Genomic DNA, 72089 nt, shown 5'->3' with positions numbered 1-72089 from the left:
TGACACTGCAGAGATAAAAAAAAATCATGAGAGATTACTACAAGCAACTCTATGCCCAAAAAATGGACAATCTGGAAGAAATGGACAAATTCTTAGAAATACACAACGTGCCAAGACTGAATCAGGAAGAAATAGAAAATATGAACAGACCAATCACAAGCACTGAAATTGAAACTGTGATTAAAAATCTTCCAACAAACAAAAGCCCAGGACCAGATGGCTTCACAGGTGAATTCTATCAAACGTTTAGAGAAGAGCTAACACCTATCATCCTCGAACTCTTCCAAAATATAGCAGAGGGAGGAACACTCCCAAATTCCTTCTACGAAGCCACCATCACCTTGATACCAAAACCAGACAAGGATGTCACAAAGAAAGAAAACTACAGGCCAATATCACTGATGAACATAGATGCAAAAATCCTCAACAAAATACTAGCAAACAGAATCCAACAGCACATTAAAAGGATCATACACCATGATCAAGTGGGGTTTATTCCAGGAATGCAAGGATTCTTCAATATACGCAAATCTATCAATGGGATAAACCATATTAACAAATTGAAGGAGAAAAACCATATGATCATCTCAATAGATGCAGAGAAAGCTTTCGACAAAATTCAACACCCATTTATGATAAAAACCCTCCAGAAAGTAGGCATAGAGGGAACTTTCCTCAACATAATAAAGGCCATATATGACAAGCCCACAGCAAACATCATCCTCAATGGTGAAAACCTGAAAGCATTTCCACTAAGATCATGAAAAAGACAAGGTTGCCCACTCTCACCACTCTTATTCAACATAGTTTTGGAAGTTTTAGCCACAGCAATCAGAGAAGAAAAGGAAATAAAAGGAATCCAAATCGGAAAAGAAGAAGTAAAGCTGTCACTGTTTGCAGATGACATGATACTATACATAGAGAATCCTAAAGATGCTACCAGAAAACTACTAGAGCTAATCAATGAATTTGGTAAAGTAGCAGGATACAAAATTAATGCACAGAAATCTCTGGCATTCCTATATACTAATGATGAAAAATCTGAAAGTGAAATCAAGAAAACACTCCCATTTACCATTGCAACAAAAAGAATAAAATATCTAGGAATAAACCTACCTAAGGAGACGAAAGACCTGTATGCCGAAAATTATAAGACACTGATGAAAGAAATTAAAGATGATACAAATAGATAGAGAGATATACCATGTTCTTGGATGGGAAGAATCAACATTGTGAAAATGACTCTACTACCCAAAGCAATCTACAGATTCAATGCAATCCCTATCAAACTACCACTGGCATTTTTCACAGAACTAGAACAAAAAATTTCACAATTTGTATGGAAACACAAAAGACCCCGAATAACCAAAGCAATCTTGAGAACGAAGAAAGGAGCTGGAGGAATCAGGCTCCCTGACTTCAGACTATACTACAAAGCAACAGTAATCAAGACAGTATGGTACTGGCACAACAACAGAAAGATAGATCAGTGGAACAGGATAGAAAGCCCAGAGATAAACCCACGCACATATGGACACCTTATCTTTGATAAAGGAGGCAGGATTGTACAGTGGAGAGAGGACAGCCTCTTCAATAAATGGTGCTGGGAAAACTGGACAGGTACATGTAAAAGTATGAGATTAGATCACTCCCTAACACCATACACAAAAATAAGCTCAAAATGGATTAAAGACCTAAATGTAAGGCCAGAAACTATCAAACTCTTAGAGGAAAACATAGGAAGAACACTCTATGACATAAATCACAGCAAGATCCTTTCTGACCCACCTCCTAGAGTAATGGAAATAAAAACAAAAATAAACAAATGGGACCTAATGAAACTTCAAAGCTTTTGCACAGCAAAGGAAACCATAATCAAGACCAAAAGACAACCCTCAGAATGGGAGAAAACATTTGCAAATGAAGTAACTGACAAAGGATTAATCTCCAAAATTTACAAGCAGCTCATGCAGCTCAATAACAAAGAAACAAACAACCCCATCCAAAAATGGGCAGAAGACCTAAATAGACATTTCTCCAAAGAAGATATACCGAATGCCAACAAACACATGAAAGAATGCTCAACATCATTAATCATTAGAGAAATGCAAATCAAAACTACAATGAGATATCATCTCACACCAGTCAGAATGGCCATCATCAAAAAATCAAGAAACAATAAATGCTGGAGAGGGTGTGGAGAAAAGGGGACACTCTTGCACTGCTGGTGGGAATGTGAATTGGTTCAGCCACTATGGAGAACAGTATGGAGGTTCCTTAAAAAACTACAAATAGAATTACCATATGACCCAGCAATACCACTACTGGGCATATACCCTGAGAAAACCAAAATTCAAAAAGAGTCATGTACCAAAATGTTCATTGCAGCTCTATTTACAATAGCCCGGAGATGGAAACAACCTAAGCGCCCATCATCAGATGAATGGATAAAGAAGATGTGGCACATATACACAATGGAATATTACTCAGCCTTAAAAAGAAATGAAGTTGAGCTATTTGTAATGAGGTGGATAGACCTAGAGTCTGTCATACAGAGTGAAGTAAGTCAGAAAGAAAAAGACAAATACCGTATGCTAACACATATATATGGAATTTAAGGGAAAAAAATGTCATGAAGCACCTAGGGGTAAGACAGGAATAAAGACGCAGACCTACTGGAGAACGGACTTGAGGATATGGGGAGGGGGAAGGGTGAGTTTTGACAGGGCGAGAGAGAGTCATGGACATATACACACTAACAAACGTAGTAAGATAGATAGCTAGGGGGAAGCAGCCGCAAGGCACAGGATATTAGCTCGGTGCTTTGTGACAGCCTGGAGGGGTGGGATGGGGAGAGTGGGAGGGAGGGAGACGCAAGAGGGAAGACATATGGGAACATATGTATATGTATAGCTGGTTCACTTTGTTTTAAAGCAGAAACTAACACACCATTGTAAAGCAATTATACCCCAATAAAGATGTTTAAAAAAAAAATCAATTACAGGAAAAAACTGTAAAAAAACACAAACAAATGGAGGCTAAACAACATGATACTAAACAACCAATGGATCACTGAAGAAGTCAAAGAGGAAATAAAAAATACCTAGAAACAAATGACAATGAAAACACAACAATCCAAAACCTATGGGACACAGCAAAAGCATTTCTAAGAGGGAGGTTTATAGCAATACAATCTTACATCAGGAAACAAGAAAAATCTCAAATAAGCAACCTAACCTTACACCTAAAGCAACCAGAGAAAGAAGAACAAACAAAACCTAAAGTTAGCAGAAGGAAAGAAATCATAAAGATCAGAGCAAAAATAAATGAAATAGAGACAAAAAAAAACAATAGCAAAGATCAATGAAACTAAAAGCTGATTCTTTGAAAAGATAAACGAAAGTGATAAAACTAAAGCCAGACTCATCAAGAAAAAAAAGGGAGAGCACTCAAATCAATAAAATTAGAAATGAAAAAGGAGAAGTTACAATGGACACTGCAGAAATACAAAAGATCGTAAGAGACTACTATAAGCACCTATAATCCAATAAAATGGACAACCTGGAAGAAATGGACAAATTCTTAGAAAAGTACAACCTTCCAAGACAGAATCAGGAAGAAATAGAAAATATGAACAGACCAATCACAAGTCATGAAATTGGAACTGGGATTTAAAAACATCCAACAAACAGAAGTCCAGGAGCAGATGGCTTCACGGGTGAATTCTATCAAACACTTAGAGAAAAGTTAACACCTATCATTCTCAAACTCTTCCAAACAATTGCAGAGGAAGAAACACTCCCAAACTCATTCTACGAGGCCACCATCACCCTGATACCAAAACCAGACAAAGGTACCACAAAAAAAGAAAATTACTGGCCAATATCACTGATGAACACAGACACAAAAATCCTAAAAAAATACTAGGAAACCAAATCCAAAAACACGTTGAAAGGACCATACACCATGATCAAGTGGGATTTATCCCAGGGATACAAGGATTCTTCAACATACATAAATCAATCAATGTGATACACCACATTAACAAACTGAAGAATAAAAACTGTATGATCATCTCAGTACATGCAGAAAAAACTTTTGACAAAATTCAACACCCATTTATGATTTTAAAGAAAAGTCTCCAGAAAGTGGGCATAGAGGGAACATACCTGAACATAATAAAGGCTATATGTGACAAACCCACAGCAAACATGATTCTCAATGGTGAAAAACTGAAAGCATTTCTTCTAAGATCAGAAACATGACAAGGATGTCCACTCTCTCCACTTTTTTTTTTTTTTTTGGCGGCACACGGGCCTCTCACTGTTGTGGCCTCTCCCGCTGTGGTGCACAGACTCTGGACGCTCAGGCTCAGCAGCCATGGCTCATGCGCCCAGCCACTCCGCGGCATGTGGGATCTTCCCGGACCGGGGCATGAACCCATGGCCCCTGCATCGGCAGGCAGACTCTCAACCAGTGCGCCACCAGGGAAGCCCCTCTCCACTTCTATTCAACATAATTTTGGAAGTCCTAGCCATGGCAAACAGAGAAGAAAAGATAAATAACAAGATTCCAAATTGGAAAAGAAGTAAAACTGTCACTGTTTGCAGACGACGTAATACTATGCAAAGAAAATCCTAAAGATGCCACCAGAATGCTGTTAGAGCTCATCAATGAATTTGGTAAAGCTGCAGGATACAAAATTAACACAGAGAAGTCTCTTACATTCCAATACACTGACAATGAAAGATCAAAAAGACAACTTAGGGAAACAATCCCATTTACCATCACATCAAAAGGAATAAAATACCTAGGAAAAAACCTACCAAAGGATGAAAATGACTTGTTCTGAGAAAACTGTAAGATACTCATGAAAGAAATCAAATATGACACAAACAGATGGAGAGACGTACCATGATCTTGAATTGGAAGAATAATTATTGTCAAAATGGCCATGCTACCCAAAGTAATCTACAGATTCAATGCAATCCCTATCAAATTACCAACAGCATTTTTTACAGAATTGGAACAAAAAATTTTACAATTTATATGAAAACACAAAAGACCCCGAATAGCCAAAGCAATCTTTAGAAAGAAAAATGGAGCTGGAGGAATCAGACTTCCTGACTTCAGACTATACTACAAAGCTACAGTAATCAATACAGTATGGTACTGGCACAGAAACAGAAATATAGATCAATGATACAGGATAGAAAGCCCAGATATAAACCCACACAGCTATGGTCACCTAACCTATGACAAAGGAGGCCAGAACATACAATGGAGCAAAGACAGCCTCTTCAATAAGTGGTGCTGGGAAAACTGGACAGCTACAGGTAAAAGAAAGAAACTAGAACACTCTCTAATGCCATACACAAAAGTAAACTCAAAATGGATTAAAGACCTAAATGTAAGGCCAGACACTATAAAACTCTTAGGTGAAAACATAGGTAGAACACTCTTTGACATAAACCACAGCAACATCTTTTTTGACCCACCTCCTAGAGTAATGAGAATAAAAACAAAAATAAACAAATGGAACCTAATGAAACTTAAAAGCTTTTGCACAGCAAAGGAAACCATAAACAAGACAAAAAGACATCCCTCAGAATGCAAGAAAATATTTGCAAACGAAGCAACTGCCAAAGGATTAAGCTCCAAAATATATAAACAGCTCATGCAGCTCAATATGAAAAAACAAACAACCCAATCCAACAGTGGGCGGAAGACCTAAATAGACATTTCTCCAAAGAAGACATACTGATAGTCAACAAACACATGAAAAGATGCTCAACATCACTAATTATTAGAGAAATGCAAATCAAAACTGCAATGAGGTATCACCTCACACCAGTCAGAATGGCCATGATCAAAAAATTTACAAACAATAAATGCTGGAGAGGGTGTGGTGAAAAGGGAACCCTCATGCATTTTTGGTGGGAATGTAAATTGATACAGCCACTGTGGAGAACAGTATGGAGGTTCCTTAAAAAACTACAAATAGAACTACCATATGACACAGCAATCCCACTACTGGGCATATACCCAGAGAAAACCATAATTCAAAAAGACACATGCACCCCAATGTTCATTGCAGCGCTGTTTACAATAGCCAGGACATGGAAGTGACCTAAATGTCCATCAACAGAGAAATGGATAAAGAAGATGTGTACATACATACAATGGAATATTACTCAGCCATAAAAAGCAATGAAATTGGGTCATTTGTAGAGACGTGGATGGACCTAGAGAGTGTCATACAGAGTGAAGTAAGTCAGAAAGAGAAAAAACAAATATCATATTAACACATATGTGGAATCTGAAAATATTGGTATAGACGATCTTATTTACAAAACAGAAATAGAGACACAGATGTAGAGAACAAGCATATGGATACCAAGGGGGAAATGGGGGGATGGGATGAGTTGGGAGATTGGGATTAATATATATACACTATTGACACTATTATAAATAGATAACTAATGAGTACCTACTGTGTAGCACAGAGAACTCTACTCAGTACTCTGTGGTGACCTAAATGGGAAGGAAATCCAAAAAAGAGTGTATACATGTATATGTATAGCTGATTCACTTTGCTGTACAGTAGAAACTAACAAAATATTGTAACGCAACTATACTCCAATAAAAATTATTAAAAAATAAATCAATTACACTTTCTATATTCCCGGCCACAAATTTAGAGTGTACAATATTTTTAAATGTTTTTTAATGTTTTATAGACATATATAAATCTGAGAAGTAAATATAACAAAATTCTGTAGAAACTTTATGGAGAAAATTATAAAATTCATTAAAAATTAAAGAATATAAATAATGTTCATAGACTGGATAATTTGATATCATAAAGGTGTCAAATCTCCAAAAATTTATCAATAAAATTCTAAAGAATATATGATAAAATTTTTTAAGTGGCACTTGACAAGCTGATTGAAAATGGAAGATCAAGGTGTTAAGAATTGCTTAGACTCTCTTGAGTAACAAGTTGGAATGTTTCTCCTACCAGATATGAATAATTATTTTTAAATTATTGAAATTAAGACAGTGTGATATTACCACAGAGACTGGAATATAGTCCAGTCAAACAAAATATTCCAGAAAAAAGACCCACACATTCAAAGAAACTTGATTTATAGCAAAGATGACATTTCAGATCAGTGGTAAAAATATGAAACTTACAATAAATAGTGTTGGCGCAACTGGTTATCCATATGGAAAAAATAAATAAAACTGGATTTTTAACTCATATCCTTCACAAAAATTAATCCAGTCATATTAGAGACCTAAACACAGAAAACAAAACTATAAAACTTGGAGACTAGTCTATAAAATCAGTAATAAAAGTGATTTTTCAACCTTTCTCAAAAAAGTGTAACCTATACAGAGTAAGATTGAAAAGTGAACCATATTCAAATTAAGCGGTTCCGTTAAACAAAACACACCATTCAGAGAAGAAGAGGAAATGTTTTCAACATATGTAACACAGGACTAGGATCCAAAATTTCCCAAGAACTTCTACTAATCAATAAGAAGAGAAAAGGGGCAAAGAATTGAACAGATGCTTCACAAAAGAGAATATCCAAATAGGTAATAAACAAATGGAAAGGTAATAAACTGCATCATTTTTTCAGGGAATTATAAACTAAAACTACAATAAGATAGTATTGCATACCCTCTAGGTTGGCAAAAATTTAAGTCTGACTATACCAAGTGTTGACAAGCATGTGATACAAACAAACATGTATACATGTGTACAATGCTGGTCATTGTGTAAACTGGTAAACTACTTTCTAGAAACAGTTTGAGATTATCTGCAAATTTGAATAGACATATTTCTTTTGACCCAGAAATTCCATTTCTAGGTTTAAGTGCTAAGAAAACACTTATTGTACACACCAGGAGAACATTCATAAAAGCACTGTTTATAATAGCAAATGTTCATTTAAAATATAATAGATAAATAAACTAGGGTGTGATCATACAATGGAATACTGGGGAGCAATGGAAAGTCAATTACTTACATTTACCCAAATCAATGTCTAAGCTTCTGAAGCCCAACACCGAGTGAATAAAAGCAAGTCACTGAACACATACAGTATATTCCATTTATGGAAAATTGAAGTCAAAATGCGAAAGCAAGCAATACATGATTTAGCGTTAGAAGCATATGGTTAAGAATATAAAGAAAAACAAGGATATGATAGACACAAAATCAAATTCATAGTGATTTTCTCTGAGTCACATAAGAATGGAATAGAGTCAGAAAAGGCAACACAGGAGGTTTCAAAGGAATGAAAGTATTCCATTTTGTAATTTTGTGATTACAAAAGCATTCTTTGAATAATGTTTTTTGTACATTATATTTTATAAATATTTCTTGAAATCTACTCAATTTTTATAAAACAATTAAAAGTATTAATATAAAGTGGATGGTTTTATTAATTCTCACATATTCAGTACAACTGACTTCGAAGGTAATGTGCAAAATCAGCAGAATTAGAAATTGGAGAAGCTTCAGTAATGCATCAATATGTATCCTGTCAAACATGAAAACAAGGGCTTCCCTGGTGGTGCAGTGGTTGAGAGTCTGCCTGCTGATGCAGGGGACACGGGTTCGTGCCCCGGTCCGGGAAGATCCCACATGCCACGGAGCGGCTGGGCCCGTGAGCCATGGCCGCTGAGCCTGCGCTCCGCAACGGGAGAGGCCACAACAGTGAGAGGCCCGCATACCGAAAAAAAAAAAAAATGAAAACAAGGTAAAGTAAATCTCCAGTGTCAATCTCTACTTGGAGCTGTCACTGAATTCCACTTCTTTACTTGTACTTAATAAATGATAAACTAGGGTCCAAAGACTGCAAGAAAAAGTCCACATAATGATTAAATGTCTAACAGAAAATAAAATAAACATTTACTGAGTACCTATCATATGCAAGGCAATATGTCCACTGCTATGGAATTCACAAAAACACAGCAGATACTGAGATCTTCTCCACGTGTCACTAGGAATTTCTAAATAATCTCCTGGTTTCCCTCTCTTGCACTCTCTTTCTCTCTCTAGCAAACCTACCCCAACCACCCTTCTTGTGGCTCCCAGACCATATTTCTACTGTACAGAGCCTCACACAGTACCCATTTTATGACAAAATTTTTAAATGGATTTCTCTGATCATTCTGATCTTTGCAAGCATCTGATGGTCCTCATCACATTCAGGGCCCATAAATTTAAGTGCCTATCAGGGCCAGGCAGGTTATTTAGATGAGTGAATCCTGTCAAGCATAAGAAAAAAGACAGAGAACAGCAGCCCTTATACAAAAAAGGCAACAGCTAAACTGGTCTAGCCAAGTATTGCCTCACAGGAATGGAAGCTCAGTGTTGTTCTTTCTTAAGAAAAGCATTAAATTTGGATTTTTTATTGAAATCACCTAACTCTTCAGTTCATTTTCAAAACCATAAAAAGACCTGCTGACCTACAGCACAAAATACAAACTCCTTGATTTAGCATGTAAGGCACTTCAAACTCTGTTTCCAAACTAACTTCCTCATGTCTCTTCCCACACACTGCGTTCTGCACTCATCCTTCCTGAACACACCATATTCCTTGACAGTTCTAAGATGGAAGCACATTTAGATTGTGGGCCAATCCCTTATCCAAGTCCACTCACCTCTAAGAACTGATTGCACTTAAAGCCACCTCCACTCAGAAGTCTTCCTTAACACCTACAGGACAGAGTCAGCCATGGTTTATTATATCTGTTTCCTTTTTTTTATTCATATACATACAGGCTGTCCCTGACTTTCATATTTTCAGCTTCTGAACAGCCAACACTTTCATGCATTATACATCGACACTCCAAAGTGCCTTTTGTATGCCAAATCCAGACTTTCGTACATCAGCAGATCAACGAACATTTTGCGCTAATGTGTGGTGGCACCGCCTGACAGCCAAGAGTTCTGTTTGGGCCGTCATGCCATCTTTGTCTGTAAGAGCAGGCTTTATGTAATTATTTGAATATTTTTTGCTCTTTGCCCTTATTATTTTGCCAGAATGAGTGGAAAATGAACACTGAAAATGCTGATAATAATGATAAAAATCTTAGGTCTCATGAGCTTAATACAGTTGAAACAAAGATGAAATCATTAGGCATTCCCATTATGGCACATCTTTAACCCCAATCAGCCTCTTAACAGATTTAAGCCCAGTCAACTGTACGCCAATTATGAAAGAAAAATATAAGATTAAGGACCCTGTATAAAATGCTAGAAATAAATTGTTGAAGATTGTGTGTAAATGGCAAGGTATAATTAGAGAGTATATCATATATTTTAGATCTCAAGGGAAAAAGAAAACTCTGCCTAACATGTAAGTATTTTTTTACTTTAACATTATGACTCTATTATGTGTTTAAGGAATGTATTATGTATGAATCCATGGATATTTGATGGACTCTTCCATTGGGAATCATAGTGCTTTTTACTATATCCTTAACCTTTGGGTGCCCTCAATCCACTTGCTCCCTAATTTCCTTACTCACTCACACATCATCTAGGCATGCTAAAGAATCTATCCTTGTTAATCCTCCACTCAATAGTCACTGACCCCTAAGGGGAGGCTGCCATACACCTGCCACCGACAGAAATGGGATGCCCAATTTAGAGCAAAGATGGTATATACCTTGTGGAACAAAGAGATAAGACCTCAAGTACTGGGGAATGGGAGAGAGAGTTCTAACAATTTCTGGCTGTCTGTCAGGTACTGTGTATAAGTACTTTATTTACTTATAAGGATAAAATAAAAACTTGATAAAACTTGTCAAGGGTCATTGATCAGAGGAGGAAAGTGAACTCAGAGACTCACCCAAGGTCATACAAACACACAAGCAGCCAAACTACAATTTAAAACCAGTTGCGTCTGAATCCAAAGTGTATCCTCTTTCAAAAACACAATGCCTTCAGTATGCTCATTATTATAGATACTGGTCAAAGTTATTACCAGGTGATCAAATGATGTATGTTCTGCTCTACGCTTTAAACTTGTCCCTATATATGTGATGATTTAACTTTCTTTTTCAGGAAGTTCTCATGCAGCCATTTATCAAATGGTTGGTTTGAATAGCTGCTACAAAGAAACATCTTATTCCTCACCCAATGCGTGGTGACATTTTTTTTTAGTATTAAATGTTTCACACAGCTCACTTAGAGCCAAGTTTTCTGAAATGAACTCTTTGTGTTCTTCTCAGGAGTGAACTTCCTCTGTGTGCATCTTCTCACAGTTCTTCTATTCAAAGAGATTTTGAAATTTCATAATAAACACAAAAATGATAAATAGTGTATGCAATAAGATGAAAACCAAGCCTAAATCTCCTGCTCGTAGTGATATACTCTGTGATGTCATGGATCACAACAGTTTCAAATACGGTTTTAATTTATAAATGTGTGCTTAAATACATTAATGAATAATTGAGGACATTCATGTGTGTATCTTACTCCCTTTCTCACTACCCTTTTCCTCCTTAAGGCATTGCAATTACTTCCTACAAATCGAATAAATCTGTGGGTCAAAGTTCTCCGTTATCTACCTGCCCAATCCCATTTGCTTGTTTTTCTTGGTCTCTCTATAGAATTTAATATGTGCATGGTCCCTGCTCTATTTCTGTGTTGTAATCTGGCTCTTCTAAAATGGACAACTACCATAGGTTTTAAAGACTCTGCTCTCTGGCTGCAATTACTTACCTGCACCTATATCTACTTCTACCAGCTGGATGCCCACTAAAGACATTATTGGTTGCCCTCTCAGATATAGTGATCCTTTTTTTTTTTTTTTTGCTGCGTTGGGTCTTCGTTGCTGCACGTGGGCTTTCTCTAGTTGCGGCAAGCACGGGCTACTCTTCGTTGCAGTGCATAGGCTTCCCATTGCGCTCTCTTCTCTTGTTGTGGAACACTGGCTCTAGGTTCACAGGCTTCAGTAGTTGTGGCTCATGGGCTCAGTAGTTGTGGCTCGCGGGCTCTAGAGCGCAGGCTCAGTAGTAGTGGCGCATGGGCTTAGCTGCTCCCACGGCATATGGGATCCTCCCGGACCAGGGCTCGAACCCGTGTCCCCTGCATCAGCAGGCGGATTCTTAACCACTGTGCCACCAGGGAAGCCCTACAGTGATCCTACTGCTGCTGTTAGTGCTGCTGCTCATAGCTCCTATCTTCACCCCCTCAGACAGATAACCCTTCAAGATCTTGGACTCACCTAACTGGAGGTACCTGAGAGAAACACCCCACCTTGGGTGATGCTGAGCCAATCAGTAACTAATGTGGATACAAAAGCCCTACTTCCTCAAGGTGGGACAGACTTTCTGATGCAGTCTGTGCTCCAGTGCTTCCCTGTGGGGTCAGGCTAAAGTTGGACACTTGAAACCATGTCTTCGTTTGTTTTTGTTTTCCTTTTCCCTATCTTTGTCTCTCACTCATATAGAGATTTCTCCTGAACACATACTCTCTTTCCTAGTTTTAGGCACTGTCTTAGGTGAGGCTCTACTTCCAGAGGAACTGACCTAAGAAAATGCCTAAAATCAAAACAAAGAGTATGTGGTGCTTTTTTTCCCCCTGAATTAATGGCTATAACCAAGTTTACTGGTTACATGACTCCAAAATTCTGGACTGTGGGACTTTCTTCCTAAAATCTGTTACTCGTCTGCTGTATCAAACTGGAGCCGAACATGGATATTGAAATTCAGCCTGGTAATTTCAAAATCATTGTCTTTCCACCTCTTCATGTCTTGGCGAATCTTCTAGGTGTACCTGCTGCTCTCCTGGAATAAATGTGAACCTGGTGGTGCTGTGAGGGTGGAGATTCGGAGCTTCAAGACTTGTGGACCTATGGATGTCGTAGATCTATGGATAACTGACTAGAGATGCTTTGCCAGGAACAAGGCTCAGGACAAAAGAGACAATCTAAGTCAACTCCAAAAAGGTGAAAATAAATTCTAAAGCAAAGAGTTTACAATAGGATTAAGAGATGGAGCATGGAGGTTTGGGAGGGTGAGTTGAAGGCTGAGCTTGGTGCAGTGTTAGGAAGCACTGATATGTGGTATATACACCCAAGGCCCTGGGATAAGTAGTGACCTTTTATAACTGAGCTTTTTTACATAGCTGGAGACTGAAACTCTACCTGCTTTCTTACAGATCAGTTTGCTTATCTCCTCTGACTCCCAGAATGCAGTTTTGGAAACAAAGCCCTTCTTAACCATTCTGCTACCACAAACCTTTAAATTTGTGATTAGCACTCCCAGAATAAGATTCTCAAAGGCTATCCTCCCTGAATATCTGACCTCCTTGCTGTGAATACGGCCACACAAAAACTGATTTCCTGTAGTCTTGTGTACTCTAAACTTTTCCAAACCACTCTATGCTGTTGCTACCCAGGTAATAATATGGTATTTTATAACATTAATTTTAATTATTTAACACTAATTTTGACCATTCAAGTTTTATGTATTATTTTCAATTGCATATCTGCTTAGATCCTCCTGACTGAATTAAAGGCTCCTAGAAGAGCCATATTAATATCCCCTTCATATCCTAGAGTTTTTGTCAGAGTAGATCTTTTATAAAAATTTTAGGATGAATAAAGAGCATGCTATTTATTTAACGAGGAATTATTTTGCACCTACTATGTGCCAGGGCATTTGTCTATCCACTGGTTTAAGTGCATCACTTTCAATGATACAAACATGATGTCTCTTCATGGAATTTTACATTTGATTGAACAAAATAAATAAGCAGATAGTGGTTACATTTTATAAGGGAAATAAAAAAGGGAAGGTGATAGAAAAGAACTGGTGTGGAAGAGAGGCTCTGTCAGTTACAGTGCTTAGAGAGAACTGTCTGAAGAAGTGGTAGTTTGGCTGAAAAACGAAGGACAAGAGGGAGGAAGGGTATACTGGGAGGAAGCAACAGCAAGTATAAAGTTCCTGAGGTAGGAAACACAAATAAACATGTTAAAGAAACAGACAGAAGGTCAGTGGGCTGGAAGGCAGTGTAAAGAGATGAGCTCTATCAGATGCAGCCTGAAAGGAAAGCACAGGCAGGTCAGGCTACATCACTAAGCATCTGAAAATTCAGCCACATGGATCAGCATGAACTGCATAATTTGCAAGGCCTGTTGCAAAATGAAAATTTGGAGCCCCCTGTTTTATAAAAAAATGGGGGAAATGTAGTTTAAAGTACTAAATTATGAACCATTTTGCTTTTCGCCTCAATCTCTTTCAATCTGTCACAGTATTTTTATTTGCTATTTAATGTCTGACTCCCTTTGGCATGAGGATGCTTGCTAGACAAGTACGTCGGGATGCCCAGCACCATGCCCCATCAACCTACATGGTGCGGTGTGGGCACCCAAACCCTCACCTTCCCACACCCCTGACCTCCCTCGGAGACTGAGATGGTATAAATTCTCTGACTCAGAAAAATTGTTAATATTGTCATTCTTAGTGGAAAAACCAGGTTGTGGAGAAGTTAATGCCTTGATTAGGCAAACACAAAATAAAAGTACTTGAAACATAATTACCAAGGTACAATACACCTCAAATTATCATGTAGTGTATCCTCCTGCTTACAGAAAATACTTCATAAGGCCTGGATTTAAAGATAGCCGAGAGAGAACTGATGAACCTCTTTCCATTCTGTTATTTTTTTCCCCTTTTACTAAATTCCTAGTTAAATTCCAAGATTTCTGTTTAAGCCAGCATTTTCTCATTCAACATTTATTGAGTACCCACCATGTGCCAGGCACATACCTGAATACATTAACTCCAAAAGTGAAATGCAAACCGTGCTATAACTAAAATTTAGCTTTGTACACAGCAGTGTTTTTACGATAAGAGTTCTATATTCTCCACTAAACCGAACTTTTAAATTTAGCATGTTTTAATGTCCCAAGCACGGCTCCATCTTATTTAACACCTCTAACTCAAAGGCAGAGGTTTTTTACTCCACATTTATAGATGAGGCAACCAAAGAGCAGAGCTCTTAGGTAACTGAGGGAGCTATACAATAGGAGACTGAGCTTTCAACTCCAGGTTGTCTCACTGTAAAGACTTGAGTTTTTTCTATAAGTCATCCCCTCACCCTTCTTTTCCTTCAGTGAATTACCATGCCTGCTATATTCTCACCTTCAGAAGTACTCAACAATTCTGAAATCTCCACTTTTTAAGAAAAGCCTATCTTGTTTGTATTTAGTCTTATAAGAGCTGTACTTCAAATTGTTTGAAATACCTACAAGAAATTTTGAACGCACTTGCATATACTGGCTATATATTTTAAACATAAATGCCTCACTATTTTGACTATTTTGAAATAGTCAAAGTCAAGCATGGAATTAGGTTATTCAAAAAGACAAGTCTGTGGCTTAATACTATTTACTACCTTATTTGCAAGGATCACATCTTCCAAATACTCTAACAGTTGTACGTATGTGTTTAAAGAGAGGTCTATAGATCAAGGCAGTGATTTTCTGAATACTAAAGTCTCAGAGTACTCCCAGGGATCTGCTGATTAACCCAGTAGGATGTTAATTATGAACACATCTGCCATTCTTACTTTTTGTTCTTTTTCTTTAAATAGGAGTGGAGTAATTCAGACCTGTGTGTATGATTAGGTATAGCTAGCAATGCATGATGAGCTAGATTTAGATACATTTAGGAAGCGTCAGATAAAATGAAACAGTTCACTAGAAAACATAACTTGTACTGGAGATTAAGTGTCTAAAGTAGGAAAAAGTTGTTTTTTAAAAAGCTTAACCTTAAATGAAACAGCATATGAGGTGGGTGAATGTGGAAAAAAAAGAGAGCTTTATTGTTTTTCAAGAACAAGAGTATAGTTCCTCTACTTTGTGACTCATCACTGTGCTGTAAAATATTTGGGGTAGTACTCGTAACTACAAAAAAGACATAAACTAGAACAGTTTAATGCTAGGGCAAAGGACGAGGTGAACAAGCTGGCATTCTACTTGTGACATTCTCATTTATTTAAAAAATGGCCAATTTCTATAATCTTTAGCTGCTATTTTTTCTTTGTAAAAATGAGCATATTATTTGAAACAAGTGATAATTCATGTGACTCCAATCTAAAACTACCAAAACAGGCAAAATGGAAATAAGGCATAGAAAGTACAAGAAATGTAGCAGATTGTAATTAATCCCCCCTTATGTTTATTGAGCTATGTAAGTTTATGATTATTATGAAGACATGTTTTGAGGATCAGAGAAATTACTCCAATGGCAGCGTTTCCCTCAGCGTTCCTTCTCTACAGCTAAGATGAGCAACAGAAGGAAATAGACATAACAACAGCAAAGATAAAAAAAAATGGTGGAAGTATTGATAATGGATGAGAAAACTGAGATGATATAAATCCTCTAACTCAAAAAGCACATTTTTACAGATAAGGTTAATAGTTTTAAGCAATAACTTAATAGAAAATAGTTCATCTATGGCACTTTTTCCATTTTTTCATTAAGTAGTACGCTAAAATGAAGTTAACCTTCCACAACAATATTAGTTCTTCTTAAAGAAAATGCTGATTAATTATCAGTTGCTCTAAACCATTTCAAGAATAGAGAGAAAAAACAGGTAGAATGCTACTCACTTTCCAGGAGTACAATATTATATTACCTCTTATGAAAACTATAGACATTTTTACTTCATTAACTTTTTGCCTATAAACACCACTGCATTTGATCAATTAGATTTCTAGAATTTTATCATTAAGATTTTCACTTTCGAGAAAGATTATAATTGGCCAAGTTTTTATACTTCTTATTTCTTCTAAAGGATAAGTTAACACTGATATAATGGAGAAGCCTCCCTTTTACGGCAAAAAGGAAAAAAGAAAAACGCTGGGAAAAGTTTATTCTGAAATATTGTGAGGAAGCTGCTGTGGACTTGGAATTGTGTTAGAGATACATGTCGTACATTTATATCAAAATACATAAAATAAGTATAGCTGGGCTAGTTTCCACCAAGATTATAAACTATCACTGGATACTGGCTTTATCTCCTAGAATATCATTTCTGGATATTCTAAAGAAATCTGAAGAAGGTGAGAGATTCTGTTAATTGATCTAAAAACTGCTGAAAAATTCTGGAGTAACTGAGAGGGGCAGGTTCTGGAATATATCTGCGTGTGTTGGAGGAGGGGTTCTCAACCTTGACACTCTTGACATCTTGGGTCAGATAACCCTTTGTTATGTGAAGCCGCCCTGTGTATTGTATAATGTTTAGCAGCATCCCTTGCCTCTACTCACTAAATGCCACTAGCCCTAGCACCACCTACCACCCAGTTATAAAATTTAAAAAATGCATACAGACCCAGTCAGTCTCTCGTGGAAGGCAGTGAGAACCATGGATGTAGATGATTCCAACCCATTTTCTCTTCCAAAACTTGTATCAAGACACAGGTGTAGCCTCTAATTTATTATAAGGCAAACATTTTGAGTGAATAAAGTGATTCACTGCAAAGAGTAAATTAAGGATATGACCTTGTAATTCAAATCTAATAGCCTCTAGGTTGCCACTATAAAATTGAGAGAGAAAAACGTATTAGGAGCAAAGACATATAGCAGATTAAGACACTGTGTAAAAGAAGAATTTGGGGTGGGCTTCTGGAACAGGAAACTTACTGGAAACAAATAGATTTGAAATCTATTAAGTTTGTAAAGCTACTGCACTGCCAAAAAACTACATGACTGGTTGAAATTTTGTCTACTCAAGACTTAAAACAACTCTTTGCTGCCTAGTCTTCCAAGAGAAAGAAATGGGCTGAGAACAAGGTGCTAAAGTTAAAAAGGGCGCATTCCTCCGCACCTACTTCACAGGGACTGCTGAGAATAACAAAGGAATAGAGGAGAATCATGATTTAATTAAGGGAACTCCCACCCTTTCTCTCTGCCCAACCCTCTACCCCTTCAAGGTAGGGGCTTCACCTCATCTGTGCAGAGGAATTTCAGATTTGGTTTGAACCAAGGACTGTTGGACTGTTTCCAATCCTTCCCATTTCTTAACTAGGATATTCCATTATTGAGTTTGGGTGAGAAGGCAGATATAATTTGTCTTTAAGTTCATGGGACTCCAGAAAAAGTGAAGATACAATTAGACCTAATTCAGAGGCTACCATGAACCTAGAATTCTTAGACTTGAGTTGTATTCAGTGATTGAACACATTTTAGATTGTCTCCCTGGGGAGGGGTTGAGTTTGTTCTATGAGCCGGATGAAAGGAGCAAGGGTGTATTTTGTGACTGGAAGGTTGGATTGTGACAGAAACAGTTATCAAATACCCATATGGTCTTCTACATTTCCCAGCCTCCTTTACAGTTAGATTAAAACTATTTGACCAGTTTGGGCCTCCAAAGGGCTAGAAGCAGAAGTGACATGAATCACTTGCAGGGTGAGACAGTTTAGAGCACAGGGCCTCCTCTAAAATCTCTCTTTTTCCCTCTGATGACCCCTATGGAAGCCATGTGTTGAGATGGTAGAAGCACAAAATTAAGTGAACCTGGATCTCTAAGTCACCGATTGGGAAAGAACCTCTGCTGCCCTTCACCAGGCTTTGTTGTGTTAAGCTACTGAGACTACAGGGTATATTTGTTATTGCAGCATGGACTAGCCCATCCTTCCTAACACAGTTCCCTAACCAAGAGTTCCACCATCATCACAACCACAGACAGAGGTAGAAAATATGCCACTGCTACAGGACTTAGCTATAAAAAGAGCTGACTGCTGGTGAGCTTATTTTTAGGGTTTCATTTAGAAATCATTAGGCAGTATGTTGCAAAGACATGAAAGAAAAACAGACCCCAGAAAAAAGATTTTAGTAGACGCTCACACTTGTTCCCCTCTCTGAAAAGTGATACAGCATGCATGTTCCCTCTTGGTAACATGTTCATCAGCAGCTGAAATGTGCACTCAGTCTTTTATGTGGTAACTTGAATCCATAAGCTCCTCCCACCTCTGACCATGATATCACCTTTTATGCAATCAACCAAGAACCGCTTTTCCCCAGCCAGCAGCCTTTAACAACACCACCCTGATGTACTTTAACCAGCACCTTGGTCTCTACTAATGGGTCTGGTATTTTAGGTCTTAGGAAGAGGCTAAACTTTCATGCCAAATTAACTTTACGCTTCCACATTTTCCAAATCCTTTGTCCCTACACTAACAATTCTCATGGCCCATAAAATGTGTTATCTATTTCATGAAATGAAAAAAATACAGTAGTGAAAAAACAAATGCCTCCTGCAACAAAAGATAAATAGCAAAAGAATGCTTAAGTATAATTTACTTGCAAATATATTTTCATATGTGTATTATGTATATATGTGTGTGTATATATATATTCCCCACAAAAATCATTTGCTTTCCTGAATTAGTGTTTGCTCGGAAAAAAATTGCATAGTAGACACCTTAGCCGCTTTTAGGGTAGCCCCCAGTAGCCATCCCACTGTCCTTTCAAATGCAACATGTTCAATACCTCTCCCTCTAAAAATCTATTCTTTCTTGTAATATTTCTACTGATCTGAACTAGCAATCTTTCTCCCATTCACCCACGTGCAAAATTCAGAATAACTCTTTTTCCTCTACCCTACAAGCCATATGGCGCCAAGTACTATACTATCAGTGACCCTCTGATCAAATCCTTTTTCTCCATTCTCACTGCCTCTAGTCTCAATCAGCCCTTCATCACTTTTTTTGACCCTCATAAGAGCTGCTGGACTAATCTCCCTGCATAGCGTCTTCCTTTACTCAATGCAGTCTTCACACCTCTACCAGATTAAATTTTTTTAAATCAAGATATCAACTGTGCCACTTTCTTACTTAAAATCTATCTAGATTTCCCTACTGCCACTGTACCATACCTTCATTCTCTCAAAGTCTTCTTCACCATACGTCTATCTAATTTTGTGCATTACTTCTCTCCTACCTTTATCCTACATCTCAGAAAACTGGATTGCTCATCCCTCCTTGTGCTCTTCTAAACCAGGGTTTTCGCTAATACCATTCCCTCTGGCCAAAATATTCTCCCTATCTTCCCATTGATAGTCTACTTACCCTTCAGCATTTCGTCTCATCAGTTATATCTTCAGCAAAACCATTCCCAATCCCACCAATTGGTATTAGAGCCTCTTTTATAGCACTAATCAAAACTTTTTGCTATGGCACTAGTTAAAATCATTTTTGTTATGCCTTCATATTATTTGAGTTGCTACTAAACTATAGGTTATTTGATGGCAAAAGCTAATGTAAAATATACATTAAATAGATGGAATGAATTGGTATACGGAAGTAGCAATAATCAGTCTACTGTATTAAAAAATCTTTCTGCTTCAACTCTCTTCATTTTTTTCTTCTCCACCTTCACCATAGGTATTTGAAAAGTTTCCTCCTTTTGGGAACACTATCATTCACATGAATCTGGAGGCCTACCACCCCAATATTCTTATGCTGACAGTATTACATAAGATACCATTTAAATACATTCTACTTCTGAATCCTGGCTATTTGGAACCTGAATATCAGTGCTCCAGTACGTACCCACTATTGATTGCTCAGTTCCTCTGGCATTATAACAATATACTGCATCAACTCAATTCATCCCAATCAGGAGCTCCACAGAAAATGTATCTACTGCATATTTTATTAAATTGATCTAAGCAAAATTCCAGAGAGATTCAGATTCGCATCTCGGTTTCTGCATATAGCCAACCTTTGTAAACAAAGCTATATATCGTCCATGTCAACAGAGATACAAAATGAACTCTCAAGGTGGATCACCCTCTCTGTGGTTTTTTCAAGACAAATTCACACCCACCTTGGCCCACTAGCAGGTCAGATTATAGAACACTGATTTTAAGATAATAACTATGTGTCTAAGTAGGAGAGTGGGAGTATCAGTGAACCCCTGTTTAAGTATGCCTTGACCTACATTCCAAAAATCTCCTATGAATGGGAACTGTTCCACTTCACACAGGAAAGTGACTGATAGAGTCCATGTACCTCCTCTCCTCTCCAGTGATATATCTACCAAACTGTTTTTTAAAAATCAATTGAATAAAGGGAAATATACATGTCTATACTCATAAACATATGATAATGAAATGCTTAATGAACACTTAATTGAAGGGAAGCCCAATGAAAGAAAATGAATGAAAAGTGGCTCTATTACTCTCATATCCCTTTTCTGGGTGACGAACTGTTCTAGTTTTCCCTGGACTGAGGGGTTTCCCAGGAGAGGGGACTTTCGGTGCTAAACCAGGGAAGTCTCTCCAAATTAGGGCTAGTTCTTTACCTTACTCCGCACAGATGTTAATATGATAACCTCAGTCCTTTGCAAAGGAAAGAAATAGTGCCGTTTGAAGAGACATGAATAGACCTAGAGACTGTCATACAGAGTGAGGTAAGTCAGAAGGAGAAAAACAAATATGGTATAACATTGCTTATATGTGGAATCTAGGAAAATGATACAGATGAACTTATTTGCAAAGCAGAAATAGAGAGACAGATGTAGAGAACAAACATATGGATACCAAAGGGGGAAGAAAGGGGGGTGGGATGAATTGGGATTAATTTATATACACTTATATTTTATGTATAAAATAGATAACGAATGAGAACCTACTGTATAGCACAGGGAACTCTACTCACTGCTGTGTGGTGACATAAATGGGAAGGAAATCCAAAAAAAGAGGGGGTATATGTATATGTATAGCTGATTCACTTTGCTGTACAGCAGAAACTAACACAACATTGTAAAGCAACTATACTCCAACAAAAATTAATTTAAAAATTTCCAAAATATAGGTACTTATGCCAGAATTCATTTCACTTTTCATTTTTATAAATTATGGAGGTCAGATATGATCTTTTCTTAAGAATTCTAGAGATTCATATTTGATCTCAGCAGGTCTAAATCCCCTTTCCCAAAGTGTTTGAATTTCTGGGTCTCAAGCCATAAGACAGGGAAGTTGTCTTAAGGAACCAACTGCTCTCTGGTGGCTCAACTGTGTTAGCTGAAAGAGATTCTCTGCTTCCCTATCTTGGATTTTCTGTCCCAACTCAATCACAAAATGAGAGAAGAATTGTCATGGGGCAAAAAACTTTTCAAACCTCAGATAGATTCTTCTCTTAGCTGAACCATTCCATTTATACATCTTGGCAGTAGTCATTAGCAGTGAGAAACCTAAAGAGACAACAAAAGAAAAATGTATGTCTTTTTCAAGAGCTTCTGAAGTGTTGAAAAGAGTTTCTATTTAAAAGCTTCTGACAATGATTGGCAGGATCTGAGAAAACCTCGAAAAGATGAGCCCCACCCTCTGAGAACTATTATCAGGAGAACAGTAATTGGCGAACACCTATTCCATTCTTACCACAAATGAAGGATTGCAATCTAATTGCTACTTGGTGGTCCCTCTCAAAGGTGAACAAAGCACAGATCAATACAGAACACCATGCAAAGGCTACTGAACGTCAAAGAAGGGGAGAAGTTCTAATGTTCTGAACTAACCTGACACAATAAAATTACGGAGAAATATGTATTGATTGACTGAGTGATTACTAACAGGCTCATTAGGGCAGTGTCTCCCCAAGAATCTGACATTTAAAATCAAAATTAGGACAGGCCTAATTTTAAATTTTGCCATTAGGGGATTTAATTTAAATGAGAAGGAGAACAGAGGTGTATATATCAACCCAATTTAGTGCAGACAGAAAAATAGACAGAGATGGAAATTACAGTCAGTTCAGAATAGATATAATGAAGTTCATTTACATTTGACGTAATAGATGTTTAGAATATTAATAACCCACATGGCAAAATGACCTACTGACAGTTGGAGTAATTAAACACCAACTTTTGAACTTTGTTTTTCTTAAGTAGCTAGTCGATGATAAATGTAAATAACCATGAAGGAGTTAAACCAAATTTTACCTATCAAGTAAATGAATTTAAGGCCCTAAACCAATTAGGTTGTGATTTAATCAACAGGGCCTCAGGAAAGGGTGCTCTGATTCCCCTAATGTATTGCCTTGAAGGTTAATTCTAAGTACAGAAAGTTGATGGTCGGCTTAAAGGAGCTCCAGAGACGGGCGCGAACCGCGGCTAACAGCGGGGACCGCAGAGACGGGGATGAGACGCTAAGTCTGCTGCTGCCGCCACCAAGAAACCTGTGTGCGACCACAGGTCACTCTCCACACCTCCCTTCCAGGGAGCCTGTGTAGCCCGCCACTGCCAGGGTCCCGGGATCCAGGGACAACCTCCCCGGGAAAACGCACAGCGCACCTCAGGCTGGTGCAACTTCACGATGGTCTCTGCCGCCGCAGGCTCGCCCCACACTCCGTACCCCTCCCTCCCCGGGGCCTGAGTGAGCCAGAGCCCCCGAATCAGCGGCTCCTTTAACCCCGTTCTGTCTGAGCGAAGAACAGACGCCCTCCGGGGACCTACATGCAGAGGCGGGGCCAAATCCAAAGCTGAAACCCCGGAGCTGTGCAAACAAAGAAGAGAAAGGGAAATCTCTCCCAGCAGCATCAGGAGCAGCGGATGAAATCTCCACAGTCAACTTGATGTACCCCACATCTGTGGAATACCTGAATACACAACGAATCATCCCAAATTGAGGAGGTGGACTTTGAGAGCAAGATTTATGATTTTTTCCCCTTTTCCTCTTTTTGTGAGTGTGTATGTGTATGTTTCTGTGTGAGATTTTATCTGTATAGCTTTGCTTTCACCATTGGTCCTTGGGTTCTATACGTCCGTTTTTTGTTTTTTTTTTTTACTTTCTAAAAATTTTTTTTCTTAATAATTATTTTTTTTTATTTTAATAACTTTATTTTATTTTACCTTACCTTACTTTATTTTATTTTCTTTTATTCTATTTCTTTCTTCCTTTCTTTCTTTCTACTTTTTCGCCCTTTTATTCTTAGCCATGTGGATGAAAGGCTCTTGGTGCTGCAGCCAGCAGTCAGTGCTATGCCTCTGAGGTGGGAGAGCCAACTTCACGACACTGGTCCACAAGAGACCTCCCAGCTCCACGTAATATCAAACGGCAAAAATCTCCCAGAGACCTCCATCTCAACACCAACACCCAGCTTCACTCAACGACCAGCAAGCTACACTGCTGAACACCCTATGCCAAACAACTAGCAAGACAGGAACACAACCCCACCCATTAGCAGAGAGGCTGCCTAAAATCATAATAAGTCTACAGACACCCCAAAACACACCACCAGATATGGACCTGCCCACCAGAAAGACAAGATCCAGCCTCATCCACCAGAACACAGGCACTAGTCCCCTCCACCAGGAAGCCTACACAACCCACTGAAACAACTTTAGCCACTGGGGACAGACACCAAAAACAATGGGAACTACGAACTTGCAGCCTGCAAAAGGAGGCCCCAAACACAGTAAGATAAGAAAAATGAGAAGACAGAAAAACACACAGCAGATGAAGGAGCAAGATAAAAACCCACCAGACCTAACAAATGAAGAGGAAATAGGCAGTCTACCTGAAAAAGAATTCAGAATAATGATAGTAAAGATGATCCAAAATCTTGGAAATAGAATAGAGAAAATTCAAGAAACATTCAACAAGGACCTAGAAGAACTAAAGAGGAAACAAGCAATGATGAAAAACACAATAAATAAAATTAAAAATACTCTAGAAGGGATCAATAGCAGAATAACTGTGGCAGAAGAAGAGATAAGTGACCTGGAAGATAAAATAGTGTAAATAACTACTGTAGAGCAGAATAAAGAAAAAAGAATGAAAAGAACTGAGGACAGTCTCAGAGACCTCTGAGACAACATTAAACGCACCAACATTCGAATTATAGGGGTTCCAGAAGAAGAAGAGAAAAGGAAAGGGACTGAGAAAATATTTGAAGACATTATAGTTGAAAACTTCCCTAATATGGGAAAGGAAATAGTTAATCAAGTCCAGGAGGCACAGAGAGTCTCATGCAGGATAAATCCAAGAAGAAACATGCCAAGACACATAATAATCAATGTAAATGTAAATGGATTAAATGCTCCCACCAAAAGACACAGACTGGCTGAATGGATACAAAAACAAGACCCATATATATGCTGTCTACAAGAGACCTACTTCAGACCTAGAGACACATACAGACTGAAAGTGAGGGGATGGAAAAAGATATTCCATGCAAATGGAAACCAAAAGAAAGCTGGAGTAGCAATTCTCATCTCAGACAAAATAGACTTTAAAGTAAAGACTATTAGAAGAGACAAAGAAGGACACTACATAATGATCAAGGGATCGATCCAAGAAGAAGATATAACAATTCTAAGTATTTATGCACCCAACATAGGAGCACCTCCATACATAAGGCAAATACTAACAGCAATAAAAGGGGAAATAGACAGTAACACACTCATAGTAGGGGACTTTAACACCCCACTTTCACCAATGGACAGATCATCCAAAATGAAAATAAATAAGGAAACACAAGCTTTAAATGATACATTAAACAAGATGGACTTAATTAATATTTATAGGACATTCCATCCAAAAACAACAGAATACACATTTCTCTCAAGGGCTCATGGAACATTCTCCAGGATAGATCATATCTTGGGTCACAAATGAAGCCTTGGTAATTTTAAGAAAATTGAAATTGTATCAAGTGTTTTTTTCAGACCACAATGCTATGAGACTAGGTATCAATTACAGGAAAAAATCTGTAAAAAATACAAACACATGGAGGCTAAACAATACGCTACTTAATAACAAAATGATCACTGAAGAAATCAAAGAGGAAATCAAAAAATACCTAGAAACAAATGACAATAGAGACATCACGGTGCAAAACCTATGGGATGCAGCAACAGCAGTTCTAAGAAGGAAGTTTATAGCAATACAATCCTACCTTAAGAAACAGGAAACATCTTGAAAAAACAACCTAAGCTTGCACCTAAAGCAACGAGAGGAAGAAGAACACAAAAACCCCAAAGTTAGCAGAAGGAAAGAAATCATAAAGATCAGATCAGAAATAAATGAAAAGAAATGAAGGAAACAATAGCAAAGATCAATAAAACTAAAAGCTGGTTCTTTGAGAAGATAGACAAAATTGATAAACCATTAGCCAAACTCATCAAGAAAAAAATGGAGAAGACTAAAATCAATAGAATTAGAAATGAAAAAGGAGAAGTAACAACTGACACTGCAGAAATACAAAAGATCATGAGAGATTACTACAAGCAACTCTATGCCAATAAAATGGACAACCTGGAAGAAATGGACAAAATCTTAGAAATGCACAATCTGCCAAGACTGAATCAGGAAGAAATAGAAAATATGAACAGACCAATCACAAGCACTGAAATTGAAACTGTGATTTAAAATCTTCCAACAGGGCTTCCCAGGTGGCGCAGTGGTTGAGAGTCCACCTACCGATGCAGGGGACATGGGTTCGTGCCCCGGTCCGGGAAGATCCCACATGCCACGGAGAGGCTAGGCCCGTGAGCCATGGCCGCTGAGCCTGCGCGTCCAGAGCCTGTACTCTGCAATAGGAGAGGCCATAACAGTGAGAGGCCGGCGTACTGCAAAAAACAAAAAACAAAAAGCAAGAAACAAAAATCTTCCAACAAACAAAAGCCCAGGACCAGAGGGCTTCACAGGCGAATTCTATGAAACATTTAGAGAAGAGCTAACACCTACCCTTCTCAAACTCTTCCAAAATATAGCAGAGGGAGGAACACTGCCAAACTCATTCTACAAGGCCACCAAAACCAGACAAGGATGTCACAAAGAAAGAAAACTACAGGCCAATATCACTGATGAACATAGATGCAAAAATCCTCAACAAAATACTAGCAAACAGAATCCAACAGCACATTAAAAGGATCATACACCATGACCAAGTGGGGTTTATTCCAGGAATGCAAGGATTCTTCAATATACGCAAATCAATCAATGTGATACACCATATTAACAAATTGAAGGAGAAAAACCATATGGTCATCTCAATGGATGCAGAGAAAGCTTTCGACAAAATTCAACACCCATTTATGACAAAAAACCTGCAGAAAGTAGGCATAGAGGGTACTTACCTCAACATAATAAAGGCCATATATGACAAGCCCACAGCCAACACTGTCCTCAATGGTGAAAAACTGAAAGCATTTCCACTAAGATCAGGAACAAGACAAGGTTGCCCACTCTCACCACTCTTATTCAACACAGTTTTGGAAGTTTTAACCACAGCAATCAGAGAAGAAAAGGTAATAAAAGGAATCCAAAAGGAAAAGAAGAAGTAAAGCTGTCACTGTTTGCAGATGACATGATACTATACATAGAGAATCCTAAAGATGCTACCAGAAAACTACTAGCGCTAATCAATAAATTTGGTAAAGTAGCAGGATACAAAATTAATGCACAGAAATCTCTTGCATTCCTATACACTAATGATGAAAAATCTGAAAGTGAAATCAAGAAAACATTCCCATTTACCTTTGCAACTAAAAGAATAAAATACCTAGGAATAAACCTACCTAAGGAGACAAAAGACCTGTATGCAGAAAATTATAAGACACTGATAAAAGAAATTAAAGATAATACAAATACATTGAAAGATATACCCTGTTCTTGGATTGGAAGAATCAACATTGTGAAAATGACTCTACTACCCAAAGCAATCTACAGATTCAATGCAATCCCTATCAAACTACCACTGGCATTTTTCACAGAACTAGAACAAAAAATTTCACAATTTGTATGGAAACACAAAAGACCCCGAATAGCCAAAGCAATCTTGAGAACGAAAAACGGAGCTGGAGGAATCAGGCTCCCTGACTTCAGACTATACTACAAAGCAACAGTAATCAAGACAGCATGGTACTGGCACAAAAACAGAAAGATAGATCAATGGAACAGGATAGAAAGACCAGAGATAAACCCACGCACATATGGTCACCTTATCTTTGATAAAGGAGGCAGGAATGTACAGTGGAGAAAGGACAGCCTCTTCAATAAGTGGTGCTTGGAAAACTGGATAGGTTACATGTAAAAGTATGAGATTAGATCACTCCCTAACACCATACACCAAAATAAGCTCAAAATGGATTAAAGACCAAATGTAAGGCCAGAACCTATCAAACTCTTAGAGGAAAACATAGGCAGAACACTCTGTGACATAAATCACAGCAAGATCCTTTTTGACCCACTTCCTAGAGAAATGGAAATAACAACAAAATTAAACAAATGGGACCTAATGAAACTTCAAAGCTTTTGCACAGCAAAGGAAACTATAAACAAGACAAAGAGACAAAGCTCAGAATGGGAGAAAATATTTGCAAATGAAGCAACTGACAAAGGATTAATCTCCAAAATTTACATGCAGCTCAATAACAAAAAAACAAACAACCCAATTCCAAAATGGGCAGAAGATCTAAATAGACATTTCTCCAAAGAAGACATACAGACTGCCAACAAACACATGAAAGAATGCTCAACATCTTTAATCATTAGAGAAATGCAAATCAAAACTACAAAGAGATATCATCTCACACCAGTCAGAATGGCCATCATCAAAAAATCTAGAAACAATAAATGCTGGAGAGGGTGTGGAGAAAAGGAAACACTCTTGCATTGCTGGTGGTAATGTGAATTGGTAAAGACACTATGGAGAACAGAATGGAGGTTCCTTAAAAAACTACAAACAGAACTACCATATGACCCAGCAATCCCAGTACTGGGCATATACCCTGAGAAAACCATAATTCAAAAAGAGTCATGTACCAAAATGTTCAGTGCAGCTCTATTTACAATAGCCAGGAGATGGAAACAACCTAAGTGTCCATCATTGGATGAATGGATAAAGAAGATGTGGCACATATATACAATGGAATATTACTCAGCCATAAAAAGAATCGAAATTGAGCTATTTGTAATGAGGTGGATGGACCTAGAGTCTGTCATACAGAGTGAAGTAAGTCTGAAAGAGAAAGACAAATACCGTATGCTGACACATATATTTGGAATTTAAGAAAAAAAATGTCATGAAGAACCTAGTGATAAGACAGGAATAAAGACACAGACCTACTAGAGAATGGACTTGAGGATATGGGGAGGGGAAAGGGTGAGCTGTGACAAAGCAAGAGAGAGGCATGGACATATATACACTACCAAATGTAAGGTAGATAGCTAGCACAGGGAGCAGCCACATAGCACAGGGAGAGCAGCTCGGTGCTTTGTGACCACCTAGAGGGGTGGGATAGGGAGGGTGGGAGGGAGGGAGACGCAAGAGGGAAGAGATATGGGAACACATGTATATGTATAACTGATTCACTTTGTTATAAAGCAGAAACTAACACACCATTGTAAAGCAATTATACTCCAATAAAGATGTAAAAAAAAAAAAAAGGAAGTTGATGGTCATCATTATTAGTGCAAGGAGAGGGAAGCAAAAAATGGGCCTTTGACATCTATCATTAAAAGTGGAATACAGATGCATGAATAATTTTCCCTTATCCATCTTTGTGTAGTAATCAAGAAAGATGCCTTTAGAAGTCATTTGGTTTGTCAACTAGGCAATAGTGCATTTAATCCTAACTATAAAGGAAATTACTTAGAAAAGAAAGAGTCTCCAAGAAGGGGAATAGCAGACATATGCTCGAACTGTGCGATTTCAAAATATACGTCATAAGATATAATATCTAATCACACATATAGAAGAGAATCATTGCTTTGTGGTAGAGAAAAAACAAAGATATTTAAGCACCAGATTAATGCCTAGAGATATTACAAATGTTTTACAAAGTCATATAAAGAAATTAAGTCAAACTTAACTTCACGTCAGATTTTTCTTTTCAAACAAGAATCCACCAGGAAAGACTGATGTCTGTTAGATCTTGCCATTTTGTTAACAGGGGGTCACAAGTCCTAGTTATTACCTGATAGTGAAAAATATTCAAGAACAGATTGGTAATCTTGGACCTAATGTCTAAGTGAGAACAATAAAAACAGTCTTCAGCTGCCATTATGTAACTTCTTTCTTCATTATCACACAGCAGATGATATGTTTTTCTGTTTCATTTTTTGCTGTCTAACCTGAGCCATAGGCCAGATTCTCCTCCTCTGTAAGTCTGCAGAGATTCTTTGGTTTGTACCTTTTGTGTAATTCTGCTTGGCCTTCTAAATATGGCTCATTATCCTGGGTTTCAATACATTTCTTGACTTTTATCTGCAGACCTTAATGGAGTTGAGTGCCTTGGAATAAGGGGTAGTTTTCACAGCAGGTGAAATCTAGGGATACTATGGGCTTGGAGCAATAATAACTAAATTTCTATTTCATAAACTGAGGGGGGAAAGGGAGAATCTTCTTTGAAGAATGAATTTTATCATTTTGCAATTCAAATTACAATGTATTGCTACAGTATAGTGACTGCTCCCTAGATTAAAGTAGTACAGTTACACTACTTTTTGATATCTTCAAAAATGGTTTAGCAAAGATGAATTCCCAAATTCTAATCTTTGCAGTCAGAGATTTCTGAAAAACAAAGCTGGATCTCTGTATTTCCCAAACTGCAATAACCCAGGTCTCTTGTCTAAGAAACATAATTCCTGAAATAAGGTCAAAACTAAATTCCTCCAATCTTAGTTTAAAAAATATGTTTTTTATGTTCCAGGTGTTTCACACAATGTCTGCATGAGGCGGTCATGCACTCTGGAAGTGCCTGACAACCTTGACGTAACCTTCGAGAGACAATCACTTACTCTGAACATTCGCAATATTTCCGACCGTTACTTTTTTCAGCTCCCTTTGATGATTCATACTAAGGGTGGAGAACCGGAAGGGATATTTTCCTTCAGAGCCACAAAAATAGCCAAGATGTACTTTTCTTTTAGCCATATATTTCAACATGCATAAACTCTCTGGCTGATATTTCTTGCCATTTGGTCCAACTATACTTCCTGAAGACACTGTATGAAAAGAACTAGTCTAATTTAAGAAGGAATCTGTCCCTGGTAAAACAATACATACAAAAAGGAAAAAAGAAATCATCCAATTTAGTCAACTTCCTTAAAGCCTTGATCTTAGAATCTGGTTTTTAAATAGAAAACTTAAACAAAAGTTACTATCCAAGTCATTTTGTTCTCAGTATATTTAGGATCATTTTATGGAAAATAGAGTATATGTAAACTAATTTTAAGGTCAATGAAACTTACATAACCTAAATAGATCCCTTCTTCATGCATAGTCTCAAGTATAATACATCAATATGTAATTTTCCTTTGTCATCAAAATTTTCCTTTATTAAGTTTATTTTCAGAGAGATTTACCATACTTTTCTTCAAAGATTCATTAAGATGTATATACCCCCCCAAAGTGTAAAAAGGTAAAATATTCTGAAATAACTTAATTCAAAACATAGTTTTTAGTAAAAGACTAAAATTCATACACATAAAGGAAATAAAGTACATATTTACAGACTCACTGCTGTGTTCAGATGGCAGTACCAATCAGGACAAACACTCTGAGCCATGGGATCTGCTCAACTGAGAATGGTATCATGATCAGAACTAAGAACTACAGCATAAAACATGCTGAAATTATCATAAATTATTAACACTTCTGAGTCTGATTCATTGAGGCTATTATTTTATTGGAAATGGAGATAAAACTTGAGGAGAAAAGCATAACAAAAGTACTCAAAGAGGTAAATGTCTTTTATTTTCAGTATTTTTAATGGCATTATTTGCTCAGTATTTGTTATATATAGGAAAACACAGCTAGAATTTTAGATCAGTGGTTCTTAAAGTGTGGTTTCTGGACCAGCAATTGCAACATCTCAGGGAACATGTTGGAAATACAAATTCTCAGGCCCCACCTCAGACTATCAAATCAGAGAAACTCTGAGAGTAGGCTCAGCAAACTTAACAAGCCCTCCAGGTGCTTCTGATTCACACTCAAGTTTGAGAAACACTGTTCTAGATAATCATTTTTAGGATGTAGTAAATTCCAATACAGACAGAGCTACAAAATATTTTGCATAAACAATAATTTAAATAATACATTTATATAGTGCTTTGCAAATTACAAAGTACATTGAAATGCATTAATCTCACTTGATATCTCAATATTATCGTGAGATGAACTGGGGAGGCACTCGTATTTTTATTTTACAAGATTAAATTGAGTGTGAAAGAGGTTAAGTAAATTCCTCAACCTCACAATGCTAGTTAATATAATTAAATTAGAACACAGATCTTCAGGCGGTAAAACATGTATGCTGCTACTAAGTAAAGAAAGAGTTGATCAGAATTAGCAGAGATTCTTTGTTTAACATTTATTGGTATCCAAACAATGCTATAAACTCTTTAAAATTTTTTAATTAAGTAGCATTCAAAAATGCTACAAGTCTTACAAAAGACTACACACAACCATTTAAAATAGATATCCAAATTAAGCTCTGTCTCTGACCAAAACCAAATTAAATAAATTCTCAAACTATCAAAGTCCTAGTTAATGATTTTATCGATAAACAAAACAATCATTTATTTTCACTCCTGTTGAAAAACAAAGCAGTTAAATGTTCCACGTGGCCTCAGAGAATTCTACTTTCATAAAAGCATAAAGAAGAAATAAAGCTTAAGTTTGTGGGAATTCAGTCAATCATTTTTTTAATATTAATTCTCCAATTTACCGTATAGGAAGTAAGAAATCTTCTACCTATAATTTTTGTTTCCTATGTGGAAAACAGATTCTAGATATTCTTCGCATAGTGCTTTTCTAAAGTGAGAAGGACCTGCTCCTTACCATGAGCTTAGTGTATCTCTTCTAAAACTTTAATAATCACAGTCACTTATTCTAACATGATTTATAACATGACCCAATCTCTCTTTAAGGACTCTTCATAATTTTGAAAGAAGAATTTAAGGATGTTAACAAAGTTGACACAATTTCAATTCAGATTGACACTTCTCAAGACCCAGGCCTAAATGGTGTTTGTTTAATAAAATTAATATATCACAGAATCTGTGAGAATGTCTGATAACTATAGAAAGATTAAAGCAAAATGCTTGGGAAAACATGTTTTTGACTGTTGCAGATATTCTCAGACCAATAGCATCTCTAGAGAAAAAGTATGTGTGAGATGTTTCTTTGAATGACACAGGAGAACAATTAAAAAATCTAGCCGAGGATTTCTCAAACCGGGATCTCAGAGTGTATTATAGAGAATTAGAAGGCCCATAAAAATAGTTTTTGTATATTATTTGTCATTTTGATGACAAACTTAAAAAAATCTCTCAACAGTTGTAAAGAAACTTCTTTGAGGTGACCATTTATAATTGAATAAATATGCTGTTTTCAAGGATTGAACATGTATTTCTTAAGTCATTCCTTCTCAAACTAGGGTTCAGGGTTGCACCTCCAAAAGAGTTATGAGAATGCCTTTTTCTTTTAAAAAGACATCATTCACATTTGAGAAACAATAATTGTAGCAATTTAATCACTGCCTTAAATCTGATCAATCTAAAAAAAAGAAACAAACTCTCCACTAGGAAGCTTAAATAAATATGAAACATTATTTTGAAAGCACATAGAACATAGTGACAATGGCACAGTCTAGCTATATTTTCATGCCGTATCAGTTGAACCATTTTGACCAACCTTGAGTGAAATAGCAACGGGACAAAATAGGAGAATCCACCAATAGGAAAGAGTATTTTATCACTAAAAATGTTTTAATTTGGTTGTTATATAAATCAGACTGATTTTATTTGGTTTTATTATTGTTTTAAATACTTTACAGACATGCCTCCCCTTATTACTTGTAACTGGGCTGGACTACTTCCACTGGCCTTCCTGTGGTACATCACTACTGACTTTGTAACACACATAATGCAATGACTCAAACCAGCAATTCAACAGGCAAAGACCCTCAGTGGTAAAGATCACGATCTGAAGATAATCTTTAAGTGTGTGGATAATCCAAGTGTGTGGATGTTGAAAAACTCCATGGATGAAGAATATTGCCAGGGGTTAGGGAGACAATATATTAACAGAAAGTGAATAAATATGAAGAAAATTCAGTATTCTCCATAATTGTCTACAATTTACCATTTATTTACCTTGTCCTGTTCTCAGTGAATTAATTTGTAACTGAAAACCCTGGTCAGGTTCTTTAAGGAGAAAAGCAGGTCTCCTCTGAATATCAAAATATAGATAGCCAGGTTTCTCAGTGCCTGAGAAGAGAGCTACAACTACATAAAGGAAGGAACTCTGTTGTTGAATTTCAACTAAAAATATCAATATGGATGGATGGATGGATAGATAATCTAATAAATATAGCTTTGTTTACATATGTGTATATGTGTTAATATATGTGGTGTGTGTGTCTTCTGAAACAATCTACAAGCAATAATACTCCAGTAGCAAAGACCACACTAGCAACCATACTTTGATTTGTAAACATCATTCCATACTAAAAGGAAACAGAGCTTCTTGGAAAATTGGCTGATACCAGCGTTGGGGATGGGAAAATATAAAATGTTCTTGGAATATCTTTGAATCCAGAAATAAATAAATTAACCTGCTCCCCCCTCCCAAATAAGGACATGTCAAAATACACCAAAAAAAAAAAACAACAACAATAACAACAACAACAACAAAAAAACACCAGTCTGAACAAGTTCCTACTGGCCAAACTGGGACAAACTGTGCATCAAAATAAGTAATGTTGTTAACAGTTTGTAATTCACTGCATTAAATGAATATAAGAATCCATTATCTACTTATAAATAAGTAGATAAATAATTAAAAGGAGGAGATGGAAAAACTCATTTTTACAGAAAAATGCCGGCTAATGAGTGTAGAAAAAAATATGAAATTAGAAATTCACTATGTGGAAATAATCACTGTAATATTTGATTCAGGCACAAATCATCAATGGATACCAAAACTAGAGGGTGAATATTTGATGAGACGGGATATTTACAAAATCTCAAAGCATCTCTCCACAAGAAACTTATTAATTATTAAGGGGGAAATACTAATTTTATGAGAGAAACCTGGCAGACACTGCCTTAACCAAATGATCAAAGTTAATTCACCAATAATGGCACAAATGGACATCATGTGCCTCCTGAGAAGGACACAACATCACTTCTGTGGTATTCCTACTAAAAATGTGTAACCCGAACCTAATCATGAAGAAATATCAGACAAACCAAAATGGAGAGACATACTACAAAATAACTATTCTGTATACTTCAAAAATGTCAAAGTCATGAAAGACAAAGGAATACTGGAAACTGCTCCAGAAAAGGGGAGACTAAAGAGATAGCAATTAAATGCAACATTCAATCCTGGACCAGACAAAAAAAGAATTTTTTTTTGCTATAAACAATATTACTAGAAAAACTGGAACTATTTGGAATACATTCTTTACTACTACTTATCATATATATACTTTTATTATAATAATATTATATTGTACTGTAGGAGAAAAAAAGTTTTCCTCAATCCTCATAGAGTCCCTGGTTGGGTCTGAAAATTACACTGACAAAGACAAATTAACAGGAGAAAAGCTGACAAATTTTATTGAATTTTTACATGTACATGGGAGCCTTCACAAGAGAATGAGACCTGAAGAAGTGACCAGAGCAGGAAGCTTTTATAACTTTTAGACAAATAAATAATAAATTTGTGACAAACAGACAAGGCAAGGGATTTGGGCCAGGGGTAGTAAACGGTAAAGAATTAACTAAGAAAGTAATGGTTAGTTTAACAAGATTTATGAACTCCCTTGGTGATAAGAATGTCTTCCCTCTTCTTGGTACAGGTAGGGTACCTTTCATGGGAGATTTATCTCCTTTTAAGGAAGAAGAGCAAAGGGGGAGCAGGGGGCTCAGAGTGATCTTTCTGCTTCTGCTTCTTTCCCACCTCCTTCAGTTTAAGATATTCAATATGCCAAGCTGCCATATTTTGTGGTAGCCTGTCCTGAACATTAGTATCAGTACCATTTTCCTGATGTATATAACTATACTCTGGTTGTATTCTTATGTTTTCCATAAATACACATGGAAGCATTTAGGTGTAAAGGGGCAGCATACCTGTACTTACTCTTAGTTTAAGACAGAGGGTGGGGGGAGGATTACTACTCAGGGAAGCTAGATAAAGGTTAAATACTTGTACTGTTTTTTCAACATTTTTGCAACTCAAATTATTTATAATAGAAAGTTAAAAGAAAACACATCCTTCTAATCTGGTGGAAACATAGAAGATGGTACAGAAAATTCATCTGCGAGGTTAAAGAATAATCTCAGGAGACAATGGTATTATTGTCAGTTTCCATAGGGAAATAAGAACAAAGGTGCCTTCCTCCTCTCTGTCAGGGAGAATGACCTTCTACTGGGAAATGCAAAGTAAGTATTGAATTAAAAAATGAAAAACGCAAAGACATAGTAAGAAAGCACCTTGCCATTTAAAATGTATTTAAACATCTAAATCTAATGCACCAACATCATGGCAAACTGAAAGGCATCTCTAAAGTTATGTGGGAAAAGCAACTTAGTCAACAATTACAGATATGAAAGTCAGTCTATCCTTGGCAAATTCGAAAAGACCACAGAGTCAGGGAGAGGTATTCAAGTGCTACTCAGGAGACAAGCAGATATTTTATTCATCTTCAGAAATGCAGATCTTAGAAGGGAAATTTAACTTTGACACTATTGACAGAATTGGGTCATGAGAACTTAAGAAAAAGAGACAATCTCTCCAAGGATCACTAAGATCAAACCAAGCCATACTAATTTCACTTCTTTTTCTGAGAAACTCAGTAGACATGCAGGTCAGGATGCAAGTCAGGATGTATTTTGCTACCAGGAAGCCACAGGCAACATTTTACAACAAATTATCATGAACAAAATAGAAGGTTATGGGCTGATCCCACATTCTAATACAGTTTATATTAAAGTGGGTTTAAAACCATTCAGATCATTATTTCAAAGTGTGTTTAAACTGGAGAGAATGATCTCATACTGTAAAGGATTCCATCCTGTTAAGAAAGTACATGCTTGAGAGGCAAATATGCCAAATTTATTGGGCATGGCTTCAAAATTGAACTACAGAAACAGAAATAAAGAATATTTCCACAAGTTGGAATTATTGTTTGACATAATAAGGCTATTGGTTCAGTAAATTTCATCAGATTATAAAATATGAAAAATTTGGAAATTACTGAAAATATAAAATAATATGTATTATAATGGCCAACACACAGAGATTGATATTGCTATTATATTGACGATTTTTCTTAATTGTGTGTACATGCATGTATGTGTATTTTTAAGTGGAAATACACTGCATATATATTTATTACTTCATTTAGCAAATATGTACAGGATGCCTGCCAGTGCCTGGCACTATTCTAGGCACGGGGGAAAGTTAGCTATAAATAAAATAGACAAAAACTCTTGAACTCATGAAAGTTATAATCTATATAATTGAATATTTCTTCACCTAAAATTACAATGAAAGCATATTTTATGTCATTAAATATTTTTTAAATGATTGTAAATAACTGTGCAATGGTTCATTCATGCTATTATGATGCATTTAACGATTTCCTTATTGTTGAATGTCTAGCTAATTTCAAATTTTGTTGTCATAAATAACACTGAACAATTTTGTGCATAAATCATTAATCCCATTTCTCATTTACTTCCCATATAACATTTCCTGGATCATATGATGATCAGCTCTTTCTCATAGTTTCCAATTGGCTTCTGCAAAGATTGTAACTATTTATAACCAAACAAGTAATAAATGAATGCTTGTATTTTCCTTACCATGAGTATTAAATTAAAATTTGAAAACAAACTAACATTTGGCAATTTGATGGGTAAAAAAATATATTTTATTGAGGTTTTAATTTGCATTTTTATTAAAAGTTAGGGCTGAATTTTTTATATGTTTACCAGATATTTTCATTATTTTTGTGAATTATCTGTAATATCTTTTTTCTATTGGTAAATGGAATGTTCATCTTGCTTACATTATTTGCAAACACTCTTTATATAGGTAGGGAGAATAATTCTTTGATAACATAAACCTTATATGGGAAAAACATAAAAAGTTAAGTCAATCAATCTCTCTCTCCCTCTCTCTCTCTCTCATACATACACACACACGTCCAAACACAAGATGGAGGTTCCTGACCTAATTGTACTTCATCTCCATTTCAAAAAAAAAAAAATTTTCAGATAATATGCAAATAATGACCAATGCTGAAATATATGAAGAAAAACACAATCTTAAGAGAAAGCATGTGTTCAAATGTGGGAAGTAACAGTTTTACTGGTTTTTAAATATAAAATATACCCCTCATATTTGAGTGCTCATTTTAAGAGCAATGCTGACATACAAAGGCTTTTCAGGAAGACAGCGACCAGAAACAGAATAGAATTTAAAATTATACTGTGTCAGCAAAATTAGAAGGGAGGATATTTATATTCACAAATGTAGTTTTCTCTCTCTCAACTGTTAAAAAAGAGAGAGAGAGAGAGTGTGTGTACCAGAATAACGTGGTGCTATAGGGCCCTGAGCTAGTATAGCCTCTATACCTGGTAGAATCTTAATAATTAATTAATTAATGAGTGCATGTATAAATGAGTAAATGAATGAATGACCAAATGAGCAAAAATGATGGCCTAAAATAAATGGAAGTTCCAGTATATATGTTTTTAGTCAACACAAGAACTACCTTTCTAGATTTTACCAACAAAGGGTGGGCTGCCTCAGGCAACAGTGAGCACCCCAGGATTTTCAAGTACAGAGGAGAAGAAATTGGGGCAACAGGGAGATGAGTTAGCATCCAGCCAAGTATTCAGTAAGGCCACTCTTACGTCTATGATTCTTAAATTCTGTGAAAGAAGACAAGCATACTATCATTTAGGAATCCAAAAAGGAATGAATGGAATGAAATGGAAGCTGAGAAATAGAAAAAAAATTCTGATTTCAAGCCTAAGGTGAAGGCAATAGATTGAAGAAGAGATTATTGTGAAAACCAGAGTATTTGAAAGCACACTTCAAATGAGAAACCTGAAGGGTCCGGAGCTCAGAGTCTAGATGACTTTTTAAGTAAGTCAGACCACTTTATACCACTTTGTGTTTTAGAATGGAATCATAAATTCATTATGATATGATAAATTCATATGATATCTGGCCAAAACGTTGAATGAACAGAAAATGTTCGTGAAGTATATTTCATTCATATTCAAATTTGGGGGCGGGTTGTAGGTAATGAAGAACACAATAAATATGACAGTGTTTCATTATTATTAGCACTCATCAGTTAAACATAGCTGGCTTGATAGAATAAGTTATTCTAGAGAATGGGTATAATTGAGATAAGAATCTTCCTCTAAACTTTTATACCTAATACATTAACTGCAATCAGGCTTCCAGCCAAATTAATCAAACAGATATATAAACTATTTAAGACGTTTGAGTGGGAGAGCCAGAGCCACTCTTTCTAGGCTCAGTCTGCCAAAAACCATTGGAGGCATCTCTATTTCTAATATTAGATACTACAATTGGACCTCCGCCTCCTGTCTCCAGATAACTACTCAGTAGGGCCGACTTTCTCTCAGCTTATGTGAAGACAGAGGAGAACAAGATTCGTGACATTCTGGGATTTTGCCAGAATTCAGTGGGTGGTAGGACCAAGGCTGAAGGCCAAGGGACAAATCCACTAGCTGCACAAAACACACTCTCATCTTTTGTTGATTAAAGTGTCATATTTCTTTCTGAGCGTGGGGGTAGGGAGGAAATAATCTACTTTTTAAAAGTCTCTCTCCAAGAAAAATAGTTCCAAGTTGAGGCTGGTATACTGTGAGGGGGGGAAAACAACTAAAATAAAAAGCTTAGCTGTAGTTCATTAACTTTAATTGGTTTTTGTTGCCTCTCCTCAGGTTTCCTGGATCTTTCAGCTATCTCCTCCCCCAACTCTCTGCTTCCCCTTCTTCTACCTCTCGCCTCCTCCCCCTCCAATCTGGCTTTCCCTCCTTCCTGGCAGCATTTTTAGCTTTAATTTGATAGTAAAAAACTGAATCCAAAGTTACAAAATTCTTCAGATTCAACTTCTTTGAAAGAAAAAGAAGTTTTGGAAAAAGAATGGATATCTCAGCTTATACCTAGCACCGCTTAAAGGTACATATCCCCAACATGTGGCAGGTGCTCTACGAATGTGAAATGGATAATACAAATGCATGAAATCATTCATCTGTTTAAAAATGTCTTTTGGCGGACTGGCTTAAGTAAAGGCACTGTTGTGGGCCCTGGAAACAAGGAGAGAATAAGCAATGTCCCCATTCTTATGGAACTTATAATTTACTGGAAAGACAGACAAAAACAAAGGAACAAATCAATATATTAAACTTGTTAGTGAAACATGCTATGAAAAAAACGTAAAGCAGGAAGGAATAAATTAGTGTTAGGGTGCTGCTTTTGAGAGCAAAGGCTTCTCTCAGGAAGTGACTCTTGGACAGACACCTAAAAATGTGAGAGTAAAAACCTTGTGACCTTTTGGGGGAATAGTGTTCCAGAAAGGGGAACCTGCAGCAGTAAGAAGACCAATATATATGGAGTGAGGTAAACAAGAGGGGCAAGGGAGAAAATCAGGTCAGAAATAAATGAAAGGAATAAAAGAATTAATTGAACAACTTTTCCATTCATCTCTTACCACTGGAGAGTTATCCATATGCATAAGCACTCTGTAAAATCTAAATCACTACTGTACCAAAATTTCCTAAGCACTTGTTTCTGAAATGGAATGCTTTTTTATCTCTGCTCCAAAGTCCCCAATCCCATCATCACAAAGTTAAAGCTAATCTATTGTATAGCCATAACTCAAAGATTAGGGGCTAATTTGGATTGAGGGTAAAAGGGACAATGAGGCTGAAACCTACACCTAGCCCAGATTAATTCCTATGTACTGATAACTGGCCCACCCATTTATTTAGCTAAGTGAATCTGTAGGAGCCATATATCTCCTCCATATTTTATTTCTGCTGTATTCCACAAGATTTAGAGTCAAGTTCATTCAAACGCAGCTCAAGACCTTAAAAAATCATAAACATGCATATATATAAAATAAATATGTTTATTATATACTGTACATATATAGCATATAAAATATTACACAATGTACACATACTATATACATACACACACATATACACATCTATCTACATAAATAAAAATGTGCGTGTGTGTATGTGTATGTGTGTCCCATACCCCCTTCCCATGGAAAACAAAACTGATGGCATTTTATCAGCCATGTTTGATATTTAAAATGCGGCTGTAGAAAATATAAGCACCTGGCTGTTTTAGATCCACTCAGAATTCCCCACTGATACAGATTCTTTTTAAAACCAAAGCAAAAACAGAAAGGAATGCTAAATTGCTTTTAGGGCCACTGGATGATTTCCATTAGCCTTGACTTATTTTAAGCTCAAGGCACACACAAGTGCTAATTTTCATCACTAATGTAGTCCAACCTGATCTACCCAGGCAGAATTGCACCTAAACCTCAGACTTAACTCAATGCTTCCTAATAAAAGTGGGAGCCAATTTTGGAAAAGGAAAGTTTTGTAGAAACAAAATACTGCAGTAATGACTAGGCAAAGAATGTTACCCTGGAACCAGTAGAACTGAGTTCTAGTCCTGGTATATGATGACTGGAAAGTTATTTTATTTCTCTGAGTTTCAGGGTCCTCATCTGTACAAGGAAAGTATGTTGAATTGATTATTTCCAAAAACTATTTAAGATTTTAAATTCTATCATTAATTAGATTCAAAGAAGATCTGAAATAGATTCTTGGATAATAAATCCACATCCATGACTTACTATCCTTTAGTAACACTGTACCAAGCAGAAAACTTTTCAAGACTGACAATTGTCTCATATGCAAAACTGCTTTAAGGTAAGAATAAATAGAAAAGAAAAAGCAAAATGGGGAAAGATTTTGAAAAGAAGAAATAAAGAAGGCTAGGAAAATGAAGTAAAAACAAAATTTGTAGAACAATATAATTCTGGAAGTACCCAAAATACCCACTGGATGCTGAGAGCAGAACAAGAATAGAGGAAGTCCATATAGTTCAACATTTGGGAAATAAATAAGTCCTAGTAATAATAGCAAAAGTAATGTCAAGTGAGACCCATTTCTCAGGATATTGCTACTTTCATAGCCAAGAGAATTCAGGACTTGTACTCTGTTATGGACTAAATTATTGTGCTCCTCCCAAATTAGTATGTTGAGGCCCTAACCTCTAACATGATGGGGCCTTTGGGAGATAACTGGGTTTAGATGAGGTCATGAGTGTTGAGCCTTCATAATGGGATTAATGGCCCTATAAGAAGAAAAAGAGACACCAGAGCTTCCTGTCTCCACCATGTTAGGATAAAATCAGAAGGCGGCTGTCTGCATGCCATGAAGAGGCCCTAAACAAAAGCCCAATCTACCCACCTTTATCTAGGACATCTCAGTTCCAGAACTGTGAGAAATGAATCATCAGTGTCTGTTGTTTAAGCCACTCAGCCTTTGGTATTTCGTTATAGCAGCCCAAACTGACTAAAACACACTCATTTGCCACATTGTTCAATGAGCCATTGAATGAGAAAGGTCATCTATTAAAAGAATTTAAACCCAGAAGCCTTTCAACTTTTTTGTTTCTTTGATAGAAGGAGAAAGCAAGAGCGAGAAAGACATTTTACCAACTCTATTTAAAAAGACAAGGGAGAATGGAGCAAGAGGAAGTTGAGAAGAGACTTCAAAAGGATGACACTACAAGGGCTCCTCCATTTCGTACTCTTTCCCTTCAACATGTTCCCTCCTGGACCCAACAGAGAAATATCAAAGGACTTCGTATGTTTCTGGTAAAGGAGTAATAGAAATTAGGTACAGAGACAATGGATTTAGTAAAGGATAAGTGTCCTAATCCAAGAGTCTGATATTGAAGATTTCCCCATCCAGAAGATACCCCTTCCCCCCTAAACAAATGGTATATGTTGGCCAAAATTAATGTTTGATCTATAACTGTATATGAAATAGGTCAAAGCTTTTGAAAAATTGAATAATTGACCAGATGATTCTCAAATAATCCTCAAACTATTCTTTCTGTGAATCCACATCCCCTAGAATTTTCTCCCCTCTTAACCTGAGTCTGACTTATTTTGAGAAACAGGATTAATTCTGTCAAAAGAAAGAAAGAAATCCTGCTGTTTGCAATTACATGAATGAAATTGGAGGGCATTATGCTACATGAAATAAGCCAAAAAAAAAAAGAGAAATACAGCATGGTATCACTTATATGTGTAATTTTTTTTTTTAAATAGTAGAACTCAGAAACAGAGTAGAATGGTAGATGCCAGGGTCTGGGGAGTAGAGGAAATAGAAAGAAGCTGGTAAAAGTGTACAACTTTCAGTTACAAGATGAGTAAGGTCTGAGGATCTAACATATAATATGGTGAGTGTAGTCGGTAAGATTATATTGTATAATTGAAATTCACTAATAGAGTAGAACTTGTATTCTCATCAGGAAAAAAAAGGTAAATATATGAGGTGATGAATATATTAATTAATTTGATGATGGGAATCCTTTCACAATGTATATCAAATCATCATGTTGTACACCTTAAATATACTACAATTTAATTTGTCAGTTATACCCCAATATAGCTTTTTCTTTTTTAAAAAGAAAAAAATGATTTTATGATAGCTTTAAGAAATTTTGAATGGAACAGTTTTTCTCTGACAACGCAGGATCAATTCATGATTTAAAGAGTGAGAATATAAAACATGCAATGCAATTAACTCTGACACAGATCCTATGCACCCCAAATGCTCTACTGCACTAAACCTGCAATGGTATATGATGAGTAAAGGCCATGATACCTTAGGATGCTTGTTCAACCAACTCTGTGGAACCACAAAAAGGGGAAAGAAGTTAACAGCAGTGAAACATCTACTCCAGGACAGACACTTCTTCAGTCATTTTACACATGCTATTTTAGTTACTCCTCAAAACAACACTACAAAGTGTGTATTATTCACCCCCATTTCATAGATGAGAGAGCACTGAGATTCAGTGGATTTCAGTAACATGCCCAAGGCCACAAAATGAGTAAGTAGTAGAACCAAAGTTTGAACCCAGGTCTAAAAAACGAACAAAAAAAAGCTTGTCAAAAGCATGAGTTAATATGAATTTGCTTTGAACACCGGGAATCATCAAGATTTGAGGCTGTTGGCACCTTTGTGACAAGAATTAAGCCCACATTGATGGGACAGCATAGATCTTTCAGGAAACAGCAATTTGCATGTGTACTATATACAGAACACCAAGTTAGATGCTGTATATATATATATATATATATATATATATATATATATGTTGTATATATATATACATATACACGTGTATGCATCAATTTCTCAAGTATTTGACTATTAATTAGCACCTATAAATATAAGTCACCTTCATGCCTAAGCATTGTATTTTTGTAAGTAAAGGACAAATAATGATAAAACCAAATGATAGCAGCACATAATTCCCAGGTACGTTTTTGTCTCAATAATCAGTCAATTCAACCTCTTAGCCCTGCTACAAGTATAGCTCCATTACTGGATCAGGATAATTTCATATTCTCAGTGGTAATCTTGGGTACCATGATATCCACAATCATCAAAGTCTGAATCATGTTGACTCTAAAATTATACGAATAGGAAAGTAAATTTATAAATACATTTGAGGAAATGGGTTATAACAATTGAAAAAGATTTTTATTTCTCCCTTCAATCTTACACCAATAAAACATGTCTTTCTTTTCTCTAGCTTTTAGGTGTCTAGTAAGAAAGAAGAATTTTTTCTCACATTTACTGACAAAATCCCTAAAAGACTTTACTATTGGTGTTGCACATTGTGAGATGAAGGTAAAAGATTACATTTTTAATTACTTTGATCCCTACGTGTGGCTACTGACATTTATAATTTGAAATTAATACCATTTCTTTCTCAAAGAAATATATTTTGCCACTGCATACTTCTAAGACTCTTTAATTATGAATGAACAGGTAACATTAAAGATAACAGGATCGTCCAGTGTACACGGCACACCTTCTCCTCGAGCAACATAGTAAGCCATTTAAGCCTTGGGATATCAAGATGTCACAAACAGATTCACTTACTTCTTGAACTAGTCTCCTTGCTTATCTTCATCATTCCAGCTCCTGCAGCCCACGCTAGAAGTTATCTAAATTCCACTTCTGGAATGTAATTTCTGTAGTTTGAATCTTTGTAAAATACAAATGCATTATAGAGTGATAAGAATGAGAGAATAAGCAAATGAATGAAAGAATAAAGCTACTATTAATGAGTTTCAGATTCTTTCCTGAGAGCTGACTTTGTGAGGACTAAGGCCTTATTTTTTATAGTTGAATAATATTACATTGTATGTATGTGTGTATATATATGATATATACACACACATATGTGGTATGTGTGTATATATATACACAGACACATACATGTGTGTGTGCATATATACATACATATACACACATATACCACAACTTCTTTATCCATTCATCCAATGAAGGACACTTAGGTTGTTTCTATGCCTTGGCTATTATGAATAATGTTGCAATGAACATAGGGGTACAGATATCTCTTCGAGATAATGATTTCATTTCCTTTGGATATATGTGCAGAGTGGGATTGCTGGATCATACTATAGTTTCATTTTTAGTTTCTTGAGGAACTTCCATAGTGGCTATACCAGTTTGCATTTCCACCAATAGTGTACAAGTGTTCTCTTTTCTCCACATTCTCGACAGCACTGTTATCTCCTGTCTTTTTGATAACAGACATCCTAACAGGTGTGAGGTGGCACTTAGTTGTGGTTTTGATTTGCATTTTCCTGATAATTAATGATGTAGAGCATCTTTTCATATATCTGTTGGTTATCTGTATGTCTTCTTTGGAAAAATGTCTATTCAGGTCCTCCGCCAACTTTTTAACTGTGTATTTATTATTTCTGTTATTGAGTTGTATGAGTTCCTTGTATATATTGGGTATTAACCTTGTAGTAAACATGTGGTTTGCAAATATTTTCTCCCATTCCATAAACTGCCTTTTCATTTTGTTGATGGTTGTCCTTGCTATGCAGAAACATTTTAGTTTGATGTAGTCTCATTTATTTTTGCTTTTGCTGCCTATGCTTTGGTGTCAATTCCAAAAACTTTTATCTTACACCATATATAAAACAACTCAAAGTGGATTTAAAACTTGAACATAGGACATAAAACCAAAAACTCCCATAAGAAAACATAGTAAGTAAATTTCTTGACATTGATCCTGGCAATGAATTTTTAGAATGGACACCAAAGCAAAGGCAGCAAAAGCAACTTCCCTGGTTAAATTTATCGCTAAGTATTTTATTCTTTTTGATGCTAATGTAAATGGGATTGCTTTTTAAATTTCTCTGATAATTTGCTGTTGGTGTATACAAACTCACTGATTTTTATGTATTGATTTTGTACCCTGAAACTTTACTGAATTCATTTTTTAGTTCTAACAGTTTTTTGACAGAGCCTTTAGGGTTTTTTATATATAATATCATGTTATTGGCAAACAGAGACAATTTTATTTCATCCTTTCTGATTTGAATGCCTTTTATTTCTTTTTCTTGCCTAATTGCTCTGACTAGGACTGCCAGTACTATGCTGAATAAATGTGGCAAGATTAGACATTTTTGTCTTGTTCTTGATCTTAAAGGAAAACTTTAGCTTTTTACCACTAAGTATAATGTTAGTTGAGGGACTGTCATACATGGCCTTTATTATATTGAAGTACATTTCCTCTGTACCCAGGTCATTGAAATGATATTGAGTTTTATCAAATACTTTTTCTGCATCTATTGAGATAACCATATGATTTTTATTTTTCATTTTGTTAATGTGGTGTATTACATTGACTATCTTGCATACGTTGGACCATCCTTGCATCCCTGGAATACTTGATCATGGTGTATAATCTTTTTAATGTATTGTGAATTTAGTTTGCTGACATTTTGTTCAGGATTTCTGCGTCTATATTTATCAAGGATAATTGCCTTCAGTTTTCTTGTCCTTTAGTGTGTTTATCTGGCTTTGGTCTCAGGGTAATGCTAGCCTCATAAAATGAGTTCAGAATAATCCCTACTCTTTTATTTTTTGGAATAGTTTGAGAAAGATTGGTATTAATTCTTTAAATGTTTGGTAGAATTCACCAGTGAAGCCATCTGGTCCTGGACTTTGTCTGTTGGGAAGTTTTTGATTACTGATTCAATTTCATTACTAGTAACTTGTCTCTTCAGATTTTCTATTTATTCATGGTTCAGTCTTGTTAGTATTAGGGTTCCAGTAACTATCCACTTCTAGTTTGTCCAACTTTGGTGACATATAATTATTCATGGTAGTCTCTTATGATCTTTTGTATTTTTGTGGTATCAGTTGTGATATCTCCTCTTTCATTTCTGATTTTATTTGATTCTTCTTTTTATCTTAATTAGCCTGGCTAAAGGTTTGTCAATTTTATCTTTTAAGAAAACCCAGCTCTTAATTTATTGATCTTTTCTATTGTCTTTCAAGTCTATTTCTCACTTCAGATCTGTTAATATTTGCTTTATATATTTAAGTGCTCTGAAGTTGGGTAAATAAATACTTACAATGATTATATCCACTTGATGAACTGACCACTCTGTCAATATATAATGTCTTTCTCTATCTCTTCTTACAGTTTTTGGCTTAAAGTCTATTTTGTCTAGTATAAGAATAGCTACCCCTGCTTTCTTTTCATTTCCATTTGCATGGAATATCTTTTTCCAACTCTTCACTGTCATTCTATGTATATCTTTAAAGCTAAAGTGATTGTCTTACAGGCATATCGTTGGGTGTTTTTTTTTTTTTTTCCTTAACCCATTCAGCTACTCAGTGTCTTTTGATTGGAGAATTTAGTCCATTTACATTTAAAGTAATTATTGAAAGGTATAGACTTACTATTGCCATTTTGTTCACTGTTTTTTGGCTGTTTTAAAGTTCCTTTTTTCCTCTCTTGCTCTTTTCCCTTGTGATTTGATGATTTTCCATAGTGGTAAATTTAGATTCCTTTTCTTGATCCTTTGTGTATCTACTATAGGTTCCTGCTTTGTGGTTACCGTGAAGCTAACATACACTATCATATAGTTTTAACAGTCTATTTTAAGCTGTTAAGTAGATGAGGGTATGTCAAGACCCATCTGTGTCACAAAAGGGAGGATCTCAGCTAGCACTAGATGCAGGCTGATTAGAAACCAAACTCTCAGAGAGCAGCTGGGAAAGTATAGAGTGAAGCCCCTTCCAGAGACAAACTGAGAGATGGGAGTTTTTGCCAGCTCCCTCTGCACTTGAGCCCAGGTGTACAGATATAGGGGGTCAAGGGTAGGGGATATTCCTCTTCCCATTTAGAAACTGATTCTTTTTTGCTACAGTCCTGTGCAAGTCATGAATGCAAGCCCCACTGGCTATCTGGTGATTTAGGGACCCATACCTTGAGTGGAAGCGATAAAAATTGAGATTCTAGATGTGTGGACAAGCTCATAATGGTGACTTGGTTTTACTGTTGGAGTGAGCCATAGGGAGAAGGCATGGGGAGTGTCCACGGGTTTCCCTGGTCTCTGAGGAGGATCAAAGCCAGCTCCTAAATGCAAATTAGAAGGTAGACCCTCACACAGCCGCTTATAAATATGTATTCAAATCCCTTCTAGGGAAACATGGGGAGATGAGCATTACTGCTTGCTCCCTCTCCCCTGAGCCCTGGAAGGGCAGTCACGGGGAGTGCTTGTGTACCTGTTAAAAACTGCTTCTCTGCTTGCTACAGTCCTGTGGGTCTTGCAGAGGCAAGCCCTCTTAGCTTTCAGAAATAGGTATTTGGGAGCCTGACCATGGAGTAGGATCTTAAAAGTTGGAGCGTTAGATATACAGTCCAAACACTTCACTCCTCAGGGAGAATCTGGGACTTGTATGTTCCCTCTCAATTGTATGCCACTATGCCAGGGTGGTGTGTATGGCAAGAGTGTGTCTCAACCCTTCCTACCTATTTCAGGGTGGGTATTTTCTCATTTGCACAATGTGTAGCTGTCACTCAGCTAGTTTCTGAATTTCTCTCAGAGGGATTTGCCCTGTGTGTAGCTGTACATCTGGTGTGTCTCTGGGGGGAAAAGGAGTTCAAAAACCCCCTTGTTGCCATCTTATAATACTGCTAGGGACTAATTACACAAGGCTCATAAGTCTGTTTCTCACCCAGAGAAATTTTTTTTTTTTTGCTTTCAAAAAAAGCAAAACAATACTCTTTTTTGAAGTGTGTTATACATGTTCCTGCCTTCATAAATAAAGTATTAGGAGTAAAATTTTTATAACAACAAATACATTTAAAGCAAGATGCTGAACTACTGAAATAAAAACGATTAAGAAAAAAATTATATTTCTGTTTTTGTGCCAGTACCATACTGTTTTGATGACTATAGCTTTGTAGTATAGTCTAAAGTCAGGGAGACTGATTCCTCCAGCTCCATTTTTCTTTCTCAAGATTGCTTAGCTATTCGGGGCCTTCTGTGTTTCCATACAAATTGTAAAACTTTTTGTTCTAATTCTGTGAAAGATGCTATTGGTAATTTGATAGGGATTGCACTGAATCTGTAGATTACTTGGGTATTATAGTCATTTTGACAATATTTATTCTTCTAATCCAAGAACATGGTATATCTCTCTATCTGTTTGTGTCATTTTTGATTTCTTTCATCAGTATCTTACAGTTTTCTGAGTACAGGTCTTTTGCCTCCTTAGGTAGGTTTATCCCTAGGTATTTTATTCTTTTTGATGCAATGGTAAATGGGATTGTTTCCTTAATTTCTCTTTCTGATCTTCAGTTGTTAGTGTATAGAAATGCAAGATATTTCTCTGTATTCATTTTGTATCCTGCAACTTTACCAAATTCATTGATGAAGGCTAGTAATTTTTAGGTAGCATTTTTAGGATTTTCTATGTATACTATCATGTCATCTGCAAACAGTGACAGTTTTACTTCCTCTTTGCTAATTGGGATATAAAGTCCAGAGAACCCATACACCTATAGTCACCTAATCTATGACAAAGGAGGCAATACTATACAATGGAGAAAAGACAGTGTCTTCAATAAGTGGTGGTGGGAAAACTGGACAGCTACATGTAAAAGAATGAAATTAGAACACTCCCTAACACCATACACAAAAATAAACTCAAAATAGATTAAAGACCTAAATGTAAGACTGTACACTACAAAACTCCTGGAGAAAAACATAGGCAGAACACTCTCTGACATAAAACACAGCAAGATCTTTTTTGATCCACCTCCTAGAGTAATGAAAAACAAAAATAAACAAATGGAACCTAATTAAACTCAAAAGCTTTTGCACAGCAAAGGAAATCATAAACAAAACTAAAAGACAACCCACGAAAGGGAGAAAATATTTGTAAATGAAGCAACTAACAGGGATTAATCTCCAAGATATACAAACAGCTCATGCAGCTCAATATCAAAACAACAAACAACTCAATCAAAAAATGGGCAGAAGATCTAAATAGACATTTCTCCAAAGAAGACATACAGATGGCCAAGAGGCACATGAAAAGATGATCAATATCACTAATTATTAGAGAAATGCAAATCAAAACTACAATAAGGTATCACCTCACACCAGTCAGAATGGCCATCATCAAAAAATTTACAAACAATAAATGCTGGAGAGGGTGTGGAGAAAAGGGAACCCTCATGCACCGTTGGTGGGAATGTAAATTGGTATAGCCACTATGGAGAACAGTATGGAGGTTCCGTAAAAAAACTAAAAATAGAGCTACCATATGATCCTGCAATCCCACTCCTGGGCATATATCCAGAGAAAACCATAATTCGAAAAGATACATGTACCCCAATATTCACTGCCGCACTATTTACAATAGCCAGGACATGGAAGCAACCTAAATGTCCATCAACAGAGGAACGAATAAAGACGACGTGATACATACATACAACGGAATATTAATCAGTCATAAAAAAGAATGAAATAATGCCATTTGCAGCGACATGGATGGACCTAGAGATTGTCATTCTGAGTGAAGTAAGTCAGAGAAAGACAAATATCATATGATATTGCTTATGTGGAATGTAAAAAAAAATGGTACAAATGAACCTATACAAAACAGAAACAGAGTCACAGATATAGAAAACAAACTTACGGTTATCAAGGGGGAAGGGGGGAGGGATAAATTGGGAGATTGAAATTGACACATACACACTACTATATATAAAATAGATAACTAATAAGGACCTACTGTATAGCACAGGGAACTCTACTCAATACTCTGTAATGGGAATTACCTATATGGGAATAAAATCTAAAAGAGTGGAGATATATATATATATATATATATATATATGTGATTCACTTTTTTGTACAGCAGAAACTAACACAACATTGTAAATCAACTATACTCCAGTTAATATTCACTTAAAAATAAAATTAAAAAGAAAGAAAAAAAAAATTCCCAGCCCTCCCTGAACTCACAGCTTAGTTAAGAAAATCAGAAAGTCAAGAAATAATTATGCTGTAATCAGGCCCATTCCTAAGACTTGATGGACCTAAGCAAGGGTACAAATAGAGGCCTGCATACCAGATGTCTAACTATTTAAAAAACTATAAGATAAGCTACAAACAGTTGAATAAAATAATTTTTTTCCCCACCTTGACAAATATACCTTCTTAACCACAGAGACTACCAGGTTCGAATTTAGAATTCCTGGATTCCTCAGAGTTCCAGGTTGGAAATTAACGTCATCAAAGAAGCTGCCCTCCAGCCCTAGGCCTGTAACTCTCCTCCCTTCTTTCACTGCCCCACCCTCAGCTCTTTTACTCTGAGGGGCCTAGGGAACATGTGTGTGGACACCTTAACAGAATATGTATTCTATGTTGTCCCTGGGCTGTCCTTAGAATAAGTTTTCCACCCTTATCTAAGCCTCTTGTTTTTCTCCATAGAAAGTTGCTGCTTTACAGAGACAAGCTTAGCAGTGATGGGAGAAAGGCCAGCATTTGGGAGATTAATAAGTCAACCCTTGTCTAAAATGTATTCCTCCCAGCAGGGATTTTACTCCAGTAGAATCTAATAGATAGTTACTGTAGAGGAACAAAGAAAAGGCTTTCCCTACCCAGTCCTGACTACCAGTCACATTCTAAAAGTTATCTTCTTTTTCCCCTATGATTGAGATGTCCTAAGTGAAAATATGCCTGGGTACGATTTCTTCAGCGTGTCTTAGCTGTAACCTGAAGGGGAGGCACCAGGGGACAAAGAGCCTGGCCTGGCCTGTACAGGTCTGCAGTGTAGGTCGTGATTTTAAATGCCTTCCAAACAAACAGTAGGTCTCTGAAATACAGCATGATGGAAACATTTCTAACAAAGCTCAGACTTGCATCTGAAGCATTTGTCTCATTTAGATAGCACTCAAATGAAAGGTTCATTTTACTAGGCTGAAAAAAAAAAAAAAACAAGCTTCCAAGCTTCAACCACACTCCCTCCATACCTCAGATCTAGTGGTGCTCACATGCAAAGGCCTAGGGAAAGGACCCTCAGCAGTTTGCTGGATAAGATTGGGGCCACTTGAGTAGAGTTTTACGGCACCATATATTCAGAGAATAATTTACAAAGGGGGAGGTTAGGACTTTGCGTAGCACATCCCTTTGACCACATGGACCTCGTCCAACTGGACGAGGGTCAGAGACCTTTAAATCAGGCCCGCTCTTTCCCAGGTCTGTGGGTGGTACTAGGTACAATTATCTTAAAAGAGGTATCCACAAAAGGCTAATGGATCCCTGAATGGGAGTTCTTCTTTGCAGGAGTGAGGAAGTTTTCAGAGGAGAGATGGCATTTGAGCTGGGTCTTACATCATGAGTGGGAGTTTACCATGTAGAGAAAGGAGGGAAGGGCACTCCAGGAAAAGAAACAGCATATGGGAAAACACAGAGTTTGAAAGAGTGGCATATTCAGAGAATGGTGAGAAGTTACTTGTGGCTGAAGCGTAGGGGGCATGTGGGAGATGAGAAGAGATGGCAGAGTCTGTGGAAGAAAGATTGGGGAGGCTTTGATCATGATGAATGTTGTTCTCCCAGAGGCATTGGAGATTATGTAAAATGGTAGCATGGCAGACTCTAAAGCATCAACCTTGTGATTTCAGAGAGGACCTCTGGCAGCGTGGACAGAACAGAACTGGGGAGACCAACTGATAGGCAGTTACACACAAAAAATAACAAAGCATAAGGCCCTTGTCATCAGCATTGAGAGCCTACACACAAATATTCTTCTCTGTGTCTAACTTATGGTACTGGATAAGGAACATGAAGAAGGAAGAATAAGGTCTCAAAAGCATAGTCACCTCCAAAATAAAGCAGTGGCAATGAGCACAGGGACCCAAAATAAAGAGTTACTTAAGAGGGAGAATTGGGAGAACTTGGCTAACTGGGTAAGGAAGGGAGGGTAAGGCAAAGGAAGGTTTCTAGGTTTAGTAGATTGCAGTGCTGTTAACTGAGGTGAGATGATGAGGAGAGGAACAGTTCTTCTGGATTTGACAAAATTCACTTCATCTCTATGATACTGTCCTACATGGAAGCACAGTCTCAGAACACAGTGTTTCTGGCCACCCGGAAAGACCCCCACCCCCACCCCCAAATTTTGCGGCTTTTCCTTTTTCTCCTTTTTAAAGATTCTCTGTCCTGGTCTTTGTTAAGAGTTTGTCACTTGTCATATATTTGTGTTGTCAAAGCCCCAAAATGGACTGTAAATCAAACCATCCTATATGTTACAATTCTAAGATTAAACAAGGACCGAAAGATGGACTCAGAGGCTCCTCTAGATTAAACATGGAAACTTCAGGGCATCCCTGCTATGATTTCTTAAAAGTTGCTTTAAAGTTCTATCCCAAAGAGCTGAAACTGTCAGATGGGATCTCCAAATAAGAGGTATAATTGCCAAAATCTGCAAAAAAGGCCTTGGGGTAATTTGAACAAGTAAGGGTATTTGGTTGTCTTTAATCCTTCTGTGTACTGGCTTTTCTCTTCCATGAAATGCTTATTTTTTATTCTCCAAATCACAGTAACGTTGTTGGAAAATCTTTTATACCAACTCTGTACATGTTTGAAATATAAAGGCAAAAACTTCAACTCAGCCATTTAAATTTCTCCCTCTCATTTCTCCCAATCCCTTTGGATAGTTTTAAGGACTCCAGAAGAAGCATTTACAGCTAGCTTAGTTCCTGAGAGAACAACTGAGAAGACTGACCTAGGAAGAAGGCTGGTGTATTTAGCCAAGGCCTGGAGAGAGCAGATACCAGCCATGCTCTGCGGAGCTCCATAACCCACACAAGAGGCACAGCTTCACACACTGCAGCCGCACTGGAAGGGGCTTTCTCTGACTCTGCTTGAGCTGTTTGCAATGCTTCTCACCCTCCCAACCTGACAATCTGGTACCATTCAGTGATTATTAAATATACAAACAACAATGACAAAAAATCAAATGCAACAAAAAACAATATTAGCCGGGTAAGGAAGACAGCAATACGTGATACAGATACACTATAACTGCTTTCAGTTTAATAGAAATATTATTTCAGCAACTTGAGTAATGCAGATATTTGTGATCGTGATTGCCATATACAAAAACAATGAAGGCTTTTTTTTTAAACATTCTTTCAGGCATCTAATAAAAAGTGAATAGTCTTAAGGAGATTGTTTTAAAGTGTAATTTCTGTCTTCTAACTGTATGAACATATTGAAGATTTTCTCATGACTTTTTTAAAAACTATTTTATTCTTCCATTTTTAGGTTTCTAATTAATTCAAGGGTTTTTTTTTTTTTCCCGATAAAAACATTTTTGAAAGACCTCAATTATTTGCTCTTCCTAAATGTTTTCCATTGCAAGGATTAGAGGTGATAAATCACATTCAGTTTATCTCCTACGGTTTCTTCTAGCACATTGTCAACTCCCCTCTCACCCTCATGGGCACACCCCCTGCATAGTAACTGCATATGGGACAGTGTAAAGGCTGTGGGATAAGTGACACTATTAGCACAGTGTGGTGGCTTTGATGTGTAGCTCTCGGCAGGGTTGCCAGAAGAGTGACAGACTCCTGCTCTAATGCAAAGCCTATTTCTCATTTACTCAGTTCACTTCTAATAATCTTATATTACCATTAGTGGCAGAAAGCAGACAGACATCATGGCTGAAAAATCTCACATCCTTGGGATTAGTTTATTATGTTGAGTGCCAGCTTTTTGTATGTAATAAGCCCTTTATTAAAAATAAAAATGAAAAATATTTTTATAAAGAAAAATATCCAAATGTATAATAAGTATCAAAATGAGGTCAGTTCTTTTTATTTTAATTTAAATAAAAATATGATATCCCACACCGCCCCACACAGCGAGGCATGGGGGTGTGGAAACAATTTTTCTGCACAATTTTCTAAGGCAAAAGCCACCCTAAGTCTCCCTGCATGTGCCAGTGTTCCAAGAATTTAGTTGTGCCATTGTCTAAGCCTTGACCAAAACGCTGTTCCCAAACAGGAACAAAAAAACTTAATGAATAATTTTGTATCTAAAAATAAAACCATATTAATAGTTGAAAATTGGGGGAAAGAAAAAAGCATCAAAGGCACCCAAGAAAACAGAATGGATTGCACTATGCGTGTGAAGGAGGAGTTAACCAATGAGCAGTTAACCAGTAGGTTTAAAGCAGAAGCCAGGCTACCTATAAATGTGGGAACGTTTTTAAGTGTGAGGAAGCTGTTAAAGGGGATTTAAAAGAACAAAAAGTACCACTTGTTCCACTAATTAACTTTGAAGAGTCTAATTAAGGGCAACATAAAAGCCTAAGAAATGCTGGTTATTAGGCATGTACTTTAACTTGATCAGTGAGATGGTGTACTTGTAAACAAAGATGCTAATTTCACCCAGCCCAGAATAAACCTCTCTGCAAATATCTCACAGCATAATCATGCAGTACCTTGGGAGCAGAATCCCTATCTAGTGCAGGCTGCCTCTAGAGGTTCTTAATTCTAGGCATTAATGGCACTCAATTTAAAGATGCAATCGAAGATAAAGAACATTCTGACAATTTGGTCTGAACACAGCCACTCCCCAAAGGAGTCTTCTGTATGTTTGTTATATTATAACTTGCCTGAGCCGCTCTAAGAATTGACCATTTTGATCATAAAAAGGTTGAACTTTATCTCTAAGATGGAGACAAGCAAGATAAAGTTAAAGAGCATTTATATCTGATTAAAACAATACATTAGTATTATTCAAGGTTAGGTTAGGCTTTGCTTTGCTTCAAGACTATGTTTAAATTTTAGTTTTCAACACAAATAGATTTAGGGAAAAAAAGACAGCATTTCTTTTTAGAAAAGGAATCTGCCAGTAATATAAAAGTTATAACAATATTAGAAAGATGGGATTATACAATTGGGTTTTTATCTAGTTTTCCTTTAGTTGCTCTAAGGAGCTGCTCTATGAGGGAGTGAACCCTCATCCCAGAGTTATAAACTGTGACTTCTGGGAACTTGTTTTATGTTTTGATTCAGTGAAGATCAGTGTCTTAAGTTGGGGAAATTCAGATGACGGTATTTTCTAGGAATGCTTCACAGGGATGCTATAATGAGACCATTTTAAAGAGCTTTGCATTTTTTTGTGAAAAGGTATAATATTATGATTTTATTATTGTTAACACCAATAATAGGAGTCATTTTATTATTGTTAACACCAATAACAGGAGTGTGTGAGGTAGACAATTGTGGCTTAATGATATAATCACACCAAATGGGATTTCCAATCCTATTTAGTGTTTTGAATTAGCCATAGCCTGCAGGAGCTAGGGCAGCCTTGCAATTGGCATGCTATTAAAACTAACCCTAAAGCTTGCAGGTAGGGAAGAGTGGCTTCTGTGATGCTTTGAGACTTTGGTTCTAACATCAGCACTCAAAAGGACAGCTTTCAAAAAAGGGCAGTGTCTAACAGCCTTGAGACGAAGGATTATAGATTATAAACTGAATGAGTTTTAAAAATATATTTTGGCATACAGATACTTCTAAGGATTTTCTCCAGCTAGACTCTCAATAGCTTACTGCCTGTACTTAACCTGGCAGAACTTGTATGGATGGCTACTTTGCTGAGGGCCTCCTGTCCCTGGAAAACCAACTGAATGTAGACATTACAGACCACAAAAATGACATACACTAGAGTCAAACTGGAAGAGTTACACAAAATTAAGCACCCTAGACTTGGTAACAGAGTGACCTAAACTTTAAGTCTGCAAGTAAAACTCTTAGTTGCCTTGTGCAACAATATAAACCAGTATGTACAGAGTATCTACTGTGTACAAAACACTGCACTTTTATTTTAAGGATAGCAAAAAGAGGGTAGAAAACAAACATAAGAAGCAAGAGAATATGCAGAAGACAGAATCACTAAATCACTTTCTTTAAGCCCAGATCTTTTAATCTAGCCTTGAAATTAGTATTTAGTAATTACTGAGTCCATGAAAATTATATTACACTGTTCCAAACTGTAATTATCCTGCCTGAGAGTACACATATGGCTTCCCACCCAGCCGTTCCCATCCCTTTCTACTGTAGCTCTTCCATCACTTAGGTAAGAGAATGCCATCATCTTCCAGGAGCAAATACAGAAACATATGTTACCCACACCAAATCCTCTGGCAAAAAATAAACAAGAATGAAGGGCAGAATCCATTTAAATCTATTACCAAATATATTTAAGCACTACCTGAGGTTTTATAAACCTTGATCATATCATTCCTAACTACTTTTATCATATCCCTAATCAATTAGTGATAGGAATTACCCCCAATAAAGGCAATGGAGACAAGAATCATTTTTCTTGTGAAAAGAGATTAGAATATAAACACTGTATAGATATTTGATTACAGTATTCTTCTCTGATATGACCAAGGTTATTCCATGGTATTTTTCTGCTACATTGGACTGTGTGACTTTAATATGCCAATAGGACCTAATGTGTCTTTACCTGCCACAAGAGACTAATTTAGTGCTAATTGCTTAGTACTGTCATCAAACAGTCAGTGTTGTCTGCAACACCGCACTACCTGTGTGAAGCTTTGGGTAGGAATGCTTCGTGTGCACATGTATCTGTTTATTAGCCTTTTATTTATATTCTTTACTTTTCATCTTAACTAGATTAAAATCAAAAACAAAAATGAATTGTTACTGAGGGCACAGTAAGTATTGCCCTAGAAGTAATGTATGGATAATTTTTCATCACTTTCCAGATTTAAAAGTTTACAGAAGAAATAAAGAAAAGTATTCAAAAGACTGAGAACTACCTAGGTCTGTATGCTGAACCTCTTTTTTAATATAGTGCATACCTATTTACACATTTTCTCCAAACTTACACCCTTACAACCAGAGTACTTCTGGTAAGGGATAAAGCAGTTCCCTGGCCATCTCCTCCTCAAAGTTTAGACGATAAATAAGAGAACATGTAGCAAAATTGACCATTCTTCTCCCTACCGAAACGAGATCAGGCATTATTTTAAAAACTTATATAAAGCCAAACTATTGCTTCCTCTCAGTTGTTTCTCTGGGAATTTAGAAGCTTGCTTCTTGTGGTTACCTCAAGCAGCTTTGGACTTAGTCCTGACAGGAAAAGAGGAAATCTTTCTCAAACCCCATTAAGCCTTTTTCTGCAAAGCTGCATTTCTTACAGGTGTTTTTTGAAGGGTACATAACAGAACTACACATCTGTGTTGAAAGGCCCTGAATATTCCTTCCCTCCAAAGAAATATTTCCTAGTAGTATATCCAGATGAACCATGGGAACCAAATTTTAACCTTCCGAGTCCAATACCAGAGACATGTCAATCCACATCCACCCTGCCTGATACTTGGATAATGAAATGCTCCATCCAGATGTTCTAACACCTTTGGCACAATGTATGTCTACAAAAATAATTCAGCAAGATACAGCAGGGATCAAAGATTTGGGATGGAGTTACACACCCACATTCAGAAGTAGCAGCTTGTTTCCCGTCATAGGTGGAAGGGGACTCACTAGTGAGAACACTGTCTACCAAACCTGACATTAGAGACCTACTTTTTATGCAGCACACGCTTCAAGGTATTTAGGTGCATGAAGCAATGGATCTGTACTGATAAATTCACACTGTTTTCCAGTCTCCTGGTGTGAACCCGTCACATCCCTACAGGATGAGTAACAGAGGGTTGGAGTCTATTTGCAGACATGGGGCATGGAGGAGGTAATTCAGTCTCAGGGATACAGACTTGGAGTCATTGAGAAAATGTTCTTCTAATCCACTGAGCTAACCATTTGAACAACGGAAAGAGAGGTACTAGAATAATGTGGGTGGGCCAACATAAATTTTGTGTAAGAGTTGTTATATTTCAACCATTTAAATTGATACATCCCTGAAAAACAGTTTTCAAAAGCATGCTGCAGGTGAGTCTATATTGCACAAATGAAAAAAAAAAGGAAGGTGCTAATTGCAAATTTACATGCCGTCTCCTACAAGGTATTCATTATTAGCATTGAGAAATACCTGAAAAACGTTTGTGATTTCTGTGTGACTTGTTTTATTTTTTAACAAAAATTCTGCGTTGGTGTTAAACAGATTTTCAACCCTCAACAAACCAGATGGCTAATCCAAAATTATTACATGAAGTATGAACAGGAAACCAAGAACTGTACTCTGCAAAAAGATAATGAGAAGTTTTCAGCGTTTACATTTTTACCAAATAAGTTGTATTTCTATTTCATTGGTATCGACTTTGGAATTGTAACAAATAGTCCCAGTAATAATTACCAAACGTCTATATTTAGGGAAAACTAGCACACGTGTATCATAAATAATAGCACAAATTGATATTTCTGAATTGCTGTTTTTCTAGATATAGACATTTGGTAATTATCACCAGAGTTGGCATGTAAGGAGGTGTTTAGACAATTTTTTTAAATGCATATTGCTTACTCAGACCATGCACTAATGATATTCTGCAGTGAAAATCATATTTAGGTATGTTACAATAAGGTGAGATCTTGACGTAGTAGATAATAAAGGAAAAGTATACCTTGCGGCTTAGTAAGCACAATCACTCCACTCTGGAGCCACCAAAACAGCTCTGTCTGGGACGGATAAATCACTTGCTAATCTAACACTGGTCCTAAGGTGGAATAACTTTGACCTTAAAACTAAAATGTTTACGGCCCAAATATTATTTTTGTACTTTGGCACAAAGAAGTTCATTAATTCTGCATCACTTGACTGTCTCCTGCAGCTTTTAGTTCTGACTTATTGCCTGATTGGCAAAGAGTAACTTCCAACAGAGAAAGGCTTAGCACAAGTTAGCCAGAAAGGGCTTGCTTCTGGCTCCTCACCTGGCAGAACTGATGTCTATAGAAGGAAGTCTCTTTTTCTGCTCAGGTAATATGCAGGGTATATTCAGATAGCAAATGCGGGCAGCAGATGGAAGACTTGCTTGATTCTGTCCACTACAGTGTCTGGCCAACTCTTGGCAAATATTATTTTCAGAGCACAGTGAGACATGTGAAACACCATCAGCTATTACCAGGTGACACCAACAACAGTGATGGAAGCTGTGACTTGGGCAATGGGAGGACCAATTGGCTGGCAGTAATGTGAAGCTACTAAACTAAACCTATCTTGTTCATTGCCACTGTGAGAAGATGATGCAGCTCAGTGGGCTGCTAATGAGAAGCAAAAGAAGAAAATAAAGGCAATGCCAAGAGGCATAAGAAAAGGAAGGAAGATAATTAAGAGAGAGCATTTAAGCTTCAAGTAAAATCTAAATTCTGTAGTATTAAGACTAAGGATGCAGGCCAGTTTGGACTGACTAACAATAAGAATTTAACAAATATGCTTGAGGTGCTTAGGCAAGAACAACAACAGCACAGCACAGCAAAATAGATGGAATGGAAAAACAAAAACAACATGCATAAAAATGTAGTTAATATCACACAATTGAACAAAATATCAAAACAATCTCTGCTAGGATAAGTTAGTATGATAAGGTATTTGCTGGTTCTTGGAAGGATTCTAAGAATTGGAAAAAATATTTTTAGATTAAATATTTTCAATAATCTATTAATTCAGCCTATATGATGAAATGTACATATTATACAATTAAATATTGGTTCTCTTCCTTCTCACACATCAACCCTCAGGGCCACTGATCTGATCATTTCTTTCACATCTTTTTTTTGTTGCTGTAGTTGTTAACGAGTAATCCTTCACAAGACCTAGTATAATCTCTCATTCTGGCAGAGACCATTAGAGCTCACCTATTACTCCACATGCATCCTTGCAATTTTTTTTTTTTTTCATGTGCCAACCTGGCTAGCTACTTCAATCAAATACTAAGCTAGTTGTTGCTGTGAAGGAAGTTTGCACATGTAATTAAAAGGCCACAGTCAGCTGACTTTAAGTAAGGGAGGTAATCCTGGATAATTTGGGTGGGCCTGATTCGATCAGTTGAAAGGCCTTAAAAACAGAGCTGTAGCTTCCCTGAGACAGAAAAGAAAGTCCTGCTCTGTGGAGCAGCCTCAGCCTGTGCCTGTAAGCTCCAGCCTGCTCATGGGCTCTGCTTCCTGGGGGCCTCCTTTAGATTTCAGACTTGTCCTGGCAGCCCCAATAATTTCATAAACCAGTTCCTTGTATTCAATCTCTTAACATGTATATTTCCTACTGGTTCTGCTTCTCTAGTTGAATCCTGACAGATGCATCCCGCAAAATTTTTCTAACCTCTCTTACAACTGGGTTGAAGCTGTGTGACTGCTTTGGCAAATGCACTATGACTTGAGAATGGATGCATGTCACTTGCAGACTGAGACAGCTAAAACAAAGGCTGGTGTGCCTCCTTTGTCTCTCCTTTTTCTGTGACAACCTTGAAGGCCACATGTTAAGATGGTAAAGCCATAGTCAAAAGCAGACTGTAGCCCTAAGTCATACAGTAGATGTGTCTCCTGAACTGCATCAGATTTTATAAGAATGAGAAACAAGCCTTCCTTCTATTAAGCCTCAGATGTCTTAACCTCATTTTCAGGGTTTATTTATTATGTTAGTGTAGCCTTCTAGTCCCATTTAATAGATATGTTTCTAACTTTCTTTCAGATCCCTATATACAAAGGGTGCTCAGAAACTCACGGGGCACATTTTTGTCGTAAATTATGAAGAAGTAACACTAGTATTAGATGATAGGAATTTTCATTGGCAATGATTTACGCTAAAAACAGACAAAACTAGAAAACAATAACTGGATCAAAAGCATGAGCTGTGGGCTTCCCTAGTGGCGCAGTGATTGAGAGTCCGCCTGCCGACGCAGGGGACACGGGTTCGTGCCCCGGTCCGGGAAGATCCCACATGCCGCGGAGCGGCTGGGCCCGTGAGCCATGGCGGCTGAGCCTGCGCGTCCGGAGCCTGTGCTCCGCAACGGGAGAGGCCACAACAGTGAGAGGCCCGCGTACCGCAAAAAAAAAAAAAAAAAAGCGCGAGCTGTAATTACTGCACTGGCTATACCTATTAGCAGAATCTTTGTTATTTTGTAAAATCAATTTTACACTTGTTTGTTCTTAGCTCCACTGCTGCCCACACTTATCAGAATCTGAAGAGTCTCCTATGATCAGAGAGTCCAAGATGTAAATAGCATCACACCACAGGAAGAAGGTGGAAGAAGAAACACCATATTAATGTCCAAGGATAACAAAAGGATCTGACACCACAAACGGGAGGGGTGGCTGCCATATATATACAAACCTTTTCAATTCTTTGGTCTTATTGGGTCCTGACCTAGTAATCTCCTTACTAGATTTTTACTGAGATAAGAAAATATAAGAAATGTCTGGGAATGTGTTTTTACTTTAAAAGAACAGTTTTCACATACAATGTAAAGTGAACTACATAAACAATTCATACATATAGACATGTATATGAATGTAGACACACACACATACACAGAAGAGAGTAAGAATGCTAAAACCTTCACAAGTGAGAAAGGTGATTACTGCTATGAGGGAATAAATAGGTGATTTTAAAATTATTTTCTCTATCTTCTATTTTCTAATTTTTCTAAAATAACAATTTTTTTTAATTGGGGAAATTTTTATAATATAAGCAATAAAGGAATTAATTAAATATGAAACATTAAGATAAGCACTGTAAAAGATGATAGCATTATAAGCACTAGATCCTTGCATTTATTATAACACTCGCTTTTCAGATGGCTTTTCATTTAAAATTCACAGCATTTGGATTATTAATAACTAACTACCTTTTCCACAGAATTATCAAAAGTATTTTTTAATGAACAGCTAATCTTTCCCTAGCAACTAAATGATTACTCCATGCAGTAAAATCTAAATGTAAATGCACATTTCTCATTTTAACAAATATCTACTCAGCTTCCTTAGTGGATTTTTTTTTAATCAAATGGATAGGACTGTTATAATTAACATCATGAAACACTTTTTTATGTCAAAGATGCTACTAAATGCACAAGCATGATTGAAAACACTTTATTTCTAGTCAATATGAGGATTAGATCCACCTCCAAAATTTGTAAATACTATTAGCTCCCATTACTTCTTGCTTAGCAAAAGCAGAGATCGTCTAGTCCCCACCCAAATGATCACAAGGTCCTGATCTGCAGGGAGTTATTAGCAGGTTTTAATTATTACTCAATTCTGCTACCTCCATCACATTTATCTTATCACTACATTGTTCACTACTAGTTTATTTTTCTTGGCAATATTCTTAATTTCCCAATTTTCTTCTATTTGTTCTAATTACGTCATGGAAATCATTTCTATCCTACATATACATGTTACTACCTTTCATGTACCATATTTGTCAATAACTGATCTTGGCTTTTCTCTATTTTAAAATCCTTACCAATTATGAAGTTTATAAAGATTTATCTTCATGCATGCAGAATGGAAATGAATAAATGAACGAATGAACAGAATAAATAACTATTAACTATTTCAGAGACCAGCTGACAGAATTAAGTGTGGTTTTCAACTTGTAAAGATTTAGAATTATTCAGTTTCAGAAGCCAAGGGGCAAAGAAATATCAAAGTGCTTCTGGTCCATTTGAAGTTTAAATGTCCCTGCAAGTTGAAAAGAAAAGGAGGAACCACTTGTCAATTACTCTCTGAAATGTTTTCCTCTGACTTATGCCTAACTTTGTTGATTCTTTCCTTCTTTCCTTTAACCCTTAATTGTACATCAACCCCCAAATGTTATTTATTTTCTGTCACAGTATCAGTCTAAAGACCAAATATAGTTCTGACCAACCTGTTTTACCAAGATGTTCCATGTTTTTGAGGCATTTTATAGACTAGCTTTTGGGTTTGTTTATCTAGAAAAACTCCTTAATGTTTTTCAAAAGGTAAGTAAACAAGAACAATGATACCTTTTTCTTAATGAGCAGAAGGTATCAAGAGTGTCCCTAAGGCTGTGGTGAATAAAAGAGCAGTTGAGGTGAGGGCGAGGGGGCTGTCTCCTTCTAAGGTATCATTGTGGTTTTGCTGAAGAAGTCCAGGAAAATAAAAGCTTTCTGTATCTTAATAAATGTAGTCATGTCATCTCTACCATAAACATGTATACAGCCCTGCCACTAGAGAAAAACTGCAGAATTAATGATTTTGAGGTGCCTATCTACTCATCGAGACCCCAAGACTTGACCACCATGCCCACAGCCCCATAAGTGCTTTCTGAAATTAGAAAGCCGCATATATTCCCAACAGTATATACAACATGTGTACAGAAGTACAGCAAAAACAGCCCCATGACATTTTCAGTGAACACTTTCCCAAAATACCAATTGACTGTTTGCTGTTCCAAGACCTGTTTAGCTAGAGACATAAATATAAACATACAAATAAAACACAGAGAGTAGCTTCTTAGCTAAGGAGAGACAGAGAAATCATGTTCACCGCATGTGGTTGGAACAATGTAGCCAACATTTACTTAAATTCTAAAATAATTATCTAGTCATAGAGTATAAAAGTTTCTTCACTCTGATTTCTTGGTCCCACAATACTTAAGAGTTACTTCAGGCATTACTGATGATCATGGAGTAAAATGAAAAGTTTTACATGATGAAGGAATTAAATAATAATGATAAGAGCCAGATTATGAATCAAGTTATTGGCTTAAAGAGAACAGTCTCTCCTACAATGGGTTTTACAGAATAAAAGAAGAACTATTTCAGATGCCAAGGTTAGCACAGATATGCACACAGAGTAAGTCTGCCTGTTCATCGTGAACTATGCTTAAAATGTACAAAGAAAATAAAAAGATTCATTATCATTAATTAGGTAGTACATAATAAAACCCAACGACAACTTTTTACAGTTCAGCATCAACCTTCCACACTACAGCTGAGTATTTTTTGTCTTTCTGAAGTGCCACAGCTGTTTCTGATTCTCTCACTATTGTTCTCATTTAAAGACCAAGAAGTTTGTTTTCATTTGACATTGGATTAGATTTTCCAACTATTTGCTAGAAACTACACTCTTAATTTCTGCTGTTACATGTTCTTCTGTTTGAGTACCATTAAAAAGCCAACCTTTGTCTGATGCTTTAAGTCTGAGATGGTACAAAAAAATGTATGCTGATAGGAGGACAACAGTCAAAGTAAATCAACAATTGCCCTGCAGAATTTGACACCTTCCTCATTTCTGTTCCTCCCCAAATCAACAAGCTCTTGGTTCTACCAGATCTTTTGAAAAATGGTAGATCAAATGCCACAAGGGGCCACAAAACATAATGTAAATAAGAGGTATATGTATATATTTGATAAACTATAGCAAAACTTAACAGACTTAACAAAAGTGCAATAAAATGTGAAAAACTGTTTGTTACTTTATAATTTCTGTAAACTTGTCTTCCGGCCTACAGGATATCAACTCTTCAGCAAACCTACTAGCAAAACTAGCATTCCTAACTATCTTTCTCAGTTAACTGTGTCCTCCCACAGCTCCTTTCCTGATGGAATAATAGCAAAACCCATTTTCTTTGTCACCATTATCACCAAATAACTTATGTAATCACAAATTAGCTGTTTGGCCTTGGACAAATTACTTAACCTCCCTGTGTTTCAATATACTTATCTATCAAATGGAGATAACAATATCGCCTATGCTATAGGATTGTTATAAGGATTTTTTTAAAGTAATAAGTACAAAACACTCAGAACAATGCCTGGCATGCATTAAGACTTAATAATTATTAGCTACTGTTTTATCTTTATTATCATCGTTATTACTTTCATCATCATCGAATTTCACAACACAAAAGTTTTATCACAAATTGCCAATCATGATATTCCTAAATGAATCAAATATTTCAAGAACATGAAGCCCAAAAAGATCTTGATAGTAACATAAGATCCTTGTGCATGGAAGAGTTCCATTCTCATGATCATCCTTAATATTTCATATTTGGATTAAGCAATATCCTTCCATGAAAAAATAAAGTTCTCCTAAATTAAATTACTTTTTCTAATCTTAACATAAATTTTATACCACATAAATAAAAATTACATTAGTGGTAGAGGTCATTTCTATTGGGAAACTTGAAATATTTAATTATGTTTCATAATTTCTATAAATTTTCTAGAGAATAAAATATTAGTTGCAAATGTCATCTGATAGTTTGGACTGGCTTCTGTTAGATCTGTTAAGCTGCATACATGTGTTCATATGTATGAGAAAATACAGCCAATCTCAGACAAAAGAAACAAATCAGGTTTGGACTTTTATCATAACCTGTTGATTAACTACTAGCAATCTGTCATGTTCTGGGTCACATTACTACAGAAAATGGAGCGTCACCTCCCAGAGTGCCCCTCTGAGAACCTCAAGTTCATGGGAATGAACAGTGGAAAGGACCTCTGAACCCTTTCCCACAGCCAAATGACAGCTGTGATTCTTTGGCCTCAGCTTGCCTTCTTAAGCTGATTCGGCACGAAATTTATGGTGCCTGCTCCACAGTGTCCCATGCCAGCTCTGGACATTTATTATTCTGACCAATTATTGAAGGATATATGTTTTTTCTATCATCCAGTTTGATCAAAATCCCAGCCTCTAAGATAGGAGGAATAAGCCACAGCTGAGGAATGAGGTAGGAGTATATTCGGATATGCTGCCAAAACTTGTTCCCTGAATCTTAAGTGCAAACAAGCATATTTTAATACTCTTTTTAAAAAGCCAAGTCGGGGCTTCATTTTATCAGCAAGTTTCTCACATCAGAAAGATGTGCAGGAGGAAAAAAAAAAAAGACATCAAAGGGGCAGACGAAAAGCTCAAACTTTTTTACATGAGTGTTGGGTTTCAGTCTTTTCAAGCTTCTACTTATGAGCAGGGGAGCCTTTCGTAGATTTCCTAACCTCACTGAGCCTCAGCTTTCTCATCTGCAAAATGAAAATAATGTACAACTTACAGAATTTTGCTAAATTCAAATGAAATAATAGACGTTAAACATCTGACACAGAAAAGATTCAGTAAATATTACTTCTTACTAATATGGTGTTACTATACTTAGAAAAGAATTATATTTGTTTTTATTTAGTATTATTTTTATTATCAGTTTTGTAGGATTTTTTGAAAACTATATGAAAACAAATGTCTTCATGAATTTCATTGCTATAACCCAAAATATGAAAATTTACTCATTATAGAAGTATTAATTCAACAAATACTGAGTATCTGCTTTGTGCCAGGCACTGTTCACGGCAATGGATATTCAGTAGTGAAAAGGCAAAGTCCTTGTTATTGTGAAGCTTACAGTATTTGGGGAAGTAGACAGTAACTTATATGTAACAAGAGATTGTATAAGGATTAAAGAGGAAAGAAAACAGTGAAATGAAATGACAGAGGCTGACATTGGGAGAAGTTCGGGTGGAGCCCTTTGGATTGGGCTTTAGACAGGTGGGCATGAAACAATCTCTAAGGCGAGGCATTTAAAGTGAATCACAAATGATGAGAGAAGGAGCCAGCCACATGAAGAGCACAGAACATCTGGGCAAGAAAAGGGATTGCTGTCAAACATCATAAAGACCTCAGTGTGTCAGAGGAACCTGAGTAGGAAAGATAGGAAAGAGATAGGTGATGCAGGACTTGCAAGGCTGTGGGAAGAGCTGGTTTTATCTTAGAAATAATGGGAGTTCATTGGATGGGAAATACTCTGACTTGTCTTTGAAGAAATTTAAATAAGAGAACTGTAAGAAAAATAACAGGGATACTTGTTAGAAAGCTTCTTCTTGTCCTGGAGAGAGGTGACAGAGGCTTGGACCAGGGTGGTGGTAACAGAAATGAAGAGAAGTAGTCATATTTAAATATCATTTGTAGATAGAATCAAAAGGACCTGCCAGTATATCATGTATGAGCATTAAGGAAAAGGCAAGAACCAAAGATGGCAAACAGTGGTGCTATTTCCTGACATGGGAAAGAAAGAAGAAAATTATTCAACTGAAATGTGGGAGTGGGGAATCAGGAGTTCTCTTCTGGACATGTTATGTTTATGAGAACCATTGAACACGCATGGGGTTTAGTCAGGGCTGAACTCATGTAGATCTTCAGGCTGTCATCATACTGATACCTGAGGAGTCAGTCTTAATTTAGCCAAAAATGCCCTGCAAGGACCTGATGTAACAGCAACAAGCCTCTCCTACATGAAATTCCCTAAGTTAGAGGGGCAAATATATTTACAGGGGAAAAAAGTCTGCCTCCTATGTGTCAGGGAAAGAGAACTCTGGCTGATGGAAATTTCTTTATAATCACATAGCCAGAGCAGCCATGTTCATCACTTATTTAGGCCTGACCTGTGGATTACAGAATCAGTAAAGCGAGGTATGGAACATGGGAGATTTGAGTAGAGGACAAATCAATCAGAAATCTTAAGCACCCAGAGGACACTGTTCAGTGTTTATGTGGAAGGTAATTCTGGAGATGGCATCCAGGATAACTAGCTAGGGTGAAACATATCAACATCAGATTTAAAAGATAAATTTCTTCTTCAGGGACTTCCTTTGAAATAGTAATATGTACAGTCAACACTAAGTTTTGAAATCTGGTGTCTCCAAACAATTATGCTAGACATTAATTTTAAACCCCTCCATCTTACATTTATAAAATAACCAACAATCAACCATACCTGGACTTACATTGAGCTTTGTACTTGTTCTCTTCACTCTTTTCCTCAAATAAATATGCTAACTAAATGTAAAATGAAAAAAAAAATGCAGCCAAGAAGGAGAAAAGACAGTACAGTCAATATATTTCATGTTTCAGGATAACAAGCCTTTGCAAATTCTCAGAATTGAGCGGGGTATTATCAGACTAGGATTACTTCTGAGTATCATTTAATATAAGTCAGAGTTGCTGTTCATAGAATGTGGAAAGTATACCCGGAACAACTCCCTACTCTCTTTCCAGAGGATAATGCTTCATAAGAAAGGTGGAAAATGTGTGTGTGTGTGTGTGTGTGTGTGTGTGTGTATAAAAGAGAAAAATAAGGAGGGAGGGAAAGAGGCAGAGAGAGAGGGAGGAGACATTTTGTGACATCCAAAATGATTTAATTCTAGCATGGAATTATAGTAATTGATCTTTGGAACCCTGGTGATCCTTGAGGTTGGCGTTATGACTCAGTGTGAAATCTTCTGCAGTACGGGGTGGCTGAGCACTGTTGTCCTGCAGCTGAGCCAGCAGAGTTACACACTTTTGGTCTTTCCATCTGAGCTGCTACACAGAGAGCAGGTTTTGGAGCAGGTTCTTAGAGCATGAAGCCATTATGACTGAAGCTTGATGCTCCAAGCACAGACACATTCTCACTTCCACAAATGTTTAAGTAAAAAGAGAATGTGCTGAAGGAGGAAATTATTGTCTTTTTGTTTCCTTCCTTTCATTTTCTTTTCCTGCAAAAGCACACCTCGTATGGTGTTTTGACTTACAGAAAATGAAAAACAAAGATGAATTCTGAAACTGCTAATTGGGTAAAAGCCTGGGTTTTCAAAGAAAGTAAGAGAGTTCTTTCATTAGCATGGAAAAACTTTTGAAGAGAAAGTATCAACCCTTTTCCATAGAATCTTTCTTCCTAATAGAACAGATATTTGGACAAGATTCATCAAAATATATCTGTCAAGAAAACCTGCCATAGCAAGCTGATTTTTTCATGTTTCTATAGGATCATATTTAAAGTTAGTATAATTTCTAATGCAGGACTATTTTTTCATGAAACAGTAGATTTTCATTTAGGCAAAAGACATTGATTTCAGATAATGATAATTGGAATTAATGTAGTTAATATTAAAGAAATAAGATCTGCATTTCTCCTAGGCCAAGAAAAAGACAATAGAGTAGTAAGACCAAATACATTGAAAACATTTCCCCATGGTTAACTACTGCCAGAAATCAAAGGTAAAAAAAATCTTATCTCTGGATTTTTCCAGAGCTTTCTCACCATAGCTCTGGATCTGGCAACCCAACCATGAAAATAAGAAGACTCCTACTCTAAAGTATTATTCCTGACAATTTTTTGTGGAATTATCATCTATATAGACAAAGTACATACTGAATAAATATTTGGTATCTACTTAATGGCATACTGTATCCCTCAATTTTTTGGTGTCAGCAATTAGCATTGAAGACTTTTGTGCATGAAGCACATTGCTTATTGCCCACTCTACAGGGGTAAGAGACAAAGTATATATGCATCATTGGTTTCTGAAATAATAACCCCATAGGGCACATAACTACAGTTGGTGTCTTTGGGGAGTAACTAACATTATTTTATAAAAATTATTCGGGCTTTCCTGGTGGCGCAGTGGTTGAGAGTCCGCCTGCTGATGCAGGGGACACGGGTTCATGCCCCAGTCCGGGAAGATCCCACATGCCACGAGGCGGCTGGGCCCATGAGCCATGGCCACTGAGCCTGCGCGTCCGGAGCCTGTGCTCCGCAACAGGAGATGCCACAACAGTGAGAGGTCCGCGTACCGCAAAAAAAACCCCAAAACAACCAAAAAAACAAAACAAAACAAAAAAAGGAGAAAACAATGTGAGGCCTGCAAGTGTGATGTTTATTTTTCAAAGCTACAGGAATAAGAAGATTGTTAATTATCATTTACCGACAAATGAGAAAATAACCTAAATCAAACTTCAAAATGGGTAGCAGCCAATATTCTGTAATAGCCTAAATGGAAAAAGAATTTGAAAAAGAACAGATACATGTATATGTATAACTGAAACACTTTGCTATACACCTGCAACTAACACAACATTGTTAATCAACTATGCTCCAATATAAAATAATTAAAATTAAAAAAAAAAAGGTAGCAGCATCTTGATGAAGAGTATAAATCAAAATGCTCTTATTTATTGGCGAGTTATAACTATCCCCGGGATTGTGGAATAAAACACTCTTCATCTCTGCTTCCACCATTCAAATGCTTCCTCTGCTTTGTTAGCCCTTCGGGAAATCACAGTTCTCTCTTAAGTTGCATTTTCTGCCTCAGCCAAGCAAACTTATTATGCGATTACACTGCCATTTAAACCAGTATAACTGTAGTAATATGTGCAGTAGGGGCTACTCAGCAACAATGCCCCCCTGTCCAGGGAGGCTTCGTGGAATCTGGGCACTATAATGCTGAGGAAGAAGATGCTTTCATCACTAAAGATGGTGAAATCACTTCTACCAATGGCTAGAACTGAGGAAAATATGGGCTTCCTTTTCTTAAGAGACAACAAGTTAATAAATCATCATTGGAAAATTCTGAGGCAGGTTGCTGGATATATGCTAACGAGATGATCCTTTAGCGAAGAAACCAAGGGGGATTTAAAAATCTTGAA

The sequence above is a fragment of the Phocoena sinus genome, chromosome 3 (assembly GCF_008692025.1).
Source record: "Phocoena sinus isolate mPhoSin1 chromosome 3, mPhoSin1.pri, whole genome shotgun sequence".
NCBI classification, from domain to species: domain Eukaryota; kingdom Metazoa; phylum Chordata; class Mammalia; order Artiodactyla; family Phocoenidae; genus Phocoena; species Phocoena sinus.
This window is presented reverse-complemented; position numbering follows the sequence as displayed.